The sequence below is a fragment of the Xenopus laevis genome, chromosome 5S (genome assembly GCF_017654675.1).
Source record: "Xenopus laevis strain J_2021 chromosome 5S, Xenopus_laevis_v10.1, whole genome shotgun sequence".
NCBI classification, from domain to species: domain Eukaryota; kingdom Metazoa; phylum Chordata; class Amphibia; order Anura; family Pipidae; genus Xenopus; species Xenopus laevis.
Window position 1 is genome coordinate 111,425,582 of NC_054380.1, and position 51,650 is coordinate 111,477,231.

At 40.1% G+C, this 51,650-nt stretch overlaps 1 protein-coding gene and 1 pseudogene across 2 annotated transcripts in view; both read left to right on the forward strand.

Annotated features, from left to right (window-relative positions):
• fam124b.S (family with sequence similarity 124 member B S homeolog) overlaps window positions 1–10,187 on the forward strand; it is a 17,927-nt gene extending 7,740 nt beyond the window's left edge. For both annotated transcript variants that reach the window (XM_018265804.2, XM_041564961.1), the window contains exons 2-3: window positions 5,890–6,628; window positions 9,072–10,187. In XM_018265804.2, the coding sequence (XP_018121293.1) occupies window positions 5,900–6,628; window positions 9,072–9,623 (1,281 nt within the window). In that variant the 5' untranslated portion in view covers window positions 5,890–5,899 and the 3' untranslated portion in view covers window positions 9,624–10,187. The remainder of the gene's footprint in view (window positions 1–5,889; window positions 6,629–9,071) is intronic.
• A 9,551-nt stretch (window positions 10,188–19,738) lies between these two features.
• On the forward strand, window positions 19,739–47,105 carry LOC108717466 (annotated as a pseudogene).
• The last annotated feature ends 4,545 nt before the right edge of the window (window positions 47,106–51,650 follow it).

Below are 51,650 nucleotides of genomic sequence, written 5' to 3' on the forward strand. Positions count from 1 at the left end.
ATGCAAACATATAGGGGCAGATTTAGCAAAGGTCGAAGTGAAAATTCGAATAAAAATTTTTTTAATTTCAAGCTCATTTTTTGGAGTAGGGAATAGTCCAAATTCGATTCGAATTTGAAAAAATTAGAATATCGAAATTTATCATGTACTGACTCTTTAAAAATTAAACTTCGACCATTCGCCATCTAAAACCTGCCGAATTGCTGTTTTAGCCTATGGGGGACCTCCTAGAACCCATTTGGAGTCAATTGGTGTACTTTGAAAAATCAAAGTTTTTTTGGGGAAAAACTTTGATTCGAATTTGATCAAATGCGCCAAACTTCGATCCACAGAATACAGACTATTCACACGCAAAAAAAACGTAGATTTTTTTTTAAAATAAATTTCGGTTGGTCTTTTTTAATTTGAATTTCGAAGTTTTTTGAATTTGAAATTCGACCCTTGATAAATCTGCCCCATAGTGTACTTGCAAACAAAATATGGAGAAAGCTATGCTATTGCAGAATATTTAACCCCAGGAATCCCTATGTTTATTGCGTGGATTTTGGACACAACCAAATTCCGGACATCCTTTCTCTAAACAGAAAACAGATTTTAGGCTTGAAAGTGTCACTAATGCAGTTTATCAAAGATGGAAACGGTCAGTCACTGGATATGCATGTCAGCAACTTTTTATTATTAGGACATTTGATATTTGATAAAAATTTAACCTGTCTGTGTCAGTATTTCAACTGGACTTTCAAACTGACCGCATACACTGTTTATTTTCGATGTAATTGAGAAAGATTTTTGTATTTTTTTTTCAGTAATATTTATAGGGTAAAACCTTTTACATGAAACATATCAAAAGTGGTGTAAAGGTGATATCTTTATTGGCTAACTAAGATGATAATTACATCAAGCTTTCAGAACATTTCAGTTTCTTCTTCAAAGCTTATTACCAGGGTGATCACCTTTGAAAGCTTGCTGTAATTATCATCTTAGCCAGTATCACTTTTACACCACTTTTGTTATGTTTTAGATCAGCTTATATATTTACCCTATAGCATTTCAACTAGCTAACAGAATAAAACCATTACCCCTCCCAGTAGCACATTGCCAATTTTGGATCTCATAACAGCAAAAGAAATGGGGGGGGGGGGAGAGACAATATTTACTGAAACCCATCACTAAGGAGACTAGAATTCAGACTTATAATTAAAGCCACAGGCCTCAGTGTGAAAGTAAATGGCTGCGGGAATGAAAAACAGAACCCAAAACCTCACAAAGAAATTATCTTAATTTTATGATCAGCAGTTTTCTTCCAGGGCAGTATCAATAAATAGTTATGCAAGGAAATAAAGTTTCGGCTTGGTATCTCTAGACTAGGGTTTATCCTTGCTTTTCCTTAGAAAAAAAACCTATAAATCTTTTACATTTTGAAATCTTTTGAAGTTCACAATTACTAAAGGGTGTACACACAATCTATCACGTACAACAAACAATCAGAGGAAGAGGACGTTTCCTGAATAAGTGGAAACATTTACCGGAAGGGCTGATTTGCCATTTATAAGCATATGAGTTTATGCGATCTCAAACATTACTTGTACTAGTGTCTCCTCATAATTTAAAACCAATAGAAAAAGAAGAGTTTGTAAGCACACTGTAAAAAAACACAGTTTATTATACCATTTAAACAAGTAAACCTTCAAAGTAATGCTGCTCTGAGTCCTCTGTCAAAAGAAACACCACGGGGTATAGTCTGTCTGCTAGTGTGAACGTTCACCATTTGATAAATACGCCTTTAAAAATCCCATAGAAATTAATGGAGAGAGAGGCGGTATTTCACGCTGGGCTTGACAAAGGGTCTGTGTAACCCGAAACATTAAGTAAAAGTTTTTTCAATAATACCGGAGTGCTGCTGTTTTCATTGGATACATGTAAAGTTTGCCCTGACAGGGGACACAGCTTGCAACCGGGGCTGCAAAGAGCTTGTGCCACTTTTGAAGCACACATGAAAAAAATTCATCGGTATTTCACGCTTCCTGTTTTCAGCATAAATCTCCAGGGCTAGGGCTTGAGCATGCTCAGTTTGCTCTTCTCTCACTCTATTTCCTCCCCTCCCTGCTATAATCTGAGCTCATAGCTATAAGTGAGCAGGGAGAGACTCAGGCTGAAAGTGATGTCACACCAAGCTAATATGGCAGCTGCTATCCTAAACAGAGACAGTGGGGTTCATTTATAAACTTTGCGCAGGGCAGATTGGTTTGCACAGTGAATATATTTTCCCTGCACATGGTTACAGTTATAAAGCTGAATAAGAGTGTGCAAACAGATTTGCGTTTTTTTTTCACAATGTGAATGCCTATAAGAGCTTTTTAAATATGTCAAAAATCGCAAATTGCAAATATTTATGTGCACACTTTGCGTTTGAATTACGCCACAACAAAATATTCGCAAAACAGTTTTACAAATTGCAAATTTCAGTTACTGTGCTTATTTCGTGCACAACAATCTCGCACAGTGGGCGCACTTACGCAAACACCCGTCTCATTTGTAAAAGCTAAACGGAAAGACGGGCAGAGCAGTGCAATATATATCAGCGTTCAGGAAAAAACATTGGCAATACAACCATTTGCAAAAAAATATGGGCTGTGTAAACTTTATAAATGACCCCCAATGTCTAGAGCTGTTTACTCAGTTATGGTAAAGCATTCTGCAGAATAAATATAGTGTTATAGCTTGCACTATTGTGGCTAATCTGTTGCCAATAAACTGCTTTGCTAGCTTTCCTTCTCCTTTAGTCATGGTTTTTCAAGCTACCCCTTGTTAATAATTTAGTAGTGTTTTACAAAAAAAAAAAAACAGATCCATGGCCAATTTATAAATTTTACCAATATTATTTATAAAAGCACTGACAACTAAGACAACTAAAAAATGCAGTTTGCATAAATACTACACAACTAGGGTTGCCACCCGGCCGGTAAAACACCTGCCAAGGCTGGGGCCGGTATTACAAATTGTCTGTAATTTGTAATACCCTTAAGAAAAAGGACTTGGCCCACCCCCAATTCGCTCAGTGCTTACCTTTTTTTTAGGTTTCTGTCCTTCAGGTGTTGCTCCATCCCTTTTGCATCATTGTACGTGACTCCACCCCCTTTTACATCACGTTCCGCCCCTTTTTGTTCCCGCCCCCACCAACCGGTAAACATTTTTAAAAAAGGTGGCAACCCTGTACACAACTACATTTTAATATTTTTTATAACCACCATTTGCAGAAGTGGTGGTTTCAGTATGTTTGACTGCTTTTCATCAGCAGGGACTGGTCATTTTGATAGAATAGAAACAATAGCTGGTGCAAAATAGAAACTTCATCTTTTGGCAGGAAAATGATCCCAAATACAAGGCAAGAGTTACATCAAGATGGCCCAAGAACAAATCTGCCAAACTCAGAGCCAGAACTAAGGGTTAGGCACGTGCCTAGGGTGCAGTTGTGTGGGGCACAGTGCGAGTGAGGTTGGAGACTTGCAGACAGACAAACCGGGTGGCAATATTAATTGTCTAAGCTCTGGTCAAACAAAGTCTATAACTATGAGTAAGAGAGTATATTTCAATAGTGGAAATACATTATTCAGTCACTTGCTGACACATCAGACCATAGGAAAAATAATGGAGTTGCAAAACCTGCCTTTAAGGACCTGGGCAGCATTTGAGAACATCAGGTTACACATCTTGAGAAGTGTGAGGGCAAGAATGATTTATTGTATCTACCTTCTTCACATGCATGGGGAAATTATATTTACTCCACCCTTGCACTTATTATAATTGAAAGAACAAAAGGAGCCTTGATATACATAACTATTATCATTTCTGGAATAGTAACCTACATGCAGCTAAACTTGATTTTACATTTCTCAATTAATGAAAAATTTTGCAGATTTATTAAGGGTCGAATTAAAAATTAGAATGTTTTTTTTATGGTTGAAACTCTCAAATTCCAATTGTGAATAATCCAAAATCGATTCCAATTTTAATTCGAATTTTTGAGATTCATCAAACCCTGGCCCTTTAAAAATTCGAATTTGACTGTTCGCCACCTAAAACCTGCCGAGTTTATGTATAAGAAAAAATGTTTAAGCAAGGGGGGTCTATACTGCCAGTCCAGATAAGGCAGCTGAGTATCAGGGACTTGCACCAGTTCCCAAGGCACTAATAAAAAAACCATTAAACAAAAAGGTGGATCATATGGGGTCAGTGGGTCTCATTTATCAACACTGGGCCAATTTGCCCATGGGCAATTAACTATAGCAACCAATCAGTGATTAGCTTGTTAAAGCCAGCTGCAAGTAGAACAATGAATGCAGAAATCTTTTTGCCATGGGTTACGTTTTTTTTTCCAGGATTCGGCCCTTTTCAGCAGGATTCAGGCCGAATCCTTCTGCCAGCCGAACCGAAACCTAATTTGCATATGCAAATTAGGGCCAGGGAGGGAAATCGCGTGAATTTTTTTCACAAAACAAGGAAGTAAAAATGTTTTCCCCTTCCCATCCCTAATTTGCATAAGCAAATTTGGATTTGCTTCGGTATTTGGCCGAATCTTTCACAAAGAATTCGGGGTTTTCGACCGAATCCAAAATACTGGATTCTGTGCATCCCTAGACTCCCATTGACTTATATGTAGCCTCAACAGATCTGAGATGCCGGATTTCAGACTCAGACTTTTCCATCCTCGGGGGTTTAATAAATTTGTGATTTTTTAAAAGTCTGATTTTATTAAAAAAAATCACAAATTGGTCATTCAGAGTTTAGTAAATATCCCCTTTATGTGTTATTATGCTAATTGAATAAACTTTTAAAGTTAAGTTAAGGCTGGGACATACTTTTTGTTTTTTGACATTGACATTGTTTTGCCTTGCTGACATTCAAATTTTTTAGGAGAAAAAACTCGATTCAAGTTTAGTCTAATTAGATTAGATTTTTCGGGTCTGTAATATTCGTTCTAGTTTTAGATATTCTCTCTTTTTTATTAAATAACCCCCCAATCATTTGAGTATATTCAAATTTATTAGAGTTAAAAAAAATTCACATGAATTCAAAATTCAACCTTTGATAAATGTGCCTCCCCATGTGTAAATTGATGTGTAGGGAGGGCTCTTTTCTGTATGGTATATATTAACGGATGTATTATGTACTCAGGGAAGAGACCACTCATGTCTGTAGAAAACATGGAACCTTTCCTTCTGAGTCGTCTTTTTTTAATTGAGCATTCCATGATGGACATGCATTGCATGGATTCCAGGGAAGCAGTATGTAGTAAAAAAAGAAGGCTTTATTTCACATCAAGTAACCAAAACACCTTACACGTTTTGTGTGTTTCCACACGTAATCATAGGTAAAATCTTTGAAAACCATGAAACAAATGTAACATATTAATTGAAATAAACTGGTAAGACATAAAAGGATTTAAATGTAACAAAGAAGATGAATGTTAACAGGAAATGAAAGATAAGAAATAATGATAAAATTATCTAAGACTCTATTTATGTGTATACTAGCCCATTTTTTTCACAGAAAGTAACGGCATGAGTTAATAGTTATACGAAGGGAGCAGCGTCAGGAATGACGTGACTTCAGACTGCTTTTTAAACAAGGTGATGGGGGTGAGAGATTTTACCTATGATTACGTGTGGAAATCATACACGAAACAATGTGTTTTGGTTACTTGATGTGAAATAAAGCCTTCTTTTTTACTACATACTTTACTCCCTGTAGAAGTATTTGTATGTTACACCCTTATATTTGTTCAGGGCTGTGGAATATATTCTGTATTATTAAATACTTGTTAATAATACTTCCTGTTTGACACTATCAGTGTATAAACACTCACATTTCTCTGTTCTTTTTACTCAGGGACATTTAAATGGATGAAAGACAACCAGTTTTGCCTCTTACTGTTCATCTCCTTGCCAACTCAGGTGATTCACTTGCCTTTCAACTTGCTGTTGATCGTCTTCTCCACAGGATATGCTCAGATGTCCCGTTGTTTCTTGTGTCGGAACGGGCTGCTCCCATTAAGCTGTATGAGTGCCAAAAGAAAAGGAGCGAATTCCCAGGAATATCAGTGACACTGTTCCTGCGTGAGGACTTGGGGGAGGAAAGGATTGATCTCCTGCAAAGTTTTTTCCAGCTACCTCCATGGGCTCACATAATCACAGACTTCCAGGAAGGAAGATCCTGCCCTGTTAAACTGCCGCTTTGTGATTATTATAGTCTGGATACACACATGCCTGTGTGGGAAATAAGGCATGTCCATTACGGCACAGAAATTGTGAGACTTACTGTGTATTGTAGCTGTGATAACTATGAAGATGCCGTAAGGCTGTATGAAACAATCCTGCAGAAGGAGGCAACGAGCCAAAAAGCTGGATTTTGTTTCTTTGTACTGTATTCTACAAGTCATGTGTCTGTTCAGCTTTCCCTAAAGCAGCTGCACCCAGGGATATCTGTGCAAGTTAAGGATGCGTGTGCTCTGCAGTTTGCTGTTCATGCAGTGGGACAACTGGTTCCTCTACTGCCCTATCCTTGTGTGCCCATCAGTGATACCAGGTGGCAAACTCAAGATTATGATGGGAACAAAATCCTCCTTCTGGTAATTTAATGTTTATTTTATGCTATACGCTGAAATTTATGCATATATAGTAAGGGGCAGATTTATTATGTGGTGTAAAAAAAAGGGGACCAGTTGGCCACACTCACAGGCATTGCCGTGTAAAAAATAGAGTAAAAATTGTGTAATTTTTTACACGTTTTTTCTTTGAGCAACTTCTGCCAGAACTTAGCCTAAGGCCTAAAGCAGTCTCAGCAATTTCATTTTACACAGCATAAGAAATATGACCCTATATGTTCTGTAAATATGCATTAGTTTATTCTTGTTATGATACTATTGCTGAGTTACTTTATTTCATATCTCAGTAATGAATTATTTAAAGCATGACATACACATTGCTCTGCACACCTCCGAATATGGTATGGCCATTAGCTCAGTCAATCCATGAATATCATTATATCATATTTAAGGCCTTTTACTTTTTTGTGGAATCTCTAGGAAGTGTAGATGTAAAAATGTAGATTTAAAGGGCCACTGTTTGCTTAAATATACTTCGAGCAGAATCAGACATACTAGTAAGGAATACCATCTATCTGTGCAGGGTGTGAGAAATCCCAGGAACTTGACCCTGCTATGAAGAGTGCCTTTTGCAGCTCTCTTCAGTTCCACTTTACCTTCAGTTTACCATTCCATAGTGACATTGTGTCTAGGACTAACTGCCCATTTCCCATTTTTGTGATAGGACAAGAACACAATAGTAGCCCTTGGGAGGTTAAAAGGCCAGCCTGCCAACAAGACAATAGTTTCTTAGAAAAGCTAAAAGTGCACAATAAATAACAGCTAATAATAAAAATATGAGTAATTAACACTTTCACATAAGTGTGTGAAAATAAATCAAAGTGAGAACAAATATACATTTGGCTCTTAATATTTACATTAGTCAAACCCAACATTGGATGAAAGTCAAAAAGTAGGTTAAATTGTTCTTTGAATCATTAATTTAATTTTATACATCTAAAGTAAAAGCTCTGGCAAAGAGGCCGAGACAGATAGGCCTCTTTGATAGTTCCTCACTAATTGTCTTTAAATTCTTAAAATTTTTTTTTAAAAAATTTGAAATCAACATCAAATCATCTCGTTGAATATTATACAAACTAGATATTGGAGCAGATTTACTTTTATTCGAATATCGAGGGTTAATTAACCCTCGATATTTGACTGACGAAGTTAAATCCTTCGACTTCGAATATCGAAGTCGAAGGATTTACCGCAATTCGTTTGATTGAATGATCGAACGAAAAATCGTTCGATCGAACGATTAAGTCCTTCGAATCGAACGATTCAAAGGATTTTAATCCGTCGATCGAACGATTTTCCTTCGACCAAAAAAAAATTGCAAAGCCTATGGGGACCTTCCCCCCATAACTTTTGCTTTTGGATCTGAGCTGAATGCTGAGGATCAATTGTAAACACTGTCCCATGTGATTCCCCTTCAAGTCACTGACTAACTCAGAGTTAGAGAGCTGAAAAGCAGGAAGTAGTGATCTGGCTATTATATTAGACATCCAGTCACTCCAGACTTTATACATTACATCTTTGGCTAACTAACTATATTAAAAACATTTTTTATTTTGCGCAGCCTATTTACCCAGTTTTTATTTTTACACTGTACTGTTCCTTCAAAACAAGGGGTCTGTTATGGAGAGAGCAAAAACACACCTCTTAGTACTCAATTTAAAACTTTGCCTCTCAGATCTGGTTGCGCTCTACACCTAGCACTAGAGCAACCCATCAGTGCTCCCTAACTTGCCATTGGTTAAGTGATGTACACATGCGGGGTTTACTATCCTCAGAACTACTGAACACAGGCAGCAGTTTACTCATAAGGTGAATGCAAAGATCTGCGGCAATCGTGGAAAGTGCACCTGGACTTGGGTAACCAACCCCCATAATACTTTCCAGTTCTTTTTTCTTGCTAATGTTTATGCTTTTATTCCTTTATTGATATAGAATTAGTTACCTTTTATATAAACCTATAGGTGCAGATTTAACAAGGGTTGAATTGAAAATTAGAATTTTTGAATTTTTCTATGGTCAAAACTCTCAAATTCGACTAGGGAGTTATCCAAATTTGATTTATCACACTCTGGCCCTTTAAGAATTCGAATTCAGCGATTCGCCACCTAAAACTTTCCAAAATTGCTCTCAACGGTAGAGGCCCAGGGATCAGTTTGGAGATGTTTGCAGCCTTCCTGACATTCAAGTTTTTTTCAGAGAAATTGAGTTTGATCGAATTCGATTCGAGTTTTCGGGTTGTTTCAATTCGTTCAATTTTAATAATAAAGTTCGCTTGGTCGATTTATGGGAGTTTAAAAAAACCTCAAATGAATTAGAATTATTTGAATCTAGTTTTATCAAATTCTATTTGAATTCAATTCGAGTTTTCGGGTTGTTTTGATTTTTCTTGTGTATATTTTCTGAATAGGTTGTCGGCAACACTACAGCAACAGAAGTTAAGACTGAAAGCAAAGCCGCCAGTACACTAATGGTGAATCCTAATAGCTCATCATTACTGTTCAGCTCTCTGAATAGAAGTATGGAAGCGCAAGTGCAGACTGCAAAAGACAGCATTATCCCTAAAAATGTCTGTGTGCCTTGCAACTCCTTGGATCAAAGTGAAACCGTATACAATAACATCAGTCCCTCACAGAAAATGATGACAACACACGGTGTTCAAATGAAAGAAACCGAGAGTAATGTGGATACTGGATATACAGTTGTCAGCCTGACAAGTCAGCAGGCTTATATGTGTGAGCTTTTAGAGGATAAGCAGCGTTCTCCTGCTTCAGAAGATATCTACTTTTCCACTTCAAAAAGCAAAAGTCCCCAGAATATGTCCTATAAACAGTCTTTATCCTCTGATGTGGCCAAAGGTGGTAAAGCATTTGGCATGGCAGAAAACATGTTTCATGTTGAGAGAGACCAGATACACAACAGCAATATATATATAAGTGAAGAAGAAGAGTTTTTTATTTGACTTAATCTAATTTAGAATCAACTTTGCTTTTTTTTGGAAGTAGATGTTTCATGTTTATACTAGGCCATACTAAACCTCAGTGACTAAATGAGGGCATCACAGTATTGGTCCTTACGAAAGTGCTCTGTATAATATTCACTTGGATGTACCATAGCAATACCTGTGCAGGAGAATTTCTATTTCACATCACTACTGAAGAATAGAGATGGGCGAATAAGTTTGCCAGGCATGGATTCGGACGAATTTCCTCATTTCGCCATCTGCGAATTGTTTCGCGAAACTGCTGCGAGAATTTGCCGGCGGAAAAAAATCACTGCAACAAAAAAGTGTAAAAATTGCCGCGTGTCAAAATAATTTTTACGCCCATTGACTTTAATGCATTTGGACAAAAAAAGTCACGCAATTTTTTTTGGAGTTTCACAAATTTTTCAGTAGAGCAAAATGGGACAGATTCACCCATCACTACTGAAGAAGAGTTCATACAGAAATAAATAAGACCGACATTTCAACACCTGTATAATGTTAGGTTTCCACCTATTTATAAAGTATTTCTACTGTCACATATTTGTCCCTCGTGGCATTGATGTGTGTGTAGTTGTTGAAAGAAGTGCCCAAGAGCTTCTTATAGATTCAAAGTCAAAAACAAAAAGGGCCAAGAGTCGTGGTCCTACTGTAGTTGGACAGAATGCAGACACATAGCAGGACTGGGTCAAGAAAAAGAAAAAAAACAAAACAGGCTTAAGTAAAATAGCCCTATACTGTATGTAATATAAGGCACTACGTTTGCCCAGGAGCAGGTAACTCATAGCAAACAATGACATGCGTTTAAACAGGTAACTAGTAAAATCTACCTGGTGATTGGTTTGCTATTACTGCCCCTGGGCAAACTTAGGAGTCCGTTTACTAAAGTGCAGTAAATTTGACTTTAAGTTTCCGCATGTTATCGCTGCGAATATTTTTCCGCCAGAATATTTGCAGCCACTAAGTTTACTAAAACAGCGATGCTCTCAGAAGTCATTGCGATCACTTGCGGTAACTACTTTAACGAACCAGCTTACGTTAGCTGTAATTTTAGCCAGTTGCGAATTTTCTGGCGACAAATTACGTTTTTGCAAATATTTATGCTGTAAAATAGTCTTGTTTTATGGCAGTTATTATGGCAATTTTTACTGTGATATTTCTGGCCAGAAATGCATCTTCAAAACTCATAAACTTTATTGACTGATGATTATACCATCCAACAACATTACCAGAGTAACACCAATCAAACATGTCTGCATCATATAAACCCTTCTGCCAATAGAATCGTATGTTTGTCTCTTTCGCCTCTTTTTCGAAGTCCATGTAATGGGCACTATAAAAGCCAATTAGCAATTCTGCATAATAATCTATACCATATAATGACTCTGTAGGTTAGACTTTATAGTGTCTTCTATGCAGGACTGTCTTCATGGTCTAAACTTTTGATAAACTCTCTCTGCCTTTGTAGAAGGCATAATCCATAATCATTCTAACTAATTCTCTGCAAGGACCATTATCATTATCAAAATAATAGCGGTAGGCTTATATAGTAATAAGATAAATGCCTAGACTGTCAGTGCAGTTTTCAGTAAACAGGAGCACTGGCCCCAGGTCTCAGGTAAGTTATTATAATCACTGAGGGGTACCTAATGTTTTCCCACTCTCCTTTAAGACACAAAGGGGCAAATTTACTTACCTCCGAAATTGAGGCAGAGACGACTACGCTGACATCGCAACACTTCGCCAGGTGTAGATTCGGCAGGGCAACGCTAATTCACGAAAATCCGAAGTTGCGTCCAGGGTACCGGACACTTGCGAAGTTGCGATAGTGATAATACGATAAGCAGTTCGAAGTTACGCTAGCGATGCCTAATTAGCATACGGCGTGAAGTTAAAGTACAATGAACGTATATGTTGCAGCAACTATATTACACTACACAAGGCCAGGAAACCTTAATAAAATAAAATAGAGTTGTTATATTGCCCTACACATGTGCCCACTGTATAGTTTATGTGCCATATGTTAGGAAATGTAGGGGGGGAAGCCGGTTACCCTAAAAAGAATTTATGATCTTTTGCAGCCTATCACCCTGAAAAACGGAAAAGTCGCCAGCGTTTTTTGGACTTAGAAAAATTTTCAAATTCAAAGTCTGGCGCAAGAGGTAACGTTCAGTAAAATCCACATGTACAAAATGAAGAGAGAAGGCACACACCCTAAAAAACAAAACTGAGGGGTGCTAATCCATAGGGGACTCCCCGGTGGGCCCAGGGCCCCCCAGTCCGACCATGGCTGAAACTGCTGCTATTGCAGATAGAAGCAGAAGCCAAAACATTCTGTCAGCAATAGCTACAGATCTCTCTCCTGTCAGCAAAGAATGATGGGTAAAAAAAAAAGTATTATGGGATATTTCCTGCCCCTTGAGAATTTTATGGCGAAAAAATACTTTTACGCCACTGCATAGGTGGCAGTAATATTTTCCGAATATTCTTGCATAAAGTTTGTCTTTTGCACATTTCGCTGTTTAGTAAACCAGGCGTTAATGTGTACGTAGCTTTATTTTAGAATGCGATAACTGCCAAACAATTATTCTTGCGCAAGAAAATTCCCAAATTTATATTTACCACAGGTTAGTAAACTGGCGAAAACATATTCGGCGACAAATTTGTCTCTATTTTGTGCACATATTTTTACCGCGCTTTAGTAAACGGTCCCCTCAGTTCCTTTTTCTACGTAACTCCAATAGTTTTCTAGTGTGTAGGCAACATTTCAGTATAAAAGACATATGGTGCTGAATTTGTAGTACAGGTATGGGACCTGTTTTTTTTTCCCGGATAATATATCTTTCCGTAATTTGGATCTTTATATCTTAAGTCTACTAAAAAATCATGTAAACATTAAGGGGCAGATTTATCAAGGGTTGAATTTCGAGTTTAATGGGAGTTTCTAAAAACTCCCATCAACTCCCATAAACTCGAAATTCAAAAAAAAATTACCAATCGAAAATTCAAAAAAAAATTGATTTTTTAAAAAACGGGTGAATAGCATCGAGCTGCAAATTTGATCCAATTCGATTCGAGGCTCTTCACCCAAAAAAAAATAATTATTTTTTCAAATGTCCACCAAATGTCCACTCCAAATTGATTGTAGGAGGTCCCCCATAGGCTAAAACACCTTCAAATTTGAATCGAATTTGGACTATTCCCTAGTCGAAGTACACAAAAATAACTCGAAATTCGAATTTTTTAAATTTGAAAATTCACCTCGACCTTTCATAAATCTGCCCCTAAGTAAACACAGCAGACAAATTTTGCCTCCAATAAGGATTAGTTATATCTTACTTTGGATTAAGGACAAGGAACTGTTTTTGTATTAGAGGAAACAGAAATATCCATGTATTGCTGTGCAGAAGAAAGCTACTTGGATTATATATATATATATATTTTGTTGGATCGCGCCGAAAACGTCTGTGTAGTCCTACCCTAAAATGTGACTTTTCAGTACAAATGAGGGACTGCGGGTTGAGCTGTCAAAAGAAGGACTGTCTCTCTAAAAACGGGACAGTTGGGAGGTATGAGCCTTAGGATATTATCAGAGATTGCAAAAGAAGGCAGCTAATGATGCGAGGTAGTCGCTTGATGCATAGTCGTGATAGAAGAGCGGCAGCAGCAGAACTGTCAGTTTGGGGCAATCATATTTAGGCTGCCAATGTTGTTGGTGTGTCTGGGGCTATGGCTTCCTAGCTATGACTTACAAAAGCCAGCCATCTGCAAGCCCCTACCCTGTCACGGAATATTGGTTTGAACAAAGATTTGATCACTTCAGTGGAGCCAATACACGAGTGTGGCAGTAGGCAAGTTACATGTTGTGAGTACTACCATTGTTTAGGTTTCTGGCACCCTCTAGTGGTTTCTGTCATGCCCTGCAGTGTCATTCACATGTCTGGCTGATTGGACTGCAGCTGATATTGAGCTAACAAACTATAACTCTCAGAATGAACAAGTTCAAAGCTGTATTTCAATGATAGCCGTAGTTGCACATTTTTGTATTTTATAAACGTGATACCAGTTTTATACCCGTGTCATGTGATGTTTATTTTATACCAGCGTCATGTGATGGTTATTAAATACTTTAAACAATTTCACTGTTTGAAATGTCTAAAGACTGCAACTGCTGCAGAATCTGATGGGAACCAGTCAGGGGGTGCAATAGTTGTAGCTACACCCAGGCCCCTATAGGAGTAAATTCAAGGATTTAAGGATATGAAGGGAAATTGGGGACACACTTGTGCCCAATAATGATTACGTTGATAGAGTTTTGCTTGAAAGATAAAAGAGACAGAAGGAGGAAGGTAAATAATCCAAATAAAAATGTGAAGATCAGTTGAAAAGATGCTAAAAATAGGGCATCCTATAAGGAACTAAACCCTTTAATTGTTGCTTGGAATTTGCAGTGGGGATAAATGACTCAGAGAAATGTTAGAGACAGGCAGTAATGTTGAGCTCTAACACCTTAAAGAGTGTGTGACTGCTCAAAGCAGCTAAACACATTCCAATGCATTGACGCACAGTTGCTCTATGGCAATTTATTTTGATACATTGCAGCTGCACTAAAATCAATATCATTTATCATTCAACTTGTTTTACTGGCTTACTGTCTCTTCCTGCACAGAGATATTTTGTGAATGCCACCTATATGCAGACGGAGACCCTGTATTTCTGATGATTGGAGGGGAAGGACCAGCTAATCGGGAGTGGGTGACGTCAAGGGGCTTGGTTAACATATACAGAGAAACTGGGTGCACTGTGCCTAATGCTGGAACTCTTCTTCTATGGCAAGAGTCAGGGTAGGATTACATGGACATTTTCAGCGTTAACCCGACACGCTGCAAAAAACGCCGGCATCAAATCGAATGCGACGGAAATAAGGTAAGTGATGGAAATGTCGGATGAAGTTGCAGCGTTGATCCATCGCGACACGACTGTCAGATGTGGATGCAGTGACACCATCCAACAATGCATTCACTTACCTTATTTCCGGCACATGCGATTTGACGCTGGCGCTTTGTTGCAGTGCGTCGGATCTTGCCGAAAACGTCCATGTAGTCCTACCCTCACCCAACTCAGTGGGGCAGATTTACTAAAGGGCAAAGTGGCAGTCACTGGCTCCAGAAATCCCATCTGCAGGCACATTGGTAATTTACTAACAGTAATAAGGACAATTCGCTAGCGAAAGAGACCATCGCTAGCACAGTTTTGCGCCCTTTCGCCAGGCGCATTTTTGCTCAGGCAAACGATCTTTACTCCACAGATTCACTAAAGTGCGAATTTTACAGAACGTTACCTATTTCACCAGAGATTCCTTCACCAGCTTAGACCTGGCGAACTGATAATATGAAGCTTCATCCTCATTATATGAGTCAGTGACATCATATCCTGTATGCCGGAAAGTCATTAAAATGTTAAAAAAAAATGCATATTTTAAAGCAGGATTGTCTTTAAAAGTTCTAACTTTTTAACCATTTGAGGGGCATGCCACGTTTATTTTAGGGTCGTCTCATGTCTAGGGCATTAGAGGATCTCTTGTGGCTGCTTCAAGCATTTGCACCAACATCTCTAATAAAGACATATATATGACCTATATGTACCAGCCCTATTCTAATTGACCTAAGCGTGAGTGTACTTATATAGTTTCGCTAGGCAGAAACGAACGTTAGCGAAAATCTGCTATGAAAAGCTCGCGCTGACGAATTAACACAAGCTAAACTTCGCCAGTGTTCAGCTGCTGAGAGGCAACTTCGCATTTTAGTAAATTGGTGTAGTGGTAACGAATGTGTGCCTGGCGAAGTGGCACGGAGTGCTGTGAAACCTTCGAATGTGAAAACTCACCCTTTAGTGAGATATTCACTAGATCTCCAGGCATTATACTTTGTTTCACCCTCAAAATTCTGAATTAGTTTGTAAGAAATGTTTGGGTAACTTTAGGATAGGACTCCACGGGTGATTTTGGCGAAAAAACACAGGCATCAAGTTGGATGCAACAGAAATAAGGTAAGAGATGAATGTCGGATGGTGTTGCAGCGTTGACATCCGACAATGCTATTACTTACCTTATTTTCGTCACATCCGACTTGACTCCTGCGTTTTTGCGCTAAGCGTCAGATTGTGCCGAAATCGCACCTCGTGGAGTCCTACCCTAATACATCTGTATACTGCTAAAGAAGTATAAAAATCAGTGGCGGAACTACCGGGGGAGCAGGGGGTGCGAGCGGGCCAGGGCCCGCACCCCCTTAGGGCCCCCCGGCAGTCTGTGCGCCACTAACAAATGCGGCCGTACGGAGGGGGGCGGGGCCCGGCTGCGCGTCACGCACCAGGGCCCGCCCCCCTCTAGGATCGCTACTGATAACAATATATACATATTTCATTTATCTGTAACCTTGTCATGAGCTAAGGGGGTCCCACCAAATATTGCACTGTACAATAGAAGCCTAGCCTCTAGTAATGGTTACTGCTTTCAATAATGGGTAAAGGGGGCTTTTGACCATGGCCACAAGCTGAGGGTGGGCACCACCAACCTTTCACCTACAATAACTTTTAAATGACGCAACACTCAAATCTTTTGAAATCTTAATCAGCTGGAAAGATTTACCATATTAACCTTTATAGAATATAAGAACATCTTAGATCTTTGCCTTATTCTACACAATCAGGCAAATTTGAGGCGATGTGAGAAGCCGTCGATGGCGAAATTTCCAGAAGTTATAGAATTTGTCACTTTGTTAGTGAAATGTCTGCAGGCATCACAAAGTGATTTGATGCATCAATAAATATAAATAAATGGAAATTCTGATTATTGCCAAAAGATGGCAGTCATCTCCAAAGACTGATTTCTAGATAATTGTACTTGCTGATGGGAGACCAGTTTAAGGGTTTAGGTTACAAGATCATATGGAAAAACTGAGAAGGCTACAGTTACAAGAACAGCACTTATTGCATTTAATGTAAATACCACCAGTATGCAATTAGTGCAGTGTTAGCATCCATTAAAGGGGTGGTTTACCTTTAAATGAACTTTTAGTATGTTATAGAATAGCCATTGATAAGAAACTTTTCAATTGGTCTTCCTTTATTGTTCTTTTACAGTTGTTGAGTTATTTGCCTTCTCCTTCTGACTCTTTCCAGCTTTCAAATGGGGGTCACTGACCCCATCTAGAAAACAAATGCTCTTTTAAGGCTACAAATGTTCAAATGTATTGTTACTTTTTATTATTCCTCTTTCTATTCAGGCCTCTCCTATTCATATTCTTGTCTCTTATTTAAATCAATGCATGGTTGCTAGGGTAATTTGAACCCTAGAAACCATATTGCTGAAATTGCAAACTGAATGAATAAAAAGCTAAATAACACAAACCACAAATAATAAAAACCAATTGCAAATATCACTCTCTACATCATACTAAAAGTTAATATAAAGGTGAACAACCCCTAAGGGTTGCCCCTAATTTTCCATGTGATCTGGCCGGTGAGATTTTTGTGCATTCAGTGGGCTAATGATCACTTATCTAGTGCTACTGATTGTATCGGAGAGATGGGGCCGATTTATCAAGGGTCAAAGTGAAAATTTGAATTTTCAAGTTTTTTAATGGCCAAAACTGTGAAATTCGGCTAGGGAATTGTTAAAGTTCCAATCGAGTTTTTTTAAAAATTCAAATTCGGTTTTCGAGATTTATCATACACTGGCCCTTCAGATTTTTGCATGACACCCAGCGCAGATCAGGATCTTCTTATTGACTTATATTCCGGATGCACCGAATCCAGGATTCAGTTCTGGATTCAGCCTTCATTTTCCGAAGTTGCCTCATGAGGGAATTTGTGGCGACTTCGGAAAACTAAGCACTCCAAGTGCCATCCCGACGGCGATTTAAAATCTAGCCGGTGGGAGGCAGTTTGGGCAGATTAGTAGCCCCGAAGAAGAGGCGGTTAAATCTTCCCAAATCTGAGCATTTGTCTCTGCCCTAAAGGTTCAGATTTCAGGTATTTCAGTGGAATTGCTTAGTCTCATTTAAAGGGGACCAGTTACCCAGACATAAAAAGCTGTATAATAAAGTCCTTTTCAAAAGAAACATGAAACCCAAATTGTTTTTTTTCTATTAAAACATCTAATTCTGCTATATAGGAATTTAAAAATCTCAGCTGTCAATCATATATTGCCTGCCTTGCCTCTATTCCTCAGGTTTGGAGCAAGCAATTGTTTTCACTTTCCATTCTGCACTTCTTAGATGTTTCTGCACTCCTCACGTTCCTCGTCATTCCTCATGGAATGGGCATGGACATCAGGCCCCCCATTCTGATGCATAAACAAGATTTTGGCACAATGCAAAGCTTTCTTTAATAACAGTTTTTGTATACAAAATGTTGCCCTCGTGCTTGCTGTGATGATTAATTCCAAGAAGGAAGGAAACACGATTTAAATCATTTATATAGTGTAAATAAAGTTTATTTTGCTTATCAATCATAATAAAAAAAAAAGATTTTGGAATTGTTTTTTAGTCTTTTCCCACTCATTGTTAAATCATTCACAGACCTCTCCAAACAGTAATACTACATAGTGCCGTTATAAGGGCAACAAGGGAACAAAAATTCTTTAACCAACCCAACGTGACTCATGGGAAGCCACATTCATGTCTCCTTCTAGATTGGTTGGTCCAGTCATGATTGGATACTTATTTTTAGCAGACATTAATTTTGGTGGCATTTGATAGCTAGAACACATGCCATTTTCCTTGTGGATCCCTGGAGTGGTCCTTTCCCAATTAAATACACTTTATATGACTCTTCTTTTAGCATTCATTGTGGCCAAACCATTGGTTACATTTTTAATTTTTCGAAGACTGGAAAGTGGCCATATTAATATATGCTCATGTAGTCTAATGTCGATATGTAAAAGGTTATCAGATCATTTATTTGTAGGAGAAAAAAACTGCAATAATCAGGTCAGCACTGATTGCAAATTAATTGCATTTTAACAGCACTGCTTGTCATTCACTGTTAAGGCATGTTTTCATAATGTGTCTCGTTTTATTTTTAATTAGTAATTAGAAACTAGGACAGCTCAGGTGCGCACACAATAAGAGAGAAGCAGTGAGACGAATAAGTGTAACTATGCAAAGGAGTGGGGAGCAGTGCAAAGAGCAGCTAATTCTGAGGAGACAAGGGGGAAATCATTGTTCCAAACATGGTGTAAATAGTACATTTGGCAAAGTACTGTCTCTATATAAATGCTGCAAAGCTGCACAGCCAAATTTGAAGAGGATACAAAACCATAAAAAAATATAGAGAGAATTTCCTGTTATTTTAGGGTCAATATAATAACAGGAGGAAAGTTTTCTCCTGTTCTAGCAGCCAATCAGACATCAGTTTGCTGTGAGTTACTAGAGCTTGGACAAGTCTTGGAACAAAAGAACTCTTGGAATAAACCTCATTTTGTATTGTGAAAGCTCTTTCTTTGGATCATTGACATCAAACACACAAAGTTATACATAGCTTTATACAATAGCAACATCTAGTGGATAACCAAAATATTTTGATAAATTATTTTACTAAAATGTTAGTAAATGTTAGATTAGTAGTACACTCAGTGTCATGCCCGATCCGCACCCAACATGAAGCTGCCATGGTCACTCACATTGTTTTTGAGAACCTTCCTTTTGTGATATGAAATCTCAATTCAGAGATTGCCTAGAGGCAACAGGCACCAGAGTGTCGAGAGTTGGTAGAAGTCGTGGCTAATGCGCAATCATGTATATGTGCAAGGACAGATTCGATTTTTTTTTTTTGGGAGGGGATAATGGGGGCAAAGCAAGCTGTGGCTCCAACTTGAGGAGCAAACTGTCACATGATACAGTGATGCTTCCCAGAATGTTATGGCAAACATTGTTTGTCGTTAGGATGGTAGGGGTTGTAGTGCAACAACAGCTGGGGTTACTCTTTATGTAATATTTTGTAATAATAATAGTAATTATAATAGTACTATTATAATAGTATAATAGTAACTATTCATAATAGTAATAAATTCATTTGTTGGATACCTAGAAGTAATGGAGTTGGCTTTGGCTCTAAATCACTCTGACTGTCCTGAAGCAATTAATTCGGTGTCTAAATTGTTAGAACTTTCCCGCTTTCAGAAGCTTCGGGATGATTTCAGGTAAGGACTATTGCTGTGTGTGGTGATCATGTAAGTGTAAGCATGTGCAGTGTATGCTGAATTTGTAATTATATGTATTGGCAACTAGAACTGTGGTATGGGGTAGCATCTGGATATCTTTGCTTATCTGTCTGGGCCAAATTCTGTAAATATATGCAGGTGTATCTCCTTGTGTGTGTAGAAACTTCTAGTTGCTCCACCAGGTTTAGACTGTCATGCCATGGGCCTCAAATAATGCCTCAGATGTAAATATTTTTGAGTAAATAGTATAAATTCCTTCCCAATGTCAAGGAAACAAGTCTAAAACGTTTTATATCCTCCATAGGGTGCACACTAAAGTGCATTGTTCATTGTCACACTGCTTGCAGACATAGGTTTGTTGAGTTATGATTTAGCTTACACTGTGGACTACATTGGACTTCTTAAGAGAGCCTTAGTATGCACATATTGTATTGGAATAGTATAAACCTTTGATAATGTAGGGATACAGAGGGTTAATTCCCCTCTTTTTCTTAAAATGTGAAACCACATGTTGGGAAATCCCCTGCCTGTGAGCTACAGGGTCTACCTAGAGTATTAGAAGGGGCTGGAGCCTTGTCCCACCACCTTTGGATATATAGAGAGCCATGTGCTCACATTTGCCATTCCTGCTTTCACTTTCATTGAGAGAGGGTGAATAGAAACTGCTGCTAAGATGTAAGGGGCAAAAAGCTGGAGGAGCCCCTGGATGGCTGGGGTGCGACAGCCCCAATCCTGGGAGTTAGACCAGGAGGGTCTGAAGCTCCTAAATGCAAAACTGGACTTTTACATGCTTGCATTATGGACAGTTCTGGGAGCTATAGTTCAGCTGGAGGGTGTGCTCGGCTAGGAGAGCCTGAAGCTTCTGAGGATGTCATTGCTGTGGATGCCTGTTCCAGCTTTGTGTGAGCCTACCCATCTGTGTGAATCCCAAGGGGGAGCTGTGCCTGAGGGAGGGTAGAAAAAGACAGGATCCAGCGTGTCTCCTGTGTGTGATACAGGCTTTGTTCGTGCGCCTGCCACGTGGGAGTAAATACTATGTCCAGCGGGAAAGTTATTTTGGCAGGAAGCACTACCTGGGAAACTTAAGAGCTCTTTGGGGGAAAAGGGACTAAGACTCTTTGTCCACCAAGAGTTGGAGTGGGACTTTGTCTGGCAAGGAGGTGCCAGGATTGGACAGCAGATATTCCCAGGGTAGCGGTTTATTTATATCATGCAAATATATATTTTACTTTGCCTTTAATCTTGCATAAAGTTATATTTGTTACACAGAAATGTGTGTGTTTGTTTTTATTTGTGTGTATTCCCGGATCCCATTAGGTGGAGGCACTGCCATGAGAGGTTATTCCCAGTAACCTTTCACTTAGCAAAGGGGACTCAGGACCTGCATTGGTAATGTATAACCTTTGCACAGGGGGGTGGCCAAAAAGGGGTTACAATATCTTCCCCTAATTCATGTTAATCAGATCTACTAGCAATGAACTTGAAAGCCAAATAAAGTTGTTTCCATGTTGACTTTTGAGATCCTTTCTTATTCTGGTCAAATGTTGAAAAAAAAACATATGCAAAGTGCTCTAAAGAGAACACTGCTAAGCAAATATTGTCCAGAGAGAGCTATTTATAGTTTATGTGCAGTAAAAATCTACCATGGTTTTGCCATCATTCTTTAAACTAACCTTTTTTATCCCTCCTACTCTTCCACTGTAGAGAGTCATTGACCTTGGCATATGCCATAACACATTACTGCTCCGTTTTATAGTTATTGAGATTATTCTATCACGTGTATGAAGATTTTTTTAAGATTCTCACAGACTATTATGGGATATCGCTTTTAAAAAGTTCTTTACACGTTCCCAAGACTGAAAAAAAAATCCTCATCCTTTCAATATAAGGAACATTGCTTGTACCAACAAAGTTTCACCTATATGAGAAGGTTCTACCAGCATCTTGCATTGGCAATTTTCTCCGTAGCTTAGGGGCCCATTCACCAAGCTCGGGTGAATGAATAGTGGGAAAAAAGCTAGAATTTTGAGTAGTTTTTTGTGCTCCTCGACTATCGAATTGGCGTAAATTCGCCTGAGTAGAATGATTTGAATAGATTGAGTGCAAAAACGATGCGACTATTCGCCCATTCGATAGTCGAAGTACTATCTCTTTTAAAAATACTTTGACTGCCTACTTCGCCACCTAAAACCTACCGAATTGCTTTAAAAGCCTATGGGAAAGTCCCACAGGCTTGTTTTCTAAGTTTTTGATCGAATACAAAGGCATTCGATCGATCATTTGATCGAATGAAAATCCTTTGATCGAATATTCGATCGTGCGCCTATTCGCCTGGCGAATATTTGCCCATTCGACTATTCGCCAGCGCGTAAATTCGCCTGAATTGCCTATTCAATTCTATTCCCCATTCAAATTTTGAGGGATTTAACCCCTCGAAATTCGACCCTTGATACAAAGTCCGAATTCATCTCAATATTTTCTGCTACAAACTCCGGTCAAATCCGCTTGTTTTTTTTTTACTCTTATTTATTATTACATTTTCCAGAAAATTCGCTTTGCAATAAAAAAAATCAGATTTTCACAATTTTTTCGGATTCTTCATCCGGTTTTCAAGATTTTTTCAGATTTCAGAACTCCAAAAACTTCAGAGTATTGCACAAACCTAGTCAGTGTCGGACTCCTGGCGGGCCTAGGTGTCAGTGGCCCCTCATGCTGCTAAACATTTGGCCTATTTCATGGTCATTCCATATTTCTATAGAAACAAAGAGGCTAAATAAATGGAATAATAGATTATAGTATAGAAAAGAGATTAGTAGAATAGCGGTTGAGTGAGGAGAGGAAGAATAATAGTACTGAGAGTGGTCAATGGTTTTTTGGTGGGCCCCTGGTGTTCCAGTCCAACACTGAACCCAGCGCACATCAAAAAATCATTGGGACTTCTCCTATTGACTTATATGCAACCTCGACAGGTCTGGGATGCCGGATTTTCAGATTCTGACTTTTCCATCCTCTGGGTTTAATAAATTCCGAAAAAATTGTGATTTTTTAAAAGTCCGATTTTATAAAAAAAAAATCTCACATTTTTTGTGATTTTTGCATTTGGGGTTTAGTTAATAACCCCCTTAGCATCCAGCATAATTCATCACATTATAACAAATGGTTGCAAATATTACTTTCCAAGTTATGTTTAATATCCATTGGGGCTTCTGAAACATCTTATTTGGACAGATTTCTTAGATCTTATGAAAAGTCTTTGTGGCTGTTTACCACGGCTGGGATATTTCCCAACTAAACAGAAATTAGATCATAAAGACTGTTCGTCAAAGCATTTATTTTACTACTCCTGCGCACAGAAACCACAGCATTGTTGCATCACGGACTAAGTATGTTGGCCTGCTGTTTCTAATATTCAGTTTACAAGCCTAAAATCCATATCTTAGCCAGTATAGATTTAAGGTAAAATGTAGGGAATACTATCAAATTTCTCAGTTACCCTTGAACCCAGCTGAGCTGAAATCCTGTTTCTTGGCATGGGAGTGGCAGAAATAGACAGCGCTAATGTCTTCCATTGAATGTGCCGTCTGGAAATGAATTTTTTGTACGGCAGGAAATGAAAAGTGATGTCATTGGGCCGCCAAGTTTATCATGTAATAAATCATTACATTTGAGGTAGCATTATTTCAACACTCTTTAAAGATAATATTACATTATACACTGTAGCTGGCTAAGTCCATTTGACTTTCTTCTCTTTATTACTTGAGAAATGAAAAAAACATTTGGTTGTTTACTTTTCAACTCTTTGAAGAGAGACTTTTTACAGCACTCCTGCTCTAGGCACAGTCGCACATATTGCTCTACTGATAAATAACAACACAGAAGGCATCATTTCAAAAGAATATAGTTGTGATAAACTAAAGATGAGGAAACAGCTGAGGGCTGAAGAGAGATGCAGGAATAAGAGCATCAGCAACTAGACAGTGAGAAGAGACATGCTGTAGAAGGTACTACAGACATAGGACAGAGGATTTTGAAAGATCTTAGACAAATTACAGCCAAAGAAAATAAACGACAAAAGAGAGAGTGAGAATATAAAACAACATTTACAACCTTATGGATAGCATGTGTGTTATATGACAGATTTAACGGATTGGGTCAGGGCATATTAGTGAGCTTTTCTCTTGGGTAGGAGGAAACCAAAACAGAATTTTGCTTATATGGAAATGGCAACACAATGGGAATCCAACAAAAATAGTGTGAAAAGCATCAGTTAATCTCTAATTCAAGCCGTATTTTGTGCTTATTTTACTGTATGTATGTTTGTTGCATGGGGGCATCTGTAATAATTTTACAATAAGCAATGGCAAAGGGATTTATAGCATTACATATACTTCTACTTAGGAAAACAATTAGAAACCTTCAGAGCCGGGCCAACCCAGCCAGGCGCCCTAGGCAACCTGGCTGGCCATGGCGCGGCTGAGTGCGTGCTCTGGTGCGCATGTGCGTAACGGCGTTATAGTGCGCATGCGCGAAACTGCGATATGCGCTATGGCACGCATGCGCAAAATTGCGCCATGGCGCGCATGTGCAAAACTACGTTCGAAAAAGCGCAGTTTCGGCAGTCAGGGAGAGACAGGACCGGGCAATGGGGTGGGCGACAGAGCAGGTACGTGCCTGGCGCCCCCCCAGCTTTGCGCCCTAGGCACGTGCCTACTCTGACTACCACTAGTTCCGGCCCTCAAAACCTTTCTCGAATCTTTCATAAGCAGAAGAACATCAGAGCAGCCCTCTTTCTGTCTCCTGATAACTTGCTTGACAATGTGATGGTCGGAAACTGACCAGCAGGTGGCGCTGTAGTACCAAAATGAATTCATAGTAACAGTAAGGGGCAGATTTACTAAGGGTCGAATATCGAGGGTTAATTAACCCTCAATATTCGACTAGGAACTAAAATCGTTCGACTTCGAATATCGAAGTCGAACGATTTAGCGCTAATCCTACGATCGAACGATTAAATCCTTCGAATCGAACGATTCGAAGGATTTTAATCCAACGATCGAAGGAATATCCTTCGATCAAAAAAACACAGGCAAGCCTATGGGGACCTTCCCCATAGGCTAACATTGAGTTCGGTAGCTTTTAGCTGCTGAACTAGGGGGTCGAAGTTTTTCTTAAAGAGACAGTACTTCGATTATCGAATGGTCGAATAGTCGAACGATTTTTAGTTCGAATCGTTCGATTCGTAGTCGAAGTCGTAGTTGAAGGTCGAAGTAGCCAAAAAAACACTTAGAAATTCGAAGTTTTTTTAATTCGAATCCTTCACTCGAGCTTTGTAAATGTGCCCCTAAATGTATCACTTAATATATTGGAATTAAAAGAAAAAATAAATTATGACTGAAAATTACAAAAGTGCTTAGAATAGCACTCTCCTCGATTTTGCATTCACTTACTTTAAAGGTTTACCCAACCTTTAAAATACATATACGTTAATAATTTAAATAGAACAAAAAGCTCACCGGCTTCTTATAACCAATCCCCATGGCTGTCCGCTTGCTTTAAACCTCACATGGACATTTGTCAATGTAACTAATATCCCATAAGGCAACTGGATTGTTGTGTGGGTAGATAGGTCTTATGGTAGCTATGTTAAAGAAGTCCCATGGGGTTTAGACATATTGAAAAAGATTCGGAGACAGTGAAGACAAAACAAACCATTTTCTTTAATCTGTACCATCTTGGTTGCTTAAAAAGCATTTGAAAAGTAGATCAGACACGTGCTTGCCCATTCCAATTCAAGTTTACCTGTTTGCTACCTTCATGGAAGTTCTGCAAAGGTTAGTCAACCAATTTGATCTCTTCACCAGTATACACCAGTATGTACAGTCATGTTAGACAACGGGATTATGAAATGGGCCCCACCTGTGTGTATGACAAATGTTTTCCAGAAAATGTTTCCTTTCTCCATGATTCTGTTTACAACCCAGCGCCAACACTCTGTGTATATTATTTCGTTTAAGCGTTTTTGTTGATTTGATACATAACGAAGTAAACTCAAATGAAAGATTAACACATTAAATGGAAACTTTCTTTTCCAAATCATAACCTTTTGCTTAGTCTACTGCTGGTTTTGGATGAAACATGCATCAGTCAATGAATATGAACAATTGAGAAATGTAGGACTTGTTTATGTTTAAAAAAATAGTCATCTGTGGTTTGCTTTTATTATAGAAGAGGCAGGTAATCTCTTATGACTTCAGCTGAACTATATATAACTGTCCCTATGAACCAGTGTCTGGCAAAGCTAACTGTAATTAGACCAACTAACTGGCATCACATGACCTGTGTAATATTTGGCATCCTGGCACATGAAGAGGCAAAACTGCACAAGGTACTGGGTCATGAGAGGAACTGTGTAAACAACCAATAATCCGGCCTCAAATAACCCCTGTGATGGGTTCAGGATTTATTGCAGTAAACTGTATTGTTTTATGTGGCAAAGTTGCCTTTTAACAATTTTTTTCCTGTTTTAAAGCTGAGATATAGGATACATTATCCAGAAACCCGTTATCCAGAAAGTTCCGAATTACGGCATGGCCGTCTCCCATAGACTCTATTTTATTCAAATAATCAAAATTTTAAAAAATGATTTCCTTTTTCTCTGTAATAATAAACCAGTAGCTTGTACTTGATCCCAACTAAGATATAATTATTCCTTATTGGAAGCAAAATCAGCCTGTTGGGTTTATTTAACGTTTACATGATTTTCTAGTAGACTTAAGGTATGAAGACCCAAATTACAAAGATCCATTATCCAGAATAACCCAGGTCTCGAGCATTCTGGATAATAGGTCCCATACCTGTACCTACTTTTAATGTTTTTTTTTCATTTGAAACCATAGTCTTACATTTGTAATTGGTTAGTGGTGTCTCTTTTTTATACATGTAAGGGTTAATTGCCCATAGTGTTGAAATTAGGGTTGCCACCTGTCTGGTTTTGACCCAGACATCTCGGTAATTCGAAGGGCTGCCCGGGTCAAAACTGCCCAGTTTTCCAAATTAAGAAAACCGGGCAGGATTCTCTAAGATTGACACAGCGATTGGCCAATTGCAGATTGCTGCTTCATAGCCCCGCCCCCGACATCACGGTCTGTCCCCTCCGCATCCAGGCCCCGTCCCCTATGAATCACGGCCCGCCCCCTCCATGTCACAGCCCCCCGGCCCGGTCTCCACTGGGATAAAAGGTGGCAACCCTAGTTGGAATCCTCCTGTTGGCTTAGGGGTGTCATGTGGTAATGCTAAGCATATAAAAGGTTATATATTGCAAGTGATAACACACTGTGCAGGAGACGCTATTTCTTTATCTTACAGTTTAGTTTGATGTTGGAGGAGCTGCTGAAGATAAGAGACTTCTGTATCCAGCACTAAAACATGTCGCCCTTAAATTGTCATTTCTTGCTTTGCAAAATATATTCTGTGTGTGTTTTCCTTCTAATGGTTGACACAAAAAGCTCCCTTGCACACGCTGGTAACCTACAGGAACTAATAAATAAAGATTGGTAGTGAGAGCCAGGGGAAGCATATCACATATTTGTGCTTTAAACCAGAGGAAAACACTCTATTCCTCTCCTCTGCAGACATGGATAATTATTCTCCTTTTCTCAGAGATGCAGGGCTGGGTACTAATTTACAGCTGACAAGGGCTTTCATTCATCGCTCTGACAGTGAGTACAGTAGGAGGAGGAGAACGTCTCTTAACACCTGCTCTCTCCATGTTGCTCTCTGGGGTGATAATAATCCTTACTCTCATTCTAGGATCATTCAGAGTAGCTCTTGGACTTTTCCCATCAATGACTATTTACATTCTGATTTTCTTTTTAGGGCAGAGAGACAGGGGAAGATTCGGGGAGATTTAGTCGCCCGGCGACTAATCGCCTCTTCTTCGGGCGACTAATCTCCCAGAAAAGCCCGGCACTCCGGGTGCATCATTTTCCAAAGTCGCTTGAAGTTTCCTCGTCAGACTTCGGAAAATGAAGCGCTCTGAGTGCCATGCCAGCGATTTAGCTTCTAGCCGGCTGGAAGGCTTTTCGGAGAGATTAGTCGCCCGAAGGAGAGGCGATTAGACGCTGGGTGACTTAATCTCCCCGAATCTTCCCGTGTGTCTCTGCCCTTAGTGTGTAATAACTGATTGTACGATAAAGTATCAGTTCAAGGTTATACAGTACATACCAGAGTAGGGGAGAGCTCAGCAAGGTTAATTTAAGGCTGGCATCCTTTGAAAGAATCTGAAATGAACCTAATTTGGCATGAATTTATGTGACTCAGCAGTCAGTGCAGACATTCAGACTTAATAATAGGCTTTTTATAAAATGGGCCAAAAGATCTTTATAAGTTAAAGGAAAAACAGGATTTAACCAGGATTCCTTAACCAGAAGAAGGCACCCCCAGAATGCCCCTGCTCCCCAGTAACAATGTTGGAAGTGCAGGGTTGGAGGCACCATGACTGACTGACTGTGTGACTTCCGATCTTCTGTTCCCCAACCAGGAACATACAAACTTGAAGCATGGAGCATATTTGTTTCAAATAGAAGTCAAGTGGCCAGTAATGGTATCCAACAACCCGGCTATACAATTCTGCATTTTTTTTTACAGTATGGGGGGGAGGGGTGTCTTTGCTGCAGATGTGGAAAGGTGAGGGGGGCCAGGGCTGGGGACATCTGATAAACTTTCATTCTCCTTTAAATTGTCGAATATAAAAAGTCTAAGAGCAAAAATGGGGATCCCAGTTTGTGCCTTAGCTTTATTGCTCAGCCCATCAGGCCATATGCCTGATTAATTCTAATGTCACTGGATTTTCACAGGCAGCACAATTGTGGAAAGAAAACAAGGACTGTTTTTAAACCACACACACTTAAAACCACACCCATGTTACCACAAGACCATGTCCACATTAATGGTGGTAGCACACCAAAAAAATCAAATGGTTGGTGCTCACTGCAGGGATATCACTTATCACTCATATGTGAAAAAAGTTAAGTCATATTAAAACCTACCCTTATATCCATATGCCTACACCTCTCCTGTCGATAACAAAGCACCCCCCCAGCATATGATTGAACACCTTAGGGGCCCCTAACAACAATTTTCAAATTCTAACAAACCCTCAGAACAAACCAGGCTTATGTTCCACAGGCAGAGCAGGACAGGCAAATATTATGGCACACACAGGGAGCATAGGGAAGGCAGAGTAAGGCACACAAAGGAAGCATAAGGCAGGCAGAATATGGCACACACAGGGAGCATAGGGCAAGCAGAGTATGGCACACTCAGCCAGCATATTGCAGGCAGAGTATGGCACACAGAGGGAGCATAGGACAGGCAGGGTATGGCACACAAAGGGAACATAAGGCAGGCAGAATATGGCACACACAGGGAGCATAGGGAAAGCAGAGTATGGCACACACAGGGAGCATAGGGGAGGCAGATTATGGCACATACAGGGAGCATAGGGGAGGCAGAGTATGGCACACACACAGGCAGAGCAGAACAGGCAAAAATTTTGGCACACACAGGGAGCATAGGGCAGGCAGAGTATGGCACACACAGCCAGCATATTGCAGGCAGAGTATGGCACACACAGGGAGCATAGGACAGACAGAGTATTGCACACACAGGGAGCATAGGGCAGGCAGTGTATGGCACACACAGGGAGCATAGCGCAAGCAGAGTATGGCACACACAGCGAGCATAGGACAGGCAAAGTATGGCACACACAGGGAGCATAGGGCAGGCAGTATATGGCACACACAGGGAGCAGGGCAGGCAGTGTATGGCACACACATGGAGCATAGGGCAAGCCTGGTATGGCACACACAGGCATCATAGGGCAGGCAGAGTATGGCACACACAGGGAACATAGGGCAGGCAGTGTATGGCAAACACAGGGAGCATAGGGCAGGCAGAGTATGGCACACACAGGGAGCATAGGGAAGGCAAAGTATGGCACACACAGGGAGCATAGGGCAAGCAGAGTATGACACACACAGGCAGCATAGGGCAGGCAGATTATGGCACACACAGGGAGCATAGGGAAGGCAAAGTATGTCACACACAGGGAGCAGGGCAGGCAGTGTATGGCACACACAGGTAGCATAGGGCAAGCAGAGTATGGCACACACATTCAGCATAGGGAAGGCAGAGCATGGCACACACAGGAAGCATAGGACAGGCAGAGTATGGCACACACAGGGAGCATAGGACAGGCAGTGTATGACACACAGGGAGCATAGGGCAGGTAGTGTATGGCACACACAGGGAGCATAGGGAAGGCAGTGTATGGTACACACTGGGAGCATAGGGAAGGCAGAGTATGGCACACACAGGGAGCATAGTGCAGGCAGAGTATGGCACACACAGGCAGAGTAGGACAGGCAAAGATTATGGCACACACAGGGAGCATAGGGCAGGCAGAGTATGGCATAAACAGGGAGCATAGGACAGGCAGTATATGACACACACAGGGAGCAGGGCAGGCAGTGTATGGTACACACATGGAGGATAGGGCAAGCCAAGTATGGCACCCCAGGCAGCATAGGGCAGGCAGAGTATGGCACACACAGGGAAAATAGGGCAGGCAGTGTATGGCACACACAGGGAGCATAGGGAAGGCAAAGTATGTCACACACAGGGAGCAGGGCAGGCAGTGTATGGCACACACAGGTAGCATAGGGCAAGCAGAGTATGGCACACACATTCAGCATAGGGAAGGCAGAGCATGGCACACACAGGAAGCATAGGACAGGCAGAGTATGGCACACACAGGGAGCATAGGACAGGCAGTGTATGACACACAGGGAGCATAGGGCAGGTAGTGTATGGCACACACAGGGAGCATAGGGAAGGCAGTGTATGGTACACACTGGGAGCATAGGGAAGGCAGAGTATGGCACACACAGGGAGCATAGTGCAGGCAGAGTATGGCACACACAGGCAGAGTAGGACAGGCAAAGATTATGGCACACACAGGGAGCATAGGGCAGGCAGAGTATGGCATAAACAGGGAGCATAGGACAGGCAGTATATGACACACACAGGGAGCAGGGCAGGCAGTGTATGGTACACACATGGAGGATAGGGCAAGCCAAGTATGGCACCCCAGGCAGCATAGGGCAGGCAGAGTATGGCACACACAGGGAAAATAGGGCAGGCAGTGTATGGCACACACAGGGAGCATAGGGCAAGCAGAGTATGGCACACTCAGGCAGCATAGGGCAGGCAGTGTATGGCACATGCAGGGAGCATAGGGAAGGCAGAGTATGGCACACACAGGGAGCAGGGCAGGCAGCGTATGGCACACACAGGTAGCATAGGGCAAGCAGAGTATGGCACACACAGGGAGCAAAGGGCACTCAGAGCATGGCACACACAGGAAGCATAGGACAGGCAGTGTATGGCACAGGCAGGGAGCATAGGGCAAGCAGAGTATGGCACACACAGGCAGCATAGGGCAGGCAGAGTATGACACACACATTGAGCATTGGGCAGGCAGTGTATGGCACACACAGGGAGCAGAACAGGCAATGTATGGCACACACAGGGAGCATAGGGCAAGCAGAGTATGGCACACACAGGGAGCAGGGCAGGCAGTGTATGACACACACAGGTATGCATAGGGCAAGCAGAGTATGGCACACACAGGCAGAGTAGGACAGGCAGAGCATGGCACACACAGGAAGCATAGGACAGGCAGAGTATGGCACACACAGGTAGCATAGGGCAGGCAGAGTATGGCACACACAGGGAACATAGGGCAGGCAGTGTATGGCACACACAGGGAGCATAGGGCAAGCAGAGTATGGCACACTCAGGCAGCATAGGGCAGGCAGTGTATGGCACATGCAGGGAGCATAGGGAAGGCAGAGTATGGCACACACAGGGAGCAGGGCAGGCAGTGTATGGCACACACAGGTAGCATAGGGCAAGCAGAGTATGGCACACACAGGGAGCAAAGGGCAAGCAGAGTATGGCACTTTCAGGCAGCATAGGACAGACAGTGTATGGCACAGGCAGGGAGCATAGGGAAGGCAGAGTATGGCAAACACAGGGAGCATAGGGCAGGCAGAGTATGGCACACACAGAGAGCATAGGTAAGGCAGAGTATGGCACACACAGGGAGCAGGGCAGGCAGTGTATGGCACACACAGGTAGCATAGGGCAAGCAGAGTATGGCACACACAGGGAGCACGGCAGGCAGAGCATGGCACACACAGGAAGCATAGGACAGGCAGAGTATGGCACACACAGGTAGCATAGGACAGGCAGAGTATAGCACACACAGGGAGCATAGGACAGGCAGAGTATGGCACACACAGGAGTATAGGGCAGGCAGAGTATGGCACACAGAGGGAGCATAGAGCAGGCAGAGTATGACACACACACAGGGATCATAGGGAAGGCAGAACAGAGCAGGAGAAAGGGAAACCTGTCAGGACAACTCTAGAATGTACTGCATACATTGACACAGTGCTGGTGCCCCTTCAGTTTGTATGAAGTGTGAACAGGTGAACAATGTGGGCAGTTTCAGTCTCAGGTGTGAACAGTACAGGGCTTTAGGATGTGAACAATAGAGGTGTCACATGTGTGAACAATACAGGTGATTACAGTCTGAATTTGAGAAGTAAACAATGCAGGGGCCAGTTAATCTCAGTACTGATACCTTTTAAATTTTACACATGGTAAGCAGACACAGCAGGCAGACAGCCCAGTCTTAATGTATCCATTGGATAAGCATAAGGATGAATTATTATATTATAAATGCTGACACTCAATGCTGCAACAAACACAAGTGAAATGTCATGAACACCGATCATTTTGAATCATCATGTCAACATTTCAGTTCATCAGATGGATGATGTTAGTTTTTAAAGTGCCTTTCCAGACTGAACCCTTGTGGTTTGCCTCCCCCTCCAACTGTCTATCCCAGAATAAAATGAATTGTTTTCTTCCCATGAAGGATGGATGTGTGCCGATTTGTACTGCTTTGTTTGTACTGGAACGAGCAGCTCATAAGGATTTCAATAGGGCTGACATCAGTGTTTGTCAAGTTCAAAAAAACTTGTAGCCAAGACTGTGATACAGATTAACAAAGGATCTTTATAGATCGATCTTGCAATTTATTATGGGTAGTATTGAATACAATGCAACTGGATTAGAGTCGCAATAAATTCATTTCAATCTAATTGATCATCCAGCAAAGGGCATTTGATGTTTATCTGATGCTCTGAAAATGTAATACATTTTTCTTTTCCATTGTTCTAAGATATGGAATCCCTGAAGTCCATGGACAATATTGCATTTGATGAAATGCATGAAACTGGTCTCTCAAATAGATTGATTCTGTTTGATGAGTCTTAAATGTTGCAAATTCCAGCAAAGCTTGAATTCCTTGCAGGATGCCCCCTTTCGATCTTTTATGAATCTGCCCCTCTGAACTGAAATATACTCTGACCAAATTCGCACAGGTTATTTCCACTTATTTAACAATACATTTCCCCGACAAATTCCAGCTCGGGAAAAAAACATGAAAAAATCGTGACAATTGTACGAAATGCAAATCGTATGAATTTTTCGGATTTTCCGCCCCAAAGAAAACTATTTTTTCAGATTTTTCCCCAAAACCATGAAATCTTTGGATTATTGCACGAAACCCAACACAGATCAGGAAATCTTTGGGACTTCTCCCATTGACTTATGTTCTGTCTTGCATAAAAAAGGGCATTAACTCAAGGGATGAAAACATTATTATGCCTCTTTATAGGTCCCTGGTGAGGCCTCATCTGGAGTATGCAGTGCAGTTTTGGACTCCAGTCCTTAAGAGGGATATAAATGAGCTGCAGAGAGTGCAGAGACTAAGTCCAACTAAACTGGTTAGAGGGGTGGAAGACTTAAATTATGAGGGTAGACTGTCAAGGTTGGGGTTGTTTTCTCTGGAAAAAAAGTGCTTGCGAGGGGACATGATTACACTTTACAAGTACATTAGAGGACATAATAGACAAATGGCAGGGGACCTTTTTACCCATAAAGTGGATCACCGTACCAGAGGCCACCCCTTTAGACTAGAAGAAAAGAATATGACTATGAAGATTTTCATTCATCCAGGTCATAGTATATCTAGTATAGGTCGATCTAAAAACAACTGGACTTGCTGAGTAATCAATGAAGACGTTTCACTACTCATCCGAGCAGCTTCTTCAGTTCAACTGACTGGTGTGGGAAGTTCTCGGCATATAAACTCTTCCACTAATCCATTTACACCACTTCGACACCACCTGTCTGCTACATACAATGCAGTTCTAACATCTGTACCCCGGCGGATTCAGAACACTTCACACATCCATTCATGCAACTCTCACAAGTAACACCTGTATCTAGGAGTTGCATGACACATTGGATAATCCTATCACAACTACACAGAATCAACACCTCTGTGAATTTCTTCAGATGTCACCTCTTTGAAGAGTTACAATGTGCCATTGTAAATGGATTAGTGGAAGAGTTTATATGCCGAGAACTTCCCACACCAGTCAGTTGAACTGAAGAAGCTGCTCGGATGAGTAGTGAAACGTCTTCATTGATTACTCAGCAAGTCCAGTTGTTTTTAGATCGACCTATACTAGATATAGAAGAAAAGAACTTTCATTTGAAGCAACGTAGGGGGTTCTTCACAGTCAGGACAGTGAGGTTGTGGAATGCACTGCCGGGTGATGTTGTGATGGCTGATTCAGTTAATGCCTTTAAGAATGGCTTGGATGATTTTTTGGACAGACATAATATCAAAGGCTATTGTGATACTAAACTCTATAGTTAGTATAGGTAGGGGTATATAGAATTTAATTAAAAGTAGGGAGGGGTGTGTGTATGGATGCTGGGTTTTCATTTGGAGGGGTTGAACTTGATGGACTTTGTCTTTTTTCAACCCAATTTAACTACTGTGTAACTATGTAACCGCGGCAGGTCTGAGATGCCGGATTTTTGGATTCAGACTTTTTCCATCCTCGGGGTATAATAAATCCTGATATTTTTTTCAAGTTTTTGGCATTCAGACTTTATAAATAACCCCCCAAGTGTGTGTTCTTCCACTGTTGGTCATCTGCCAGCAGAGAAGCATCTGAAACAACCAGTACAGTACTACTATTGACTATTTAATGATGACTGCTTATTACTACTGGTATTGGTAGATTTCACCATGAAACAAATGTATTTGTGGGCTGAAGCAGGCAGATGGCATGGGCAGTTTCAGGTGTTTCTTTGCCACTGGAGAACATTTTTAGTAAACCTCATTGTCCTGTTTCCTACTTATGAACAGCGACATACTCAACACTTTTGTGTTCAGATAGCAACTTCTTCACATAAATGTCTTTGCCCTGCATTGTCACAGAGGGATAGTTATCTGCAGCCCCATGGTTCTAAAACACTGTTACCCCTGAGTGAAAGAGTCAGTGGAGGACACAGACAAGCTGGCCATGAAGGTTGAGGAACAGACAAGGTTCTGGTCCAAATATAAGACACTCAAACAGTGTGTGCTGTGCTTACTACAGTAAATGTTTTTCCTGGCATTGCAATACCTACCCTTTTCCAAAATTAGTCATAATTAGTCACAGTTAAGTTGGGTTGAAAAAAGACAATGTCCATCAAGTTCCACCGCTCCAAATGAAACCCAGCGTCCATACATACACACACTGACACAGATCCCTCCTACACTTGCATAAACTATATATATATATAGACCAATATTTATAGTCAGGGACAGATTCATTAAAATGTGAGATTAGAGCTTTCCACAGAAAAATCCACCCACTTTCTATTCATTCCTATGGGATCTTTAGAACCGTATTTATCAAAGGGAGAAAGTTAGAGTTCACCGTTTGATAAATACTCTGCGATAAATTCCATAGGAATGAACAGAACGCGGGTGAATTTTTATGTGGTGAGCTCTAATCTCACATTTTGATAAATCTGTCCTTAAGTGTAGATTTTAATACCATTATAGCCTTGGATATTATGCATGTTTGAGAAATCATCCAAGCCACTCTTAAAAGCATTAACAGAATCACAACATCACCCGGCAGTGCATTCCACAACCTCACTGTCCTGACTGTGAAGAACCCCCTACGTTGCTTCAAATGAAAGTTCTTTTCTTCTAGTCTGAAGGGGTGGCCTCTGGTACGGTGATCCATTTTATGGAAAAAGAAGATATCCCGCTATCTGTCTATAATGCCCTGTAATATACTTATAAAGAGTAATCATGTCTCCTTGCAAATGTCTTTTATTTTTGAGAGAACAAACCCAACCTTGACAAACTACCTTCATAATTGATACAGTCATATCCTAGGTGCCTCGGCTGTTGTTACCTAGTTATGGCCCTGCAATTAATAGGCACAAATACAGTTATGAAGCCCTATATGTGCCCTTTTTGTGCCCAGCACCACACCACTCTTTGTAAATGATGCCCATTTTATTTCTATTCATTTGTTTATATGCATTGGTGCTCTCTAGTGATGGGCGAATCTTACCCGTTTCGCTGAAAATTCATAAAACAGCAAAAAATTTGCCAAATGCATTGAAGTCTATGGGCGACAATTTTTTGTTGACGTGCAACAATTGTTTTCACTCATTGTAGTCTATGGGTGTCTTTTTCGCGTCGAAACCTTGCGAAAAAATTTCGCTCATCACTAGTGCTCTCTTTTCCTGAGAAAACAAAATACTTCTTGTGTTGTTTTTAAATCTGCTTTAGGCAACATCTGTTTTTAGTTTTATTTGTTTATCAACTTATGTCTCAGTTTCCCACATTTCCTTAATAGATAAAACCTTTTGGACAGCTTGCGCTGTGAGTTTTCAGCCAAGCAGAATTATAACTGGCCAGGAACAGATACAATGGATACCTCAAGGGAGGTGGATTAAGTACTTGGCTTTACCATATCATTCATAGGCTTCCGGATTTCCAAGACATAACAGATAAGCAACATATGGACCATCTTGAGCAATAATACATGTAATCAGTCCTCCTCTGTTGTACCTTATTGTAGTTTCTCAACAACAATCATCTGTCCAAGGTATATCCACACACTAGGGGGTAAATTTACTAAGCGCCAAAAATTACACTTCGCCAGACGAAAATTCGCTCAGATAATGCTAATTTTACTAAAATGCGACGTTGCGTCCAGGGCGCTGAACGCTGTTGAATTTATATATAGTGTGACTTCGGCAATCTGAGCAAAGCAAAGCGAAGATGCGCTAGTGTTAAATTATGCCTAGTGTAACTTCGTTAGAGGTCTTCATTCAGACTAATTTTCATACGGCAGGAAATTATAAAGTTGAATGGACGTATATGTTACAGCAAATACATTACATTATACAAGTCCAGGGAACCTTAATAAAGAAAATAGAGTTGTTATATTCCCCTACACATGAGCCCACTGTATAATAAATGTTCCATATTTTAAGGACTTTTGAAGGGTATCACTCTGAAAAAAGGAAAAGACGCCAGCGTTTTTTAGACTTAGAAACTTTTTCCACTAAAAAATATGATGTAAGTAAGATGTAAGGAAGATCTATGCACTCCAATGCACTTTTCCTGGTCTGAGGTGGCGAAGGCAAGTCTGGTGAAAGAGGTAACGTTCAGTAAAATCCACATCAATGAATTTGCGGAATGACGTCCATTCGCCAGAGCGAAAATTCGCCTGGCGACAGAGTGCGAATTACTGCTGGTGTCTATCTCCTTCGCTAGCGAAGTGACACCACTTCCCGTTAGTAAGTCTGTGGAATCCCCGAAAACGGTAACGCTGGTGAATCTTCGCCAGCGTTAGTCACTTCGCCCTTTAGTAAATCTGCCCCTATGAGCTGTAAATTTTAGCATAATACATAAATACAAATATTAAGCAATAAACTGTAAAAGTAAAAAAGTGAAAGCATACCATTTTATGGCTTACATTGCACATAACACATCTATACCACACAGTGACTTGGAGGGTATGTGAATTCCCATTCTCACCAAACTACAGGTTGGGCATCATAATCTGAATGTATGGGCTTTTGTGTTTCAAACTCATAAGAAGGATTTTTTTCCGTTCTCTTTCCCTAAGGGTGTGAAGGACACCAACATTTCTATCCAGGTAATGTGGGATATCATGGCCAATCATTCAATTGGCACTTCATATTACCGATTTGCGATAGTTATCCGCACAACAAGCTAATGGAGAAAAGCGTATTGATACAAGAAATTTATCCAAGGTATGCGGAACATCACTTGGGCTCCACTTACACTTGGAGGTAAGAAATTATAGTATTGGACTGACAATCAACCCCAATATCTGGTGCTTGACTCACCAATCTGTTTCATTGGGCCACCAAGAGACCAAAGGGTGATTTAAACTTCATTAAGAGGCTAGAGCACCCAGTTATTTATACAGTTATGTAGCTGCTTCTGTTTGACTATTGTGTTTTGTTTTATGCTTTTAATTTCTCTTATGTCTACTCTTGGCTACAGCACAATAAGTGGGAGAATCAGGGACCTTGAGTTGTGGCCTAACTAGAATGGGCCAGGAATGTGCCAGGAAAAGCAATGATATATCGTTTTAGAAATCAACATTTTAGGCCATAAGGCTGTTTTTTTAAAGTTAAGACAAACCTAATAAAAGTATAGGACCTCTTATCCATATTGATTGGGAACTAGGGGTTTTACGCATAAGGGGTCTTTCTGCTATCTGGATCTTCATACCTTAAGTCTACTAAAAAATAAATAAAAACATTAATGAAACCCAATAGGCTGGATTTGCTGTCAATAAGGATTAATTATATCCTAGTTAGGATCAACTACAAGCTACTGTTTTATTTTTATAGTGAAAAATAAAATATTTTTTAAAAAAAATTAAATTATTTGCGTTTCGACAAACCTAATACAGTTATAAAGGTGGCCATACATGGATAGATCCGCTCGTTTGGCGATGTCGCCAAACGAGCGGATCTCCCTCCGATATGCCCACCTTGAGGTGGGCAATATCGGGCAGATCCGATCGTGGGCCCTAGGGCCCAACGATCAGATCCTAACATTCGGTAAACGGGCGGTCGGATCGCGAGACCGCATCAACGAACAGATGCGGCCGCGATCCGACGGGATTTTCTGTCCCATCCGATCGAGATCTGGCCGACTTTCGGCCAGATCTCGATCGGGGAAGCCCGTCGGGGGCCCCCATACACGGGCCAATAAGCTGCCGACACAGTCTGTCGGCAGCTTTTATCGGCCCGTGTATGGCCACCTTAAGACCTGTTAGGACAAGCCTAATACAGGTATAGGACCTCTTATCCAGATTGCTTGGGAACTGGGGTTTAACATATAGGGGTCTTTCTGTTATTTGGATCTTTATGCCTTAAGTCTACTAAAAAAAAAACCCATTAAAACATTAATTAAAATCAATAGTCTGGGTTTGCCTCCAATAAGAATTAATTATATCTTCGTTAGGATCAAGTACAAGCTACTGTTTTATTATTACAGTGAAAAAGAAAATATTTAAAAAAAAAATATTATTTAATTAAAATGGTATCTATGGGAAATTGCCTCTCTGTAATTTGGGTTTACGGATAACGGATCCCATACCTGTACCTGGACTATAAAGGCTCACGTTAGCCTGTTTTTCAACAACAAAATTTGTATATGCAGATTTAAGAGGCAATGATAGCGTATAGAGATAATGACCTCATGTTTCCCTTTACATGTTACTAAGGGGGGTTATTTATCAAAGTCCGAATTTATCTCAAAAAAAAAATTTCTGAAAAAAACTCAGACCAAATCCGCACAGGTTTTTTGGGCTTATTTATTAATACACTTTCTCGAAAAAAAATTTGTGGGAAAAAATAGTGAAAAATCAGATTTTCACGATTTTTTGGGATTTTTCACCGAAAACTCAGAATTTTGCCTGAAAACTTTGGAGTATTGCCAAAAACCCAGCGCATATCAAAAAATCATTGGGACTTCTCCCATTGACTTATATGCAACCTCGACAGGTCTGAGATGCCGGATTTTCAGATTCTGACTTTTTCCGTCCTCGGGGTTTACCGTATATACCCGAGTATAAGCCGAGTTTTTCAGCATCCAAAATGTGCTGAAAAAGTCTACCTCGGCTTATACTCGGGTCGCGGTACCGGACCCGAGTAGCTGAGATTGCAGTCACTTTTAATCATTCCTATACCAACAGCACACTTGGGGAGAGACTGCAATATCCCACAATGCCCTCTGTTGGTTATATGAAAGAATAACAGTGCGCCCTCTGTTGGTTATATGAAAGAATAACAGTGACTGCAATATCACACAGCACCCTCTGTTGGTTATATGAAAGAACAGTGCGCCCTCTGTTGGTTATATGAAAGAATAACAGTGACTGCAATATCACACAGCGCCATCTGTTGGTTATATGGAAGAATAACAGTGACTGCAATATCACACAGTGCCCTCTGTTGGTTATATGAAAGATTAACAGTGACTGCAATATCACACAGCGCCCTCTGTTGGTTATTTGAAAGAATAACAGTGACTGCAATATCACACAGCGCCCTCTGTTGGTTATACGAAAGATTAACAGTGACTGCAATATCACACAGCGCCCTCTGTTGGTTATATGAAAGATTAACAGTGATGGCAATATCAAACAGCACCCTCTGCACATGGTAGTGGGACAGTGGGACAATGCACACAGTAATCCGTTTGGCAATTCTCTGTCACCATCAACTTTGCAAAGAAGTCCGGTTGATCGCTGGGGGGGTCGCTTTGGCAGAATGTGCGCTGCTGGGAGACAGGGCTGTAGTTGTGTCTAGGCTTATACTAGAGTCAATAAGTTTTCCCAGTTTTCGTAGGTAAAATTAGGTACCTCGGCTTATACTCGGGTCGGCTTATACTCGAGTATATACGGTAATCAATTCTGACAAATTCTTGATTTATTTAAAAGTCTGATTTTATAAAAAAAAAAAAATCACGAATTTTTCGTGATTTTTGCATTCAGAGTTTAGTAAATAACCCTCTTAGTGTCTGTTTTGCTTAACAAGGAAAAAGCATCTTATATAGACAAATATCTGCTTGCTCTTAACCTTTTTGTTGTCCAAGAGATAGAGGAAGTTCCAAAAATATACAGTAAATCTTAATTTTTCAGACATTGACTCAACACTGCAGGAAATTTGATCTTCAACTCTTGGGGCGGATTCATTGAAAGGGCTAAAAATAAGATTTTCAAACAAAAGAGGCCAATAAAATAAACTTTCTGCAAGTCTTCTGGTTATTTCCAAATCTATTTCACCTCAAAAGACAAGAATCCCATTGTCTTTGCATTGCAAAGTCATGGAAACTTTTTTTTTTAAACGAAAAGCCTGTGTTTTGGTGGTGATCATAGATTCATTGGGTTACTATTACCAGGTATGTATAGCCCAAATATGGATGCAGATGTGCAATCATTGTAGTGTAATGGCTTTGCGCTTGTGCCTACCTGTACTCATCTATACTGCTTTGTGCAATTCATGCACCTCAGTTACCATCAAATACAAGGTTTTGTTTTATTATTTTAGGAATCGTTTTTAAAAATGTAAATTATTTGATTAAAATGGAATCTATGGGAGATGGTTTTCCTGCAGTTTGGAGCTTTCTGGATTATGGGGTTTGTTTTGGGTAATTTTGTAATGTAGTGCACCTTGTTTATTATCTGTCAGGGAGGCAATGGATGTATCAGACACACTGGGGCTCATTTATCAACACTGGGCAAATTTGCCCATGGGCAGTTACCTATAGCAACCAATCAGCGATTAGCTTTTTAAAGCCAGCTGCAAGTAGAACAATGAATGCAGCAATTTGATTGGTTGCCATGGGTTACTGCCCATGGGCAAATTTGCCCAGTGTTGATAAATGACCCCCACTGAATTTGGATTTTTCCAGTCTACAGATTCTGCTGCTCAAAGTTTCTCAGGCATCCCTCTCAGGTACCATTGTTGAAACCTCGCATACTTTTTAAAGTTTGATTCAATGTTCTTGAATGTAAAGGATCCTTACAAACATGGAGTGAATTGGTGCCACCATACTGTGATTTTCCTCTCCATTGAGGTGTATTTTTCCTTTGATAACACTATGGGGCATATTTATCAAGGGTTAAAATTTCAAATTTGAAAAATTTGAAAAACTTCGAAATTCGAATTCAAAAAGACCAACAGAAATTAAGTCGAAGAAGTTTTTGGCCGAATAGGTCCGTATTCGATCTAATATGTCCGTATTATGTCGTATTATGTGAATATGTCGAATTAATAGCGCCTTCGATCGAATTCGATGCAAAGTTTTTCCCAAAAGTCCACCAATTGACTCCAAATTGGTTCTAGGATGTCCCCCATAGGATAAAACAGCAATTCGGCAGGTTTTAAATTGCGAATTTCGATATTTGAATTTTCAATTTTTTTTTTAAATTCAAGTTGAATTTGGACTCTTCCCTAGTTGAAGTACACAAAAAATAGGCAGGCTTGGAAATGAATTTTCTGTTCTTGTGTTTTCTTTTCAGCAAGCCTGCAGTCCGAGCCTCTGTAAGGGGGTTTCAGATGAACTACAACCTTTATGTGCAGCAAAACCAATTAGGCAGAACTGGAAGGAATCTGGACTGGTATCTGATTTCAGACTGCAATGGTCCAGTGATTAACAATTATATATGGATCAGAATCCCACCCCATTCTGGAATTAGATATCTCGGCTAGAGTAAATAAATCTCACTGGTCTTACTGGCACAGGTAGATGGCAAATACAATTTTCATTGTGCTGATGCAGTGGAATGCAGTATTGGAACTTTCTGAATGTTACTGCTCAGGCAATCTGAACGTTCGAGTGACCAGCGATAGCTCTGAAATGTCCTGTGCGGCTAAATCATTTGTCCATTAACTCATCCCTAGGTGAAATTGTAAAAATCTTAATTGGAAATGAATGTCACACTGTACTTCTGGTGCGTAATGAAAATAAATCAGCAGCTGTGAAGCTCTCTGTATAAACAAATCACTCCCTTCCCTCAACTGCAGCCTGTTAGGCTTTCAGATAAAATGCAGCTCATTATATAGCAGCTGATTTGTTTTCACTGTGCTCATAAAACCTTAAATAGAATGTGTACATTCAGTTTCAAAAAGCAGCCTGTATAGTGAAATCAGAAAAACACTCATTTATTTAAAAAACAGTTAAAATTATGTTCAGCACAAGCCATAAGGGTCTGGCCACATGGGCAGATTCGAGGAGATTAGTCGCCAGGCAACAACTCCCCGATCTGCCTTCCACCGGCTAAAATGTAAATCGCCTGGGGGCAGGCACACGGAACAATTCGTTTTCCAAATTCGCCCGTAATTGCCTCATGAGGAAACTTCGCGCGACTTCGGAAAACTAATCGTTCCGTGTGCCTGCCCCCAGGCGATTTACATTTTAGCCAGTGGAAGGCAGGGAAAGGCAGATCAGGGAGATTAGTTGATCTCCCCGAATCTGCCTGTCTGGCCAGACCCTAATATTTGAACTAATGCTGAAAAAGGAGCTATAATACCCCTAATAACCTGTGTTATAAATTCATCTAGGATTATTTTTTAAATTGCTGAATATATTTGAATATTGAATATATTAGTAATCTTATGTTTGTTAGTATTTTTTTGCGGCTACCATGTCCAGCAATACTCTGATATATTTGTTCCAGAATACAATTTATCCACGGTCACAGATTCCGTCCAGCAAACAAATGAATATTATGGGGGGGGGATTGATATCAAGGGCAGACGTATCATTTTCCCAAATGGCTTAATTGACCCATAGCATTGCCTGGGAATTAATGCAGACCTCAGCGATGTTCTACTAGCCATTCAGATGGAAGGTAACTTTTTTATTTTTATTATACGCCAGGTTAAATTTCCAATATTTAAAGTTTGTGTAATGCTATTTTGTGCTATATTTAGTCAAAAAGGATAATGTCCGGCTAATCAGTAGAGCAAGGGTTACCTCGCTATGTGGAAGTTAGTTAGAAAAGTATAGTTGAACTACAAATAGGCTACTGTGCTTAAAAATAAAGGATGCCAGGAGGTTCTTGCAACAACAAATTAGAAAAAAAACTTGTCCAAAATAAAGGGTAATACTCACAGAGCCACGGAGCAAGGTATTTCGGATGTTAAAACAAAACCAGTACACTGTGACACCACAGCTAACCACAGTAAAGTTTAAGGTGCCAGATCCAATACCGAGGAATGATCAGGGAGAAAGTCTGATTCTCTATCCAGCTGTGGTCCCTTCACTTTAGGCTCAGAGCATAGGGAAGAGCAACTCCATAATCCAATCCTTGTTGGAGCAAAAGCTGCTTGTGCTATTTAACCTCTCTATCTCTTTCCTAGAAAGTGCTAATAATGAGTTAACCTGGCTAAGCCTCTTTCACGGGGTCCCTGCTCCCTGAATTTATCACTAGAGGTACAGGCCCCTCTAGGGCAGAAGTTTTTTTTTTTAATTTGAGATTTTTATTGGTTTTTCAGATTACATTCAAAATAAACTTTGCAATTATTTTAGGGCAGAACAGTTTTACTGGGCTGCGTCGATGCCAGGCCCAGGAACAAACGCAGCCATAGTAATGGGCAAATAAAAATAAATTCGCCAGGCACAAATTAGTAGCGAATTTCCGCATTTCAGCGTTTCGCGAAACTACGGCAAAAATTCACAGACGGAAAAACCCATAACATTAGAATAGTCACGTGCATAAAATTGATGCATCATATTTTGACACCCATTGACTTCCATTGACATTCCATTGACTTCCATCCATTTGGACATCAAAATTGTCGCGCGTCGAAATTAATTTGACGCCCAGTGACTTCAGTTCTTTTATATCTGTCTGTACCTCTGTATATCAGTACTGGGAACTTGCAGAAATTTTAATAATTCAGAGAAATCTAAATGCCACCCACTGTAAACATTTCAGACCCCGATAGATATGTCATTGCAATGGTCCTTCACTTTCTATTCTGCCATGGGCTTCAGGGTTAGCATGAGATATTTTTGCTATAACAAGTAACAACTACACATTTACTTTACAAAAAGTGACCCCCATCAGTCTCAAGGAAGTGGCACTGTAAGATCTTACAGTGACTGTAGCCTTAAAGTACAGAATATAGAATATCAGCACACATCCCTTCAAAAATGCCAACACTACATATGTAAAAAAAATGTGAATTTTAACTATACCATGCACCGTGCATATTTTGCATATTGACGTTCACAAAATACGTTATTATTGCCATGTGTGCCCGAAATGTTATGTCAACCCACAATAATTGTTTGCCTGTAAATGTACTTCCGCGTTCTCGAAAAACATTGCAGCATCATATGAAAATCCAAACAAAGGAATAGCTCTATATATGCAGAGTTATTTATTCCTAGAATGGGATAATAGGCAATAGACACAGCTCACAATGCTATAAATGAACAACAAACGTGTGCTATTATATCTCAATACAATGGTACAAGAGCTGAACAGTTTTTGGAGAGAAGGGAACATTTTTGTTTTACATCAAGCTAAACTTGGTGAGGGATTTTGAAACATACTTAAAGTCAAGAAGATTCCAGAGTTGGTACATTCCAAATAAGTCACCATTTGTGTTCTAATGCATTGTGCATAGTTAAGCCTATTCGTCACAAAATTGTGTTTCTGCTGCAGGATTTTGATATCTATCTTCACTTTTTTCTTTCCATGCAGCAACGTTGCATATGCTTAAGGGTCTTACACATGGGCGTTTATGCCCTGCACTTCCCTGCGTTCCTTTTTAATCTATTCATCTGATTCTTCTTTATGGGTGTGTACCCATGACGCTGCATGTAAGTGTCGAACGCAGGTGGAACACAAGATGCTGCAAATCCAAAATCTGAAACTAGGTATTCAGAGAAATTCCACCACTCGGCAGATTTGATATTGTAGAAGTCTTTTGGTGCCAAAATTGTCTATTTCATCGTGTCACAATGATGTCAGATTTTGTGACAGCACAGGGAAACCAGGACAGGATTGTTGCACACACTAAAGGGGACCAGCCATTGCTATCTTTGTATGTGGTCATAGTAGCCCCATCTTCAAGAGAGGCTCCAGGACTTGCACTTGTCAGCTTGAGATGAGAATCCTCAACTAAAAATGAATGAGTTGAGAGTTTGGATGTAAGAATTCTTAGAATGTTTTAAGAACCAAATCCCTGATAGTGGGTGAGACACTGAAGAGAGAGTCTCTGTGGGATGTGTGTAGAGCTCTTCTGCTGGGTAACATGGGAGCTGGAAGAATATGGGTACCGTTATAGAAAGATAAGTCTGCACGTTCATGCCAGGACCATAAAAAACTCAACTTCAGACTCTTTGGTTTACAGAATTTGCCCAAAGTCACTCACCAGCTGTCTAACAGAAAATTGCCAAATTAGGTGCAACAGATATCAGTGGTCTAGTAAGAATGTACATGATCTTTGTGCTGAATAGATGCAATGGATAACCCCAAAACCTAGGTTTGCCACCTGGCTGGTATTTTACTGGCTTGGCCGGTAAAAATGATGGTTGATCCCAATGTTATTAATAGGAAAAAAAGATAAATATATAGGAAGGCTGGTATTTTATTCCAGAAAAGTTGGGAACCCTACCCACACCCCTGCAAAGTATATGGATAGAGTTCCTTTCAACTCCCATTTTAAAAAACTTGATTGCCACCGCAAAGACCGGGTGCTGATTTGGAAGTCAAAACTTACATCTTCCTTTTATTATGTTGCATTTCTTTCAGAAAAGCTTGTAGGGGCACTTTAATGAGGTTAAATAAAAGGATAAGCAGCTTGTATGAGTGCCTTGCAAAGGCAATTGAAAGGCTGATGCTGAGAAGTCCGGTGGGACATGCAGCAGAATGGCTTACAGCAGACTTCATTCATTGGGAAGCCAATGTCATCCATAGAGTTTTCATTCTTCTTCTTCAGGCAGAAGAAAAAACTGAATTTAAGGAAGGGAAACATTTTTTTTAGCTTTGTGTTGCTTCTGTATTGGGTAAAAGTTTCTTATGCACATGCTAATATATTTTATAGGCTCCAATACAGTTCCGGGTCAAACCTCATGCTAATTGCAGCCTTCTTATATTACAGGTGCTGCTCATTGTGCAAATATATTTCCTGTACAATCAGAAGATCCCCCCCCAGTTTTCCTATTCTAGGCCCTGCATGTTCCTGCTAATTTTGGTGGTGGGGATAGAATTCCCAGAGAGATATGTTTTTGTCTTTGCCAAAAGTAACAACTGTCATATATTTAAAATAAAAAAAGGTATTTAAGATTTGTGGTGCCAGGACCCCCATAAAAGATTTTTTTTTAAAAAAAAATTGGTGGTCAGGGCCCCCCTACAAGTTAAAAAAAATAATTGGTGACCCCCATAAAAGTTTTTTTTAAAAAAAACATTGGTGCCAGGGCTCCCCTTACAACTTAAAAAAAGTTTGGGGCCCCAGAGAATATTTTTTTTTAAAAAAAAACATTGGTGGCAGAGGCCTATAGAATATTAAAATAATACATTGGTGGCCAGGGAATTAAAAAAATTAAAAAACACACATTGATATTCAGTAGAATTGAACTCGTGGCTTCAGGACTTCAACTTCGCCTCCTTTCGTGACTTTGGGTCATTTCGCCACTTCAGGTCTTCAAGTTCGGCTGTTTTCGTGACTTTGGGTATTTTCGCCGCTTCAGAATTTCTGCTGTTCGGCTTTTCGGCGGATTGGGACTTTGGAAAGGCGGTGCGGCTTCGTCACTGTCAAGGGGGGCCTGTTTTTTTGGAAAGTTCAGCACAGCTAAGCCCCCATTCAGGCAGCTATCTTCTGGGTCTTCTTCTGGTGCTTCGGCAATTTCCATCAGTTTCGGTGCATGTGCAGTTGTCGTGGACCGTGAAATTGCTTCAACTGCGGATGCGATGCTTCGGCGGTCTCAGATTACCGAAGACCCAGAAGATGGCTGCCATGAACTGTGATCCCCGAATCTGCACTGAGGGGTAAGTAAAAAGCTTGGGGCATTTCCCGGGGTAGCAGCTAGGCTGGTGGGGAGGAGGGAGAGGGGTCTATGAAGGGTAGGGGGGGTAGGGTTTTTTTTAATAAGAGGTTGAATTCTCCTTTAAACAGTTTCCACAAATCTTTGTTGACAAATCCATCTAACTCCAGAACAGTAACAGAATGGATTTATGTGCTGCTGATGTACAGGTACAGCTAAAAGTGTTAATTAGACATATTTATGAGTTCTGCTAACTTTATAGCTGTGCTATATGTCTTGCTCAGGATATATAGTTTTGTTTATTTACATAAAACTTGGCTTCAAGAAAGGTGCTCTCATATAAGCAAGAATACTTCCTGCCCATGGACAAGGTTGTTATTCAGAAACAAATACCCAAATACATTCCATTATAAAGAAAGCATACTAATAACCCTGGGGCCTAGCAAGCCACCTAAAGCCCCTAGTTTCCAGGCCTAACGCACTATGGGGTATATTTATCAAAGACTGAAGTTAATAGTGAAGTTCCGCCACTAGAGTGAAATTCCGCCACTTCCCATTCATTTCTATGGGATTTTTATAGGCGTATTTATCAATGGGTGAACTTTCACTTTCACCCATTGATAAATACACCTTTCAAAATCCCATAGAAATGAATGGAGAGCTGCGGAATTTCACTCTAGTGGCGGAACTTCACTCTTTGATAAATTTACCCCCATATTGGTTGCACCGTCATTTGTTCCTCCTTTGGCAAAAATATACAAGTTGGTTAACTGACTCCTTATACAAACCCTCTCCCATGTAGGTGTGAAGGTAATCGAGATTTTTCGATTACAACCTTTCTAAAAACTGAATAATAGGAAAAAAGAAGCTCTCAGTTATAGGCACACTGTATTATTAGGGTTAGGGAAAATTCTCTCTTGGGGGGAATTTAGAATTAAAATTGGGGAGGCGGTATGGGAACAGATGGTTATGTACTTACTCCAATATGTTAGAATATTTATTCTCAGACCCAAGGAACTATAACATTTAGGTTGTATTCTGAAAGTTCTTATGTTGGGTTGGGCAGATCTCCAGATCCTGGTGGTTACTGTAAAAGGCCTAGTACATCTTTGAATCCTCATGTGTTAAATCTGGCCATGTGCGAGACACTTCATTTACCACAGGAACCAACCATTAAATTCTTTGGGAGTCGCTGTACCTGCAAAAAGAAAGTTGCTGTACTTGCAAAACTGTCTATAGCACTACAACTTTATACACTGCTAACATATTAATATTGGTGTTCCATAAAGGCTATAAAGGCTGTTCCATATTGGTACTTGAATGGTTGCCCCCATGGCTACACAGCAGCTTGTTTATGTAAACTATAGTTGAGTTTCTGAAACAAACACACCAGTTTTCTAGTGCTGCTCAACAGTACATTATATTGTCATTTCTTTAAAATACTTACATTTTTTGGTGTTACTGGTCCTTTAATTATGCCCTTTTCTAATTAATATACACCACTATACCACTGTGTGTTCGCTCCATGTTGTGCAGCCGGAGCACAATTATATCCATAAAGCAAATATAGGTTAAAACTGAAAATTATTTCTATGTAGATAAATTCATCACATTAGCACTTTCCCTTTACCCTTCCTTTGTGAGTGAATGGCACTTGTTATGCGACTGGAAAGGTTGACAGTTCATTTACCTAATTAGCTTCATCCAAAAGGCAGAAAAAATGACTAATGTTGATGAGCCAACTGTAAAAAGCTTCAGCCTTGCAGTGCAAATGAATTGGGCTGTCACGCTTAATTACAGGTCTTCTCGACACAATTAGCAGCTTCTAAATGGGACCTGAATTCACTTTTATTACTGTAACAGAACAGAGGAAAACCATGCTGTTCTATTACGTCTAATGGATCATTAGCTGATATGGACCAATTTAGCATCACATTCTGGATTATTTCTTTATAACGTCAGATTTTTGGCGTTTCTTGGGTAGGAAGTATGGGGTAGAAAGATCCTGACAAAATGATAGCAATATCTTCTTTGTTGATAACGTATTTGAGCTATTGCAAAGCAATAAGTTAAGAATTTACTGTTCCTAAGGGCAGGTGTCCGTTACAGACTGGGTTCCTTGGCAGGTTATTGGGAAAGAGCGTGAATTTTGGATTAAGGATAAAGCCCGACCTGTTCCATTGTAAGGAAAATAATCCACAAGACTGCACAAAAAGCCAGTCATGTAAACCGAATCCTTTAGTGGAAGTGGACAGTCTCCAGCGCCCAAATCCAACAACATATCCCATTTCACCTGTTTCTTACAATGAGGTGGATTATCTGAAGATCCTTCAAGATACTCAAAGACTACTCTTTAAATTATGAATGTACCGTACATTAAAATGTGTCTATAGATAATGTTGATTGTTTTTTGCTAATAGTTTTGTAATTGTTACTTGAAGTTCCGAATCTGATTGTTTTGCCAAACTGGCTAAAGTTTCTAATGTTTCTAACAGACTTCTGCTGCATAAATATGACAGCCCCCACATAGACGAACATGGGGGAATGTAGACTCAATTTTATCCAAATTATCCAGATTTCTAAAAATTATTTCTTTTTTCTCTGTAATAATAAAGCAGTACCTTGTTCTTGATCCAAACTAAGATATAATTAATCCTTATTGGAAGCAGAACCAGCCTATTGATCTAATTTAATGTTTACTTTTGTAGTAGACTTAAGGCATGAAGATCCAAATTACATTAAGATCCACTATCCGTAAAGCCCCAGGTCCCAAGCGTTCTGGATAATAGGTCCTAAACCTGAAATAAATCAAATTATATTGATCTACACTGATACGTGTGTGATTCTTTCGCTTACAGATTTAATAAAAAGGGATCCAGTTAATAAAAAACTGTAGGAGATACTCACCAGGAATGTCTGTTTGGGATTCTATAAAACTTTTATTTTGCATAGTGAAAGAAAATCTAAACAACTAAGCATTTGCAACGGTTTTATTTGTAAATGTAGCTGCTATTAAAAGCAATATATGGATTTCTCTATCCTCTGAACTACTGGTTTACTTCCGACTTCTCAAAACAATAGGCCAGATTCAGTTCAGTGAGAAAAAAACTTTTATCCTAATTCAGTTCCTCACCAGTGTTATTTTTTGTCCTACTGGACAGGGAGGTAGGATATCCATCCTCAAACTTTTGGTGAATCTTGATAAAAGTGAAACACAGTTTTTTTTTTTTTGCATTTTCTGTTGTGTTTTTTACTTCTGTGTGGACACAGAGGGATGATTCCCAGGTATAATATACAAATGGTCACTTATTGGGAAGAAATGCTGGAGTGGTCATACCCATGGTAGAGTCCTGCAGCGGTCGGGTACCCACGGGTTGCAAATAGAAGTTTCAGGTGCAGGTATAAACGAGGGTCGCCAGTTCTGCGGGTTTGCAGGTCGACCATGGGTCTTCTCAATAGCGAGTTTTACTCCTTTTTTCTGATCACGCCTACTTCCGATGATGTCACTTCCGGTTTACAATGACAGCACTTCCTGATTCTTGATGGTCACGGAATCGGGTTGTGGATAAGGTACTTGCGGGTCGGGTAGCGGGTACAAGCGCGTAAGAATGCAGGTCCAAGTGCGGGTTGCGGGTCCAAGTGCGGGTTGCGGATCCAAGTGCGGGTTGCGGATCCCGGGTCGGGTTTAACAAATTGGTTCCGCGCAGGACTCTAACCCATGGTCCTAACC